We start from the raw sequence: 72,089 nt of genomic DNA, 5'->3' as shown, positions 1-72,089 counted from the left end.
ATGGTGATGAACTTGGAACTCGTGAGTACTTGCATAAGGGCACCATAGTTGAAGTTGATTTGTGTGACACCTTTCTCTACTCTCTATTTGGCTTTGATGATATGTATGCTATTGTAGAGAGTATGTCTTTTAGATGGGGCGAAGCCTATGGAGAAAAAGAGTGTTGTCTAGATCCATGTCTAAGGCCACTCTTTCTATTTGACCCCGATGCCAAATATGGATACGACGATGCTGGCACACCCAACTTGTTGCTTGGTCTACATGACAAGCAAGGTATTATTCTTGAAAACCCTAGGGTAAATGTGTCATTGTCATCTTGGGATAATGCTTCTAAATGTGTATCCTTGCTTGACACACTTGTGCTTGAATTGAATGAATCCAAACTTGTGGATGCCAAGTTGATGTTTTACTTGAAAGAAGGAATCCATATGTGTTTAAATAACTTGGTTCCAACCTTATGTGCTAAAAATATTGAACCAATTGGTATTCTTATGGATTATAACACCTTGGATGATGCCTTTACACTTGATGCCTTCCTATACTACCTCTTTGCATATGATGATGTCCATGCTAGTCTTAGATTTGCTTTATGTAGGGTTAGGATATTTGTTTGTTGGTCCACTTGGAGTTACAATGCTATATGGCTTTTGTGTACCTTTGTAGTTGTCATACCTCTTGATGTTTGCCTTATTCGTGTCCTTTTTTATGCTTGTGGTAGGTGTTTCATGATCATAACGAAGGATAGTTGGTTATATTCCTAAAGTATACCTCCTTGGCATGTTTACCTAATTTGTGGTACTAATGCTAACCCTCCTATCACGAGGATTGTATGCTTGTTTTTCCCTCTTTTTTGTTTTGCAAGGTGCGATATGAGGACAAATTCCTTTCAAGATGGAGAGGATGATACAAGCATGAAGAGCATAAAAGAGTAAAAGGTATTGTCAAAGGTTCAAGTTTTGGAATTGGCAAGTGTTTGGAGCCTTTTTAAAGACTTGGCAAGTTGAAGGAGGAGAAGGGAACCATTACACTCAAGAGGCACCTTACTTGCAAGACAAGATGGACCTTGCACACTATAATTGGACACTCAAGGGGTTCCCATTGTTTGGGCTATTATGGTCCTTTAAGACTTTCTTTTTACACTTCAAAGGAGCACCCTTCATTAAGGGTATTTTAGTTTTTGTTTTGTAATAGTATAAATAGGCACCTTAGCTCTTATTTTTCTTAGTTTTGACATAATGAATTGAGTGAATTTTCAGATTGTAATATTAGTGTTAGCTTGTAATATTCTCCTTCTCCTTAAGAGAGAGAAACCAAATTAGGGTTCACACAATTGATGGATTTCACTTGTGTTGACAAATTGGCAAGAAAGGTGGGTTTTGAGGAGTGTGAATTCCCTTGGTCCACCTAAGAGAAAGGTTTAAGCTTTTATTGGTTAGGTGTGATTGATGGTTTGATACACCATCTTTTGTTAATCACTTTCTTCTTCATCCCCTTTCTTTTGTGTTGATTTTGCTTACTGATTTTTGCATCTTGTGTGTCCATTTCGTGAATTCCTAGTCATCTCTTGTATCAGCAACGCCCCGACCACATTTAAGAGATACATGATTTCTATTTTCTCTGATATGGTCAAAGACACCATTAAAGTTTTTATGGATGGATTTTCAGTTGTTGGTGATTCTTTTGAAGACTTCCTGAACACTTGGCAAATTCTCTCCAAAGGTGTGAAGAATGCAACTTAGTAGTTCATTTGGAAAAGTTCCATTTTATGGTCAAAGAAGGAATTTTGCTTGGGCACAAGATTTCAAAAAGAGGCATAGAGGTTGATCGAGCTAAGATCGAGGTGATTGAAAAATTACCTACCCAATTTCTGTGAAGGAAATTCAAAGTGTTCTAGGGCATGCAGGTTCTTATATGCAATTTATCAAAGACTTATCAAAGATTGCTAATCCTCTTTGCAAGCTTCTTGAGAAGGAGGTAAAATTTAATTTTGATGATGCATGTAAGAAGGCTTTTGAAAACCTAAAAGAGAAGTTAGTGTCTACTCCAATCATTGTGTCTCCTGATTGGTCCTCACTTTTTGAGATTGCGTGTGACGCTAGTAGATTGTCCTTAGGGGCTGTACTAGGCCAACAAAAATAAAAGATCCTTCATCCCATCTACTATGCTAGAAAGGCACTAAATCCTTCTCAAAATTACTATACCGTGATGGAGCAAGAGTTATTGGCAATGGTTTTTGCCTTTGAAAAGTTTTAATCTTACTTAATTGGGACAAAGGTGATTGTGCACACTAATCATAAATCATTGTGGTACCTAATGGCTAAAAAATATGTAAAGCCTAGGCTTATTCAGTGGTGATGTTGTTGCAAGAATTTGACTTTGAGGTGAAGCACAGAAAAGGCACAGAAAATCAAATTGTAGTTTACTTTACTAGATTGGAGAAGGAAGCTATGCAGGAGGTCGCAACTGGGTTGGAGATTGATGATAGTTTTTTAGAAGAACAGATATTGAAAGATTCCCAAGATCTAATTCCATGGTTTGCAGACTCTGCAAATTACTTAGCCAGTGATCTAGTCCTAGAAGATCTTTCATATCAGCAAAGGAAGAAGTTCATGCATGAGATAAGGAGATTTTTTTAGGATGAGCCTTAACTATTTAAAATTTGTGAAGATGGAATCATTCATAGGTGTATACCTAAAGCGAAGATAATTAGCATACTTGAGGCTTATCATTCATCACTAGTCGGTGGTCATCATGGAGGAGCCCAAACAACGCAAAAAATCTTGTAATTTGGCTACTATTGGCTAACCATATACAAAGATGCTCATGATTTTGCTTATGCTTATGATCAATGTCAGTGACAATATACTATTTCTAGAAGACATGAACTACCTATGACTCCTATTTTAGAATTTAAAGTGTTTTATGTATGGGTCATAGCTTTTGTAGGACCTTTTATGAGTTCGTTTGGCATGAAATACATACTTGTGACTATAGACTATGTTTTGAAGTGGGTGAAAGCAATTGCGCTACCTAACAATGAAGATCGTAGTGTCACTGCATTTATGAGAAAGAACATCCTTTCTCGATTCGGTATGGCACATGCTATTATTAGTAACGAAGGGACACATTTCTGTAATTACCTATCCAAAAGTCTGCTTGAAAAATATGGTGTGAACCATAGGGTGGAAACACCCTATCATCAACAGACTAGTGGACAGGTTGAAGTATTTAATAGAGAAATTAAGTCTATATTAGCAAAGATTATAAATGCCAATAGGGGTAATTGGTCAAGAAAGTTAGATGATACATTGTTCCTTACCGCACAGCTTACAAAGCCCCCATAGGTGCTTCACCTTATCATCTTATGTATGGCAAAACTTGCCAGTTACCAATAAGTTGAAAATGGTGAATCTAGAGTGGAAGGATACAATAAAGTCAAGGCTGAATAGCATCAATGAGTTCGATGAAATCCATCTTCGGGCATATGAAAGTTTAGCACTTTACAAAGAAAAGAAGAAGTTGCATTACGACCGAAAGATTGAGAAGAGGGTATTTAATAAAGGTGACCACTAAATAAATCCAAAGCTTTATTTGTTTCCAGGTAAGCTAAAGTAGAGGTGGAATGGTCCATTCACAGTTATAAGAGTTTATTCTAATGGTGATTTAGAACTAAAGAGGGATGGTGATCACATATTCAAGGTAAACGGACAAAGAGTGAAGAACTATATTGGAAATATAGAAGACGTGAATGAAGTAACTAATATTGACCTTGATAAAGGCTGAGTAATTAAGGAAATTGCGTTGTACCAAAAGTGTTAAATCAAGTTCTGCATGGGAGGAAACCCATAGGGCTAGTTGGTTAAATCTGAGTATCCAACTTAGCCATGTCGTGCCGCGACGTTAAATGAAGTGTTGCTTAGGAGGCAACCTATGTTTTTGCACTTATATTATTTATAAGGTAACATGTTTGTTTAATGTGTAGGACTAAGAAATATAGACAAAACCAAGAGAAGATGAAAAGTAGTTATACAAACTCTTTACGAGTCATATCTATACAGTACGACTCATAAGTAGGAGTCGTATTAACCTGGGAACAAAATTAGAATCAGGCAAAAGTTTTTGGAATGGATACGATTCTTAGAACGAGTTGTACCCTTAAGGTTCAATTCGTTATCTTGAGTCGTACCCACTCCAGAAACCCAGGTAAGTTCCAGGTCTATACGAGTCAAAGAAATGACCCGTAAGCCTAGATACGAGTCGTATACCCAAATCATACCCATGTTTACTAGGTCAAATCCCAGGTTGACCCAACCCAACTCTTCAATTAAAAGGAAAAAGTACATGATCGGGCACCCAATTGAAACTACTCGTACCCACTTTATTCTTTACCTTAATTTCAACCATTTATTTGAAAAATCAACTTTTATTCAACTAATTAAACTACCAAAAACTCCAAATCTTTAAATTTGTGTGATTCAAACTTGAATTTGGGAAGAAATAGACATTGAAATTGAGTACTCAACTTCTTCAAGCATCAAGTAAGTTTCTAAATTCATTTTCTCTACTTTGCAAGTTGAAATAAAGTAGTATTCGTCATTATGAACTTGAGTTAGAGTTAGATTTATATAATTATTGAATTGTTGGTACCTTGGCTTAGGTATTTTTGTTGGAAATTGAAGATTGGTGTAGAACTAGAGTTTGGTAAATTAATTTTCTATGTTTGTGTAGACTAAGATGATGGATATAGTTGAAATTTATAATGGGTATTTTAGGAAATTGCTACGGAGTCAAACTTTAAAGTTGGAGTTTAATGTTGCAGTGGACACAAGACCTCTTACGACTCATACCCATCGATACAAGAGTCATAATGGGAATCATACCTACTGAAAATATAGAAGTTCAACAAATTTTTGAATGGATATGACTCAACCTTACGAGTCGTATGCAGACCATATGACTCATACATACTTTGTCGTACCTACCTGGGATGATTTAGGTTAGAATAAATACTTCTGATTAACTTACGACTGTTGGTAATAAGTTGTACCCTTTCGGTACAACTGGTTAGGAGGATTCGTAAGCTGACTAATAAACAAAGGTCATGCACTGAATGAAATATAACTCAACTATACGAGTCGTACTCCATTGGTATGACTCGGACCCACCACTCTTACCCAAATCTGAACAAGCACATTAAACTTAGTTTAAAATTTTTCTTTTCTTTTCTTTACATAGTTACTAATAATGGTGTATTTTTATGAACCATTCCTCTAAAGAACGCTTCCTCATCCAAGCAACTTTCGAAGAAGGACTCTAAGCAAGCACTAGGGGCTAGTGTAGAATTTAGTGATTTCGAGTATGAGACTTTATCTGAAAGCAGCAGGGAATTTTATGATGGAACCTCTAAATAGATTGTTGCGCAGAAAGGGAAGGCAACTGCAAAGGCTAAGGGGAAGAAGGTAGTTCCCCAAGACTCAGAATCACCCACAAAGGGCCCACAGAGAAAGAATCCTACTACATCTCCTCCTCATACACCTCAACTACCTTCTGACAATAATAATGGCGATGACGATGATAAGGCTTAATCTTTTTTGGAAGAGGTAAATTTTGAGCATGCTGAAGATGTAGAGGATGTGAATGAGGTATCTCCAATAGCCTGACAGGACCTCCACTTTCTCTTATCACTACCTCGGTGCCCATCGTTGGGGGTACCCCAAAATATAGGATACATTCAACAGTGGGTTATTCAGGCTTTTGGGTGTCAAGATAAAGAGAGTACTATGTCCGGTGAGAAGAATAACTACCACAAGGATTTCAAAGTTACCTGAGTTTGAAGAGCACTTTCGACAGTATTAGTTTGAATGGATAATGAAAGCATTTGCAAAATATAGTAAAGTCCTTATTCGTGAGTTCTATGTAGCATACAAAGATGAGCTGCAGAGGTAATACCCAGAGGGCCAGTTATGGAAGGGAGGCGAGCCTATTACCTCCCTTATGATTCGTAGAGTTTGGGTGATATTTCTCCCTGAACCATTGCAAAATTCTTATGTGGGTCAGAGTATCAGGCCCTGACGAACACAGCAGAGATGGAATATAGGATGGAAGATATAAGAAAGATTACAAAGAGAACGTTGGGTTTTGAAGATAAAATGGTCATTTTAGGAGAATTACAGAGTGTATTACTTCAAATAGCGTGAATATTGTCTGGGTTGTAGGCCCCGAGGTTGTCTCACAGCAAATAAAGAAGAGTACCCTTAACTTTAAGAGTAAGGCTTAATGAATACTAGACCAACATTGCTGTGTCTTATGATAGGTGATAATATTCTGTGCCCGGTTCGGGCTTCTATGATATTCGGCTTCATAGATGGTTACGAGTTCAATTTTGGTGAGTTCTTATCTAGAGAGTTCAGGGATAGGGTAGTCGAGGGTTAAAAGACATTGCTAGCCTACCCCTATATAATTACACAGATTTGTCTGGATGTGGAAGAGTTGGAACTACCTGGGATAGACGAGATGATTGAGGCCAGGAGGACATTTAACATTGGCCTGATTAGAGATGCAGCCAACCCTTTAGCTTGACCGATAAGACAGGCTACAAATATTATGGTGGGATTGTTGCCTCAGGATAATTAGACTGACATCCCTACTATAGTTGCGACTACGGAGGCAGAGTCACAGACTAAGGGCACACCTATAGATACAACGGGTACTTTTAGTGTCCCCCCACTAGTCCAGTCTGTACTACCTAGGCCATGGGGTATGCCTCTAGGTATTATCTTGATCTTCCAAGCTTCATGGACCGAGGTTGTGACCAAGTTAGCTCACTTTATGTGAAGGTACATGAAAGGAAGAGTGAAAAACTAGTTTGACAGGAAGTTTGAGGAGCAGGATAGGCGAGTCCAAAGGCGCCTAGATGCTTTTGAGTCAAGGATCACTCGACAGTTGAGCAGAGGAAAGACGCCCGATATTGCTGAGATCAGATCCAAGGTTGTGGAAATTAAGAAAATGGTCTCAGAGATTTATGAAAGATCGGTGGTTGCTGAACCCATTGTAGAGATAATGATTCCTACTGTCCATATGCCTAATATCTAGTCATACCTGCCTTATGCATCCATAGTGGAGACTAGAGAGAAAAGACATGAGACAAAGATAAAGAGAAAGGAAATCAAAGAAGCCAAGAAGAGGGTCCGTGCTGAGAGTATTCAGGATGAGCGGGACCGCGAGACAAGGGTAAAAGAAATAGACATAGGAGTTGGTGGATCAAGAGCTGCTGTTGTTGATACTACAGGGATTGATGTTGTGCCTCTGTGTACTATTGATTCAATCCTGATTGATGGGACATAACTGATGAGAGTGGGACCCAATATAACACCCCATATTTTGCATATTCTAGTTGTATTCATATGGAACTTTGTATAGCCTTGAGTATAGGTAAAGGAAAAGTTTGTTATGTGAGTATTAAAGGCATAGATGGAATTCTAAATGCTTCCCATATGTATATAGTGACTCGACTAATAAACTAAGGGCTTACTGCTCGGCTACTATTTTTGTAAAACTAAGTAGCCCAAATGTGTCGGTTAGTTACTAATACTAGTTTTGCTATATACTTTATTGTATATAAGCAATCCTAAAGTCAAGAAGTTAATTGGTTAACATTGGAGTTGTACAACCAAGTATTTAAGGCTACTCTATGTCATATTCTTTGGCATGAAATCCAACATTTATGGTACGAAGTAAGCTTTTAAAGACCTCCCATAGTAGATGATACATTATGGCAGCATATGATATCCTATGTAGCTAATCACCTTGTTCCCACTCTCTACTGTGTTAAAATACCTCACTATATGCTTATTATCAAGTTTTTTTTTATACATTCACTAGCAAGTCTCAAGAGTTCTCCTTTAAGTCAAATAAGACCCATATGTTATTTTTAGCTCCTAAACATTTTATTCGTGTACAATCTGCCCCATACATATTTGACATTGCATTAAGTGTTTATTCATATGTCTCTTATTGGGAGATTATTATTCCAAGGTACCATAATGTTATGACCACTAAGGTAACAATCTCAAAGACAAAATAAACTAAGTAACATAAATCTGTAAAACGGGTGGCATCTTTGGGGCATGAGCCTAACATGGGACGATCTCAATACCCTTATATGTGGGTGGTAGCTGAGGGGAAAAATCCTAGCATGGGCCAAGCCCAATGTTCATATATGGGTGGAAACTCAGGGACATAAGCCTAGCATGGTCCGATCCTAATTTTTCTATTAACCACTGATCAACTGGTCATTTGCATTATATGGCTTATAAAGACTATGAAGTAAGAAGGGTAAAAATGAAGCAAAGAATGTAATGTACCCAATACCACAAGTATATATAAAGGTGGTTTACTATCACTATTTATGCACTTATACCTAATTTCTATTAAGTTTTTGTATCATATGTAGTACCTTCATCCTTATATATTAAGAACATATTTTCGTACTGATGTCCCTCATGGGGGACCTGTATTTTATGCTACGGGCATAGGTACTTTAGCTCATACACCTCCCGACTAGGAGAAGGGATATCCAATGACTATCAGTGAGCTCCAGTTTGATTTGGGGCTTCCCGAGTTTGTTTTATATATTTTTGTACTATATAGTAGTTAAGAGTAAGACGAGGGTTTTCCTAGACCTTAACTAAGTGTCTATGTATCTTTTAGGGGCTTTGTAGACCAATGTAAAGTTAAGCATAATAGTGTCTTATATTTTAGATGTTATGTCCCCAATGGCCAAGTCTGGTATATATAGTTTGGGTTTATCATTTATTTATCTTTAATGTATTATATCCATGTATGGAAAAACCTTTGGTTATTATAGTTACATGCATGAGAAGTACAAGGTTATGGATTGGTTCCCTTGGGCCTTCACGGCTATGGGTACCTGTCCGCCCCAAAGGATTTGAGGCGTGACAAAAATGGTATCAGAGCAGGTTATCCTAGGGAGTCTACGAAGCCGTGTCTAGGTAGAGTTTTGCTTATGGGTGTGTTGTGTACCACATCTATAAACAAGATTCTATGGTATATTTAAGGGTTGTCTTTTTATCTTCACATCTTAGATCGTGTAATAGAGACCAAGTCATAGGTGAAGTTATATTTAACCATTAAATCTGCTTTTTTTCTTATTATAAAGATACCGGTTACAAGAAGGAGTAAGAATATAGGTAAGCGAGTTGACGTGGCTGCTGGATAAGGGACCCATAAGTCACTACCTAGACAGGCTAATCAAATTGAGGCTTAAGCTAAGTTTATATCACAAACCTTTTCTACTCCTCCATCTCTAGAATAGATAAGAAGGGGAAGAAGAACATCCTTAGAACCACCTATTAATGCTTCTGACCAAGATCTAAGAAATGTAGTGCAATTTTTGGACCGTATAGTTGCTACACAAGCTATTCCAACCATAGGTTCTAGTGTGCAGATAGGACAGCTAGCCTACGGACACATGATTTTCTCAAATTGGATCCTCCCACATTCACCAGATCAGATCCTAATGAAGATCCATAAGACTTTGTTGATCAAATCCAAAAGGCTCTAGATATTATGAATGTATAAGGTAAAGAGACAGTTGAGCTAGCAGCATATAGATTCAAAGGGGAGGCTATATTTTAGTATGAAGACCGAAAATGATCTAGGGGTATCGATGCACCTTCAGCTACTTGGAAAGAGTTTAAATAGACATTTCTAGATCATTGCCTTCCATTTGAGATTCGAGAGGCCCGTGCAGATCAATTCCTTAATCTTCACCAAGGGAATATGAGCATGAAGGAGTACAACCTCCGGTTTAACTCTTTGGCTAGGTATTCTCCTAATGTAGTAGTTACTATGAATGATAGAGTTCATTGATATATGGATAGATTGGATCTATATCTGGATAGAAATTTTACTATTGATGCTTTGAACAAAGACATAAATAGAGCAAGGATACAAGCTTTTGTACAAAAAATGGAGGATCAAAGGCAAAGAAAAAGAACACAAGAATCGAAAAGAGGGTATTCCAAGAGGGATAGATCTATGAGGCAGTTTGTGACATCAAAAGGAGAGTTTAGACCTCGATTTTCTACTAGACCACTATGACCATCATTTTCTTACTCTGCAGCTAGTGCTCCACCATAGTTTCAAGGTGCAAAGGCAATCAATTTAGGCAGAGAAGTGAGAGTCAGAGTTCACAAACTATGAGGTATCAAGATCAAGGGAGTATGAACTAATTAAGACCTCTTCAGTAGCCATGTAAGTAATGTGGAAAGGTTCATTTAGGTTCATATCGGTTTGGGACAAATGGTTCCTTTTGGTGTGGTACGTCAGGGTATATGATAAGAGAATGCCCACAAAGGGCATGGCAAGACCTACTGGATCAACCATTGCATCATCATCATTGGTGCCTTCTTTAGGAAGAGGTGTATAGACTATAGGTCATGGTAAGGGTGCTAAAGGAGCAACTATCTCTAGTGGAGTTCAGAATCATACATATGCTTTAGCGGATAAACAAAATTTAGAGGTTTCTCCGAATGTGGTTACAGGTACATTGCCCATCTTTTCACATAATGTATATGTATTAATTGATCTAGGTTCTACATTATCATATGTCACTCCATTGTTTGCTGGAAAGTTCAAAAGAACGCTGGAATTACTAGTTAAGCCATTTCAAGTGTCTACGTTGGTTGGTGAATCTATTATAGCTAAGAGAGTGTACCAAAATTGAATAATAACTATTTGTGGTCATTATACACTGGATAAGCTAGTTGAGTTAGAAATGGTAGATTTTTATGCTTTAATTGGTATGGATTGGTTGGCTTTTTATCATGCCATGGTAAATTATCAAACTAAGAAGGTGTATTTCCATTTTCCAAGGGAGGCTGTCTTTGAATAGAGAGGTAACATTGGTGTGCTAAGAGGTAAATTTATTTCTTATTTCAAGGTAAAAAGGATGGTTTCCAAGGGTTACATATACCATCTATTTAGAGTGAAGGATACAGATGTGGAGCCACCAACTCTTCAAACTATTCCAGTGGTGAATGAATTTCCCGATGTATTTCCTGAAGATCTTCCAGGTTTGCCTCCAGAATGAGAAGTAGAGTTTGGTATTGATGTGATTCTTTGTACTCAACCAATCTTAATTCCTCCATATAGAATGGCCCCAACAGAATTATGGGAGTTGAAAGAGAAATTAAAAGACTTTCTAGAAAAAAGGATTCATAAGGCCCAGTATGTCCCCTTGGGGTACACCAGTAATATTTGTGCATAAGAAAGATGGCTCATTGAGAATGTGTATTGACTACTGACAACTAAATAAGGTGACTATTTAGAACAAATATCCCCTTCCGAGAATTGATGACTTATTTGATCAGTTACCAGGTGCCAAGTATTTATCAAAATTGGTTTTAGGTCAGGTTACCACCAAGTGAGGGTCAAAGAGAAGGATATACCTAAGATAGCTTATCAAACATGGTACAATCATTACAAGTTTCTAGTCATGTCCTTTGGATTAACTAATGCACCAACAGCTTTTATGGATTTGATGAATAGGGTGTTCAAGCCATTCTTAAATGTGTTCGTGATAGATTTTATAGATGATATCCTAGTTTATTCAAGATCAAAAGAGGATCATTCCAGTCATTTACGACAGGTATTACAGATTCTTCGTGATCTTAAGTTATATGCAAAGTTCTCTAAATATGAGCATTCTTGGGTCATATTGTATCTAATATAAGAATAAAGGCTGATACTCAAAATATAGAAGTTGTAAAGAACTAGACAAGACCTATAATGCCTACGGAGGTTTCTAGTTTCCTTGGGTTGGTAGGTTATTATAGGAGGTTTTTTGAAATGTTTTCTTCAATTTCGGTACCTTTAACAAAGCTAACATAAAAGCATCCAAGTTCTAATGGAATAATACATGTGAAAGGAGATTCCAAGATCTGAAGAATAAGTTGACTTCTACACCTGTATTGGTACTTCCAGAAGGCACAGAAGGGTATGTCGTGTATTGTGATGCTTCAACAATTGGCTTAGGATGTGTGTTGATGCAGCATGGTAAAGTAATAAAATATGCCTTAAGATAATTGCTCTACCACAGTTTCAAGGTGCAAAGGCAATTAATTTAGGCAGAGAAGCGAGAGTCAGAGTTCACAAACTGTAGGGTATCAAGAGCAAGGGAATATGAACCAATTAAGACCTCCTTAACAGTCGTGTAAGTAATATGGAAAGCTTCATTTAGGTTCATGTTGGTTTGGGATAAATACTCCCTTTTGGTGTGGTAGATAGGGCATATGATAAGAGAATGCCCACTAAAGGGCATGGCATGAACTACTAGATCAATCATTGCGTCATCATCATCGGTGCCTTTTTTAGGAAGGGGTGTATAGACTATAGGTTGTGGTAGAGGTGCTAAAGGAGCATCTATCTCTAGTGGAGTTCAGAATCGTACATATGCTCTAGTGGATCAACAAAATTTAGAGGTTTCTCCAGATATAGTTACAGATACATTGTCCATCTTTTCACATAATGTATATACATTAATTGATCTAGGTTCTACATTATCATATGTCACTCCATTGTTTATTGGAAAGTTTGAAAAAATACCAAAATTACTAGTTAAGCTATTTCAAGTGTCTACGTCTGTTGGTGAATCTGTTATAGCTAAGAGAGTGTACTGAAATTGAATAATAACTATTTGTGGTCATAATACACTGGCGATATGGTTGAGTTAGAAATGGTAGATTTTTATGCTTTAATTGGTATGGATTGGTTGGCTTTTTACCATGCCATGGTAAATTATCGAACTAAGAAGGTGTATTTCCATTTTCCAAGAAAGGAAGTCCTTGAATAAAAGGGTAACATTGGTGCTCTAAGAGGTAAATATATTTCTTATTTCAAAGCAAAAAGGATGATTTCCAAGGGTTACATATACCATCTATTTAGAGTGAAGGATACAGATGTGGAGCCACCAACTCTTCAAACTATTCCAGTGGTAAATGAATTTCCCGATGTATTTCTAGAAATTCTTCTAGGTTTGCCTCTAGAATGAGAAGTTTGGTATTGATGTGATTCCTGGTACTCAACCGATCTTAATTTCTCTGTATAGAATGGCCCCGACAGAATTATGGGAGTTGAAAGAGAAATTAAAAGACTTTCTAAAAAAAGGATTCATAAGGACCAGTATGTCCCCTTGGGGTACACCAGTGTTATTTGTGCGTAAGAAATATAGCTCATTGAGAATGTGTATTGACTACCGACAACTGAATAAGGTGACTATTTAGAAGAAATATCCCCTTTCGAGAACTGATGACTTATTTGATCAGTTACCAGGTGCCAAGTATTTCTCAAAGATTGATTTTAGGTCAGGTTACCAACAAGTGAGGGTCAAATAGAAGGATATACCCAAGACAGTTTATCAAACACAGTACAGTCATTACGAGTTTCTAGTCATGTCCTTTGGATTAACTAATGTACCTTCAACTTTTATGGATTTGATGAATAGGGTGTTCAAGCCATTCTTAGATGTGTTCGTGATAGTTTTAATTGATGATATCCTAGTTTATTCAAGATCAAAAGAGGATCATGCCAGTTATTTATGATAGGTATTATAGATTCTTTGTGATCTTAAGTTATATGCAAAGTTCTCTAAATGTGAGTTTTGGTTAAAATCTATGGCATTCTTGGGTCATATTGTATCTAATATAGGAATAAAGGTTGATACTCAAAAGATAGGAGCTATGAAGAACTTGCCAAGACCTATAATGCCTATGGAGGTTTGTAGTTTCCTTGAGTTGGTAGGTTATTATAGGAGGTTTGTTGAAATGTTTTCTTCAATTTTGGCACCTTTAACAAAGCAACACACAAAGCATCCAAGTTCCAACAGAATGACGCATGTGAAAGGAGTTTCCAAGATCTGAAGAATAAGTTGACTTCAACACCCGTATTGGTACTTCCAGAAGGCACAGAAGGGTGTACCGTGTATTTTGATGCTTTAATAATTAGCTTAGGACGTGTGTTGATGCAACATGGAAAAGTAATAGAATATGTCTCAAGACAATTGCATCCACATGAGAAAAATTATCCTACACATGATCTGTAGCTAGCAGCGGTTATATTTGCTTTAAAGATATGGTACAACTACTTGTATGGGATTCATGTTGAATTATATACTGACCATAAGAGTTTGCAATATATCTTTAGCCAAAAGGACCTAAATTTGAGGCAACGAAGGTGGCTTGAACTATTAAAAGACTATATTATTAATATCTTGTATCATCCGAGGAAAGAAAATGTGGTAGCAGATATGTTAAGTCATAAGGCTATGGCGCCATCTATAGAAAGATAAGGGATGACTAAAGATCTGTACCAACTAGCTAATTTGGGGGGTTCGCCTTCTTGAAACTCTAGATGAAGGGCTTATTGTGCATAATGCAGTAGAATCGAAGTTAAGAAGAAGCAATATGTAGATCCCATACTATTACAGCTTAAGGAGAATGTACAATATGGTATGATAAAGGCATTTGAGCTTACGCAAGAGGGAGTAATTCAGTACCAAAATAGATTATGTGTGCCGAATGTAGATGGGCTAAGAAAGAGGATTATGATAGAGGCACATCATTCAAGGTATTCCATCCATATCAACTAAAACATATCATGATTTAAAAGGAATATATTGGTAGGGTGACATAAAGAAGAACATTGCAAAATTTGTAGCCGAATGTCCAAATTGTCAAAGAGTTAAAGTAGAGCACCAAAAGCCTGGGGTTATTTACAATGTATAGATCTTCCAATATGGAAGTGGGACATGATCACATGGATTTTGTCACTGGTTTTCCTCATACATCTCATAAGTTTGATTCCCTATGGGTAATAGTTGATAGGCATACCAAATCAGCATACTTCTTTTCGGTTAAGATCACTTACACAGTTGAAGAGTGTACGAAATTGTATATTAAGGAGATAGTTTGGCTACACAGAGTTCTAATCTCTATTATATCAGCTCAGGGAGCTCAATTTACTGCAAATTTTTGGAAGTCTTTTCTGAGAAATTTGGGAACACAAGTGAATCTAAGTACTGCTTTTCACCCTCAAAAAGATGGATAAGTAGAATGTACCATCCAAACACTTGAAGATATGCTATGAGCTTATGTATTAGACTTTAAAGGTAGTTGGGATGATCATGTACCTCTTATCGTGTTTGCCTACAATAATTGCTATCATTTAAGTATCAAAATGGCACCATATGAAGCTTTGTATGGAAAAATGTATAGATCACCAATTGGATGGTTTGAAGTGGGTGAAAATGCCTTATTTGGGATAGATCTTGTTCACTAAGCTATGGAAAAGGTTAAATTGATCCAACAATGGCTGGAGAATGCCCAAAGTCGACAAAAATCATATATAAATATTAGAAGAAAGGGACTAGAGTTTGCTATCGATGATTGGGTATTCTTAAAGGTGTCATCAATGAAAGGGGTAATAAGATTTGGTAAGAAGGGAAAACTAAGTCCACGTTATATAGGGTTGTATAAAATTATTTAAAGGTTTTGCCAAGTTGCATATGAGTTAGAACTACCCCAAGAGCTTTCAACAGTCCATCTAGTGTTCAACATCTCAATGCTTTGAAAGAGCATCGAAGATCCATCTCATATTACTCCTACTGAAGATGTACAAGTTACGAAAGATATCACCTATGAAGAAATACCTATTGCTATTCTAGATCGATAAGTCAAGAGGTTAAGAAATAAGGAAATAGCTTCTGTGAAAGTACTTTGGAGAACCAACAAGCAAAAGAGATCGCATGGGAAGCAGAAGAATCAATGAAATCTAAGTACCCTCATTTATTCAAATACAAAGAGAAAGTCCAAGATGCTAAATTAGAGCAATAACAAGTAAGTATAATATATAAGTAGTATGTGATAACAAGAATATTAAACTTAGGGTTGAACTTGTTTTGGTTGGACAACTATGCTAACATTCGAGGAAGAATTTTCCTAAGGGGGGGGAAGATGTAATACCCCGTATTTTGCATGTTCTGGTTGTATTCAGATGGAACTTTGTATAGCCTTATGTATAGGTAATGGATGAGATTTTTTACATGAGTATTAATGGCGTAGATATAATTCTAGATGCTTCCTGTATGTTTTAGTGTGACGTGACCAAGTTAACATCAATATAACTATTTAAACTTGGGATCATAAGCAAGTATTTGAATCAAAAGTTTGAAGCGACCAAGTGTATACAAGTTTTAAGTTAGATTAAAGGGATTAAGAACTGAAAATGGAGTAATTTGTTGAGGTGCTTGCTTGACTTAATTAATCTTGTAGGTTAGTCACCTACTTGAGTTACATGAGCCAAGTTAATGGACCAAGTCCATGGATCAGATTTGGGCCTTTATTAGTATACTTATTTGGGCCCAAATTAAGTATAATAAGAAGAAAAATGGAAAAAAGGCCCAATGCTTAAGTCTTCCAAGGCCTAATTTAATTAATCCAAACAAAGAATTAAGTAAGTAGGTGCATCACCTAATTTTACCTTTTGAGCAGCTTGAACTCCTTAAGTAGGTGCATCACGTACTTGAACCAATTTGACCAAATTTAAGGTCCAAAATACAGCTAAGGAGGTGGCCAAAATAGGGCCTTTATAAGGCCATGTTGCTGGTCATTTTCCTTCATTTATAAGTCATAAAAAGGATTATATTTCACAAATACTCTCCAGTCTCTCTAAAACAACAAGGAGTAGCCGTATTTTTCTTTCTAGGATTCTTGAAGAAACCCCAACCTTTGCAAACCAAGGTATCTGAAAAGACTTAAGATTTAGCTTAATTCTTTCATGAAAGATTAGGAAAACATGCTATACATGCCTAATGTAAATATATGGAAGAATATAAAACAATCTACCTTCTCACTTTTCTTTGTTATTATGAGACATCACTTTTCTTCTTTTGTTTAAAGTGTGAAGGAAAATTGAGGTTCTTGAAGAGTTCAAATTATAAGGAAAAGTTACAGAAGTTTAAGGTAAGGTGACTTCTCCATTTTTTCCTCATTATATATGAATTTGAGAAAGAATTATGGATGTGTTATTATTGAGAACAGAATGGATGATGAGTTCAATATTTGGTTATTGCGACAAAGGTTAATTTGGGGCTGTTTTATGGACTGTTTTGTATGTATATATTGGGGTCTACCAGGTTGATTTTGGGGAAAGGTGTGATTAGTTTGTATTGAAATAGAGAAGAAAAGTATGGTGGTACACCACCGAATTAATTATTGTATACGTTTATTGCTCATTCTATTTTGTCCATCTTTTGGAGGGTGAAATGAAGCCAAAGTTGTTTTGGGGAATATTATAATAATATGTATGGTATGTGGATATAATTGGAGGAGAAAAGGGTTAAAATAACACTCTTGATTAATAAACTAAGGGCTTACTACCCGGCTACTATTTTTTTGAAACTAAGTAGCCCAAATGTGTCGGTTGGCTACTATACTAGTTTTACTATATACTTTATTATATATAAGCAAATATAAAGTCAGGAAGTTAATTGGGTTAACTTTGGATTTGTACGACCTAGTATGTAAGGCTACTCTATGTCATATTCTTTGGCACTATATACTTTATTATATATAAGCAAATATAAAGTCAGGAAGTTAATTGGGTTAACTTTGGATTTGTACGACCTAGTATGTAAGGCTACTCTATGTCATATTCTTTGGCATGAAATCCAACATTTGTGGTACAAAGTAAGCTTCTAAAGCCCTCCCATGGTAGATGATACATTATGGTAGCATATGATCTCCCATGTAGCTAAACACCTTGTTTACACTCTCTACTGTGTTAAAATACCTCACCATACACTTATTATCAAGTCTGTACTTTTACATTCACTAGCAAGTCTCAAGAGTTCTCCTTTAAGTCAAATAAGACCCATATGTTATGTTCAGCTCCTAAACATTTCATTCATGTACAATATTCCTCATACATCTTTGACGTTTCATTAAGTGTTTATTCATATGTCTCTTATTGGTAGATTATTATTCCAAGGTACCATAATGTTATGACCACCAAGGTAACAATCTCAAAGGCTAATTAAACTAAGTAATGAAAATTTGTAAAACAGGTAGTAGCTCAGGGGCATAAGCATAGCATGGGTCAATCTTGATACCTTTATATATGGGTGGTAGCTCAGGGGAAAAATCCTAGCATGGTCCGATCCCAATATTCATATGTGGGCGGCAGCTTAAGGGCGTAAGCCTGGCATGGACCGATCCTGATTTGTCTATTAACCACTTATTAGCTGGTCATTTGCATTATATGGCTTATAATGATTATGAAGTAAGAAAGGTAAAAATGAAGAAAAGAATGTAATGTACCCGTCCCACAAGTATATATAAAGGGGGTCTACTAGCACTATTTATGTACTTGTACCTGATTTCTGTTGAGCTTTTGTATCTTGTGTAGTACCTTCAACCTTACATATTCAGTACATATTTTTGTACTAACATCCCTCATAGGCGACCTATATTTCATGCTGCAGGCATAGGTACTTTAGCTCATACACCTCTCCAGTAGGAGAAGGGATATCCAATGACTATTGGTGAGCTCCAGTTTGATTTGGGGCTTTCCCAGTTTGTTTTATATATTTTAGCATTGTACAATAGTTAAGAGTAAGGAGGCGGTTTGTCCCTACCTTAACTAAGTGTCTATGTATCTTTTAGAGGCTTTGTAGGCCAATGTAAAGTTAAGCATGATAGCGTCTTATCTTTTAGATGTTATGGCCCCAATAGCCAAGTCTGGTATATATAGTTATGGGCTTGTCATTTATTTCTCATCAATGAATTATATCCATGTATGAAAAAACCTTTGGTTATTATAGTTACATGTATGAGAAGTACAAGGTTATAGATTGGTTTTCTCGGGCCTTTACGGATACAGGTGCCTCTCCACCCAATAGGATTTGAGGCGTGACACCCAGTCTGCAGGCCCATGTGCTGCTATTATGAGCCAATGTCTTTAGAGCCTAGGCATGAAATTAATCCTTACTCTATTTTTTTTGTAGCACTGGGGACAGTGCAATGAATTTTAGTTGGGGGTGGGGTTATTCCATAAAATTAGGGAGTATCCAAAGAGAAAGATTTACTAAAATTAAAAGTCTGTTATGACTTGTAGGTTGTAGAAAGCTGAGATAGGGAGTAGATTAGCACGCCTATGGCAGCAATTTTTTTTTTTTATGATTTTGGAGGATTTTCAAAGTTTTTAGTTGTATTGAAATATTTTGTTTTGATTTTTAATTTGTGATTATGGAAACAATGCTGATTTGAAATGCTATTGTGAAAAGTTGCACCCTTCGAAATTTTTTATTTATTGTGTGATTGGTATACTTGTATGAGATTGTTGTGAATCTAAAAATGGCATTAAGATTAGGGATAAAATAGTTGCATAGTTGGATACCTAGTACTTAGTAATATAGCCTAGTGCAAATGTGTGTGAGATATACTGAGTTCCTGATGTGTTGGAATCTAGAACTTGCCCGGTTGCCTTTACGTAGGTCTAGGATAGTTATGTAGGAAATGATCATAGACCCTTTTTGTGTGAGTCCAGTTGAGCCTAAAATGCCCTAACCAAATGAATGAATCCCTTTTGATCCTAATAGTTAAGCCTTTACAGACCGATTTTCCTTGTTACACGTTTTACCTTCCCGTTTAACTTACAATGAACTGTTTTGGCCCTGGTCCTCTTGTGAACACTTTGGAATTCAACTCAGGCAAATCGCCTAAGTTGAGGGTGGCTATTATAGTAGTGTGTAAGAAGAAACCGAGTATGATAAAAATGGGTAGATGGAAAATAGTTGAAACCTGAGCAGGTGTGGTGAAAAGAAAAGAAAGAAAAGTTGCAATGAGAATCAAAAGAAAAAGAATAAGAAAATAAGTGCTAGAAAACCACACCTGACCAATTAAAATGTGCTTAAAAGAAAAAAGGAGACATAGGGGTGGAAATAAAAGAAGTGAAAAGTGAGTGGATCCCAAGAAAGGCACAGTGTCCAGCAGGCGTAGTCAGTAAATGAACCACAAAAGATATCATACTATCCTGAAGCCTACGTTACAAGCCAACTAAAGTCCTATAGTGACTTACCACGACTGTCTGAAAACATAGGAAAAGAGTAAAAGGGAAACCCTATGGTATTTTGTATACACCGGTGGTACTTCTTTGTGAGTGAGAGAGTCGTTTGCTATATCCGTGAATAGATTGATTTATCCAAAAGAAGAGTGAATGGGATTTCTTTGATTGTGAGCGCACATGGGCCATGTTGCTAGGTTGCTATGTTGTTTGATGAAAGTAACCTCTATTGATGCCCAATTGTCTATTGATAATATAATTGTATCATCGGATTCCCTAATGTTTCTACGTGTGCTAAATTGTTATACGCAGCTGAGTTTTGAAAATTATAATTAAAGGGGAGAATAACAAGATGTAAATTAAGTTTAAAAACACTGCCATAGGTTTCTTGATAACTTCCTATTTAAGCATCGTCTCTGTGCTAGAAAATAGTTAAGTGGATTTGTTTGCTTGAGGACATGCAAAAGTCTAAGTTCAGGGTGTTGATGTGGTGTAGAAACATGATACGTTTGATGCTTAAAACCATAAATTTATGTGTGAACTTAGGATATTTTATTGGATATGATGCACTTTGGTATGAATTTCAGGTAAAAAAGGTCGATAATAGTGTTTAAGCAAAAAGAGAAGAAAATACCTACAAAAGACCAACTTTGGAAGTATACGAGCCAGCTCTTGAATTGTACCCATCTGATATGACTCGTATACTGAATCGTACTCATAATAGAACCAAAGGTCAACTTGTAGAGTTAAGTATGGGGAAGATACGACTCATGTATCTGAATCGTAAGATTTGATATGAGTTGTACAGAGAAGTCATTAGCATAACAGAACCTGAGCTACTGTTTAAAGATTGAAGTGCCAGAAGTATACCAGTCAAAAGTGTAAGTACAACTCATATAGGGAAGTCGTATACAAACCAGTGTTCAAGACTTAAAAGGACAAAAGTCCTTAGTGGATACGAGTAAAGAAAATGAGTCATACACTCAGGTCCAACCCATAAGAAAAAGTCGTAAGCTGAACAGGAAGTTGAAGCCTTAGGAAATGAGACACTGGAACGGATACAACAAGGCAGGGTACGACTCGTATGATGCCAATACGAGTAAAGACTGAGTCGTACCGACTGCCGACTTAACTTTATCTTTCACGTTTTTTATTAGGATTTTACTATTATTTTGAGATACGATAATTACCTTAGAGTTTATCATTTATTAGGCTACGCTCTTTTACATATTATTACAATACCTTACAATACTTTTACAATTGCTCTTGATATTTTGGGTTGTTACTCAATTAAAGACTTCAGAGTTTATTTATCTTGCAATTGATTTTATGTTTTCTTCATTTATAATCATAGTCTCTTGCACAAACATGAGCGACTAATATCCTTGACTAGGGTTGGGGGAACCCCGACGGATTAGCTACATAGAGAAAGTGTGAAACTCATATGTTCTAGGGTTTCTTCATCTATTTTAATCTTCTTCACGATAATTAATCTCGAGTATCTGTAGTAACTCAAGAAAGCCTGTATTCGTATCCATCCCCACAAGGGAGCTTGTGATTAAGAAAAAAAGATTAGGACAGTGATTTGGGATTCACCTCCACCTTTTAGTTCACTCCATCTTATCTAATCACTTGATCCTACCCCATGATAGTGAACTAAGGTCATAGCAAGGAGCAACAAGGGGACACCATGAGACTTACCCAGTAAAGGGTGAAATTTATCTTCATGCTTACCAGGTGGCTAATAATACCTATCTTGTAGACGTTGCATGCAAAACAACAGAACAGTTTGGTTGATCACGAGAAATTTATGAAGTCGAGAAGCCAGGGGGAACACAAACCTAGTGTTTGTCTCATATTTTTTATAACTCAAAAACATTCAAGATTTGGTGACTAATTACAATTAATACTACAATACCCCTATTTATTTTCCTGTATTATCTGTGGATTACATCAAGTCAAGCAACTATTCATGTTTTCCCTGTGGGATCGACCCCAATCTAGTTGGGTTACTTTAACGATCGCTTTATCCTTTAATTATAGGTGTATTTTGGGTGACATCAGTTAGCTATCACAACCCTCCATTATTTCTTAATTAAAAATCATTAGCACACAACCAAACCACCAATTTTATGTGTTAATTACCAAGGCATTATGTAGTGGTATCGTCATACAGACTATAACTTGCAAGCAATATCATTAGCTAATACTTAGGGGATTCCCATGTACCCCTATGATTTCCAATTTTCCAAAAACATGGCCACCAAGGACTTACCAAATCAATTAAAACCATTTAAACTAATTTAGGTTCTATAACCATATTATGCAATGCAATAGTTTCAATAAAAGTCAAACTATGTGACAAAACCATTCTCATAGGCATTTTAACAAACATGTTGAGGGCATATAGTTTCCAAAACCAAAACCAAGAACCAATTGACCAATCCCATGAAATTATATGTTCAAACCACAATCATAATATGAAAACCCATAAGTAATGGATGGTAAAACAATATCCAACCATTTACAACCAAAACCCCCAACATATAATTCAAAACCCAACAATACCCATAGTTAAATCATGAAAACCATCCATTAAAACATGAATTTATTTGAACTAATAGTGAGGGAGGAATACCATTTCTTAGATACCAAAAGTACGAAGAGAAACCACCCTTGTAAGCCCCGAATTGATTGTATTGAGAAAAACTTAGCCTTTCTTGAACCAAGACCCTTGAGAGAGATTTGAGAGTGTTTAAAGTGTTTTTGATTGAGAATAATAGCATAAATAAAGTCCCAATAGTGTTGTAAGTCATGGGGTCAAAAGAGGTTAAAAGGAGAAATGTCCAGAATATCCCCAACTTAAACTGTAAAAATTACTAAAGGAGGGTACGACTTACCCCTTAACTCGTACACACAACATACAAGTGGTACCCACCACTTGTACCCTAGACAGAATATTGAATATTACATATTGTCCATAATACGAATCCCCTTCCCTAAGTCATACCCACACCATACGATTAGTACCCTCAAATCATATCCATGATAGAATCAAAGGGGTTGGACACTAGACAACATATGAATTGGACTATACCAGTCGTACCATCTCTATACGACTCTATAATGCCCATTCATAACTTGGATAGAATGCAACCTAGATCACATTGATTATCATGTGACCAAGACCCCCTAAATCGGACCTACATCAGACAACTAGTAAGACTAAGTCGTATGATGTCCAGAGAGTTTGAAATTTGGGAAATCTCTAAGGGTAAAAATCCAGGGTGTAACAATAAGAAAGAACCTAGCCATGCTATATTAATATACAACCAAGTCCCACCTGGCACACATCACAATAGACCACAAAACCATTAGTACCTTCGGGCAGGCTCAAGAGTAGAGCTGAAGTCGACTAATCCTTCAACTTTTTAAAACTGCCCTAACAAGAATCCGACTACTAGAACTTTATCTTTTTCTGAGTCAACTTGGCCAAATGTTAGCAATGGAAGAGAAGCTCTCTACAAACCTTCTATAATAACCGGCTAAACCCAAGAAGCTCTGAATATCGATTGCAGTCATGGGTCTAGGCCACTTCTAAATCACTACAACCTTTTGTGGATCCACTATGACCCCTTTACTTGAAACAACATGACTCAAATAAGTCACATCATTCAACTAGAACTCACACTTAGTGAACTTAGCATACAAACATTAATCCTTTAGGGTATGAAACATAAGGCAAAGGTAATCGACATGATCCACCTTACTCTTTGAATAAATTAGGATATCATCAAGAAAAATAATGACAAATAAGTCCAGAAATCGATAGAAAACTTAATTCATGAGATCCATAAATACTGTTGGGGCGTTGGTCAAGCCAAAGGACATCACCAAGAACTCAAAGTGACTGTACTGGGTTTGAAAAGTAGTCTTAGGGATATCCGTATCCCTAATCTTCAACTGATGATACCCGGACCAAAGATTAATCTTGGAGAAGAATTTAGCACACTAAAGTTGATCAAGGATATTATCAATCCTCGGAAGTGGAAACATACTTAACTTTATCATCACCTTATTTAATTGTCGGTAATCAAAACACATTTGAAGGGAACCATCCTTCTTACAGACAAACAAACCCTTGTCTAGAAGATCCTTTAACTATTTCTTGAGCTTCTTCAACTCAGCTGGAGCCATTCTATACTGAGGGATAGAGATAGGATGGGTGTTCAGAATAAGATCAATCCCAAAATCAATCTCCCTAAGAGGAACATCAGGGAAGACTTCAGAAAATTTATTTACCACGGGGACAAAATGTAAGAAAGGACTCTTCAAAGTAGAATCTTCAACCCGGGGCAAACGATAAAGATTCTTCTTAGAAATTAATTTCTAGTATCTAAGATAAGATATGAACCTTTCCTTAGGCACTAGGGAACTACCTTCCCATTAAATAATCGGTTTAATAGAAAAATTAAAGATGACCTTACAGATCCGATAATCTAAAGAAGCATAGCATGAATGCAACCAATCCATCCCCAGTATGACATCAATATCAACCATGTCTAACTATATCAGATCTACTAGAGTTTCACTACTACCAAAAATCACCACACAATGCTTGTAGAATCTTCTAGCAACCATAGAGTCACCTATCAGAGTAGAAACAAAAAAGTGATTTGAAATACACTCAAGACTGAAACCAAAATACACAGCCACATATGAGATCACATAAGAGAGAGTGGACCTTGGATCAAGCAAGAAATACACATTATAAGCGAAGAGTTTCAACATAATAGTAACGACATCAGGAGATGCCTTGGGCTCTTATGAGTAGTGAGAGCATAGAGATGGTTGTGACTAGTGTCGAAGCCAGAAGCAAAAGTAGCACCCTTTGGTATAGGAAATGATGCAGTAGCAACAAGAATCTTGTTTGGCCCAGAAGCAACCCTATAAGGACATTCTCTCTGTATGTAACCAATCTAATCATATTTAAAGCACTTGTTCCTCCCTTCATAACAAACACCATGATGCACCTGACCGCAGAAACTAAAAAGAGGATATGATAGAGCTGACTGAGCCCCACTAACCTGAGACTAGCCATCGTATACCCTAAAACTATCACCACTCTATTTACGATAATCACCCAACGACTTTGGGTAAGGAGTACTAGCCGTAGAGTAGGAACCAGAGTTCACTTCTTCTTGGACTATTTTTATCCATCTCTAACACTTTGATACTAACCTCTACCTTGGTCTGAGTAACAAAACTTCTTATTCTGCCTCTCCCCAATTTCAGCCTACTTCTTCTTCTCTTTCTCGGCTTGCAGCATATAAGCCATAAGCCCTGAAATATCCATGTCCTTGTTTAACAAGGTAGCCTTACTTTTCAAAATTAAATCTCTAGACAAACCAAAAGTAAACTTCCTCATCCCAGCCTTCATGCTAGTCACCGACTCTAGAGCATATCGAGATAACTGATGAAACTTTAAGTTATACTTCTTGACTGATATCTTGCCTTGCTTCAGGTTTACAAACTCCTTCGCTTTTACCTTTCTCAACTCTTAAGAAAAAAAATGGTCTGAAAAAGCACTAGAGAAGTCATCCCACAAAGCAAACTCAATATTTACCCCTAAGCTGCTCCCACTCTTCATAGCATTGGTAAGAGTCATCTTTTAACTGATAAGCTGTAAATTCTATATCCTCCACCTCAGTAGCATACATCACGCAGGAGATATTTTCTATCTCATTAATAAAATACTGAGGATCTTCCTTAACTTTAGAACCAGTGAAAATTACCAACTCTAGTGGCCTCAGAGGATGGAGCAACAAAAGCAACTCGCTCAGTCTAAAAGGACACCAATGGGGTATGCAAGTGGATCGACTGGCAAAACTCAGCATTAGACACCATCCTGGAGTTCTTGAGGAGGAACAGGAGGAACTGATGGAGCTCCATTAGGGCAATCAAAAGCAGCGACCCTAGACCAGGTTTGGATTTCTGAAGTAGGACAAGCTTCATCCACATTGTCCTTAGATGGGACAAAAGAGTTTCCTCAATTATTATATCTTCTTGGAGGCATGATCTGAAAGACGAAAAAATGGGGATTAGAGATATCCAAGACCTTAGACTCTATAGATTGACAAAAATAAAGGAAAACATTCCTAAATTTCTCATAGCCTCTCCTTTATAATGTGGCGCGCTACACATCCATAAACGAGACTCGACTTGACATGGCTTTGTTGGACACGCAATAACACTAAACCTAGGCACTAATACCATCTTTTTCATGACCCAAATCAGGGCCTAAACGTGATAGGCATCTCAAGTCCCAAGTGGACCAGAGACCACCCCCTGCACCTAACCATGTAAACATAACATTCTTAGTGTTAGATGAATTCTAAACATATAACAAGATAGATTTAAGAATAATTGATACTTCTATGATCAATAACCAACCACCAGCCCAAACAATCGGCCAACACCACCCAAATCCACAGTAATCCAACAAAGCCTTCTAAACAAGAACAAAAATTAAGTATAAAAAAGTATTGGTACATTCCCCCGACTATAGCCAAAAATAAGTTTAAACAGTCTAAAGAATAAGAGACCAAAACATGAAATATAGTATTTCGATGTATGGAAGCTCACCACTTCAACGTGAACTCATGTGCTGATCCCAAATCCTAATCACTAAGCAGAAGAAGTAGAAGTATGGCCATTTCCTGCATCGTGTGGGGATACAACTTCTGAAAATACTTAGTAGTTGGAGCACTAGCATGTAAATCAGGGATACGGGATAACATAATGACATGATTAACAGTTTAAAATTATTCAATGCATATACATATATATATAATACATGTCGAGATCGAGAACACGGATTAACATGTATTTTAAAACCTTAGTCTAGATTGTATAGCTTAACCATCATAACATACAAGGTACCCACGACTATATTAGCCTAACTCTCCTCCAGTTGGTAGGTCCCTAGTGTGTGTGGCCGCATGAACCAAAAGGAATACATATTCACTATGTGGGAACTAAAACCTCTCTGCATATCAAGGTGACAAGAGCACTAAATCATGTAATAAGATGTGAGGGACTTGAACCTCCCAATCGTATGAGAATAATAATAATAAGGGGGACTCAAACCAACAGACTCATATAGACCCCCACTTCGGCAATCGTGGTTTCTAGTGATGGTCTCTTGGACCTCCATTTTCACAACTCAGCTACACAACCCTATTTAAAGCCCAATTAAAATAAATATCATATAATCCCACTCATTGAACCACAATACATATTTAGGAATACATGATTGGTGTCATCATACCAACTACACTTTCAAGGTATCATCAATATACCAAAACAATTTCATTACTTGGGGAATTCACAACCCCTCTTGGTTTAATTATGTAATAGCTTTTGAAAACACCAACCCACAAGGTTCAATTCAACATCATACATGGAATTCTATATTTTAATTTAATATCCATGTCTACAAGTTAAAATCATGCATGTGCATCTCGAATAGAATACTGTGGTACCTTGATCCACAATTGATTTTTAACAACTACATATATACCATTTTGTTAAATTTATGCATAGAAGATGTGAAACAATGTTCTACATCTTAGATACATATCTTTACCATGCACTGATAGCTAGAAATCCTATTTATTAGAATGGTAGAAGGAGAAAATTCTACAAGAAAATGCAATCAAAATTTTCAAATGGAAATTTACTAATACATTTTCAGCGTCCACATTTGACTTCTGACTAACATGACCAAATTAGTAGATAAAAGTTCATTGTTGATACTTAATCATGATATAGTTTTGTGCATAACTACTATATCTTTAATGCAATAAGGTAAGGGAATCAAATAGTTGATAACTGTTACATTTGATTGTCATGCTAAGTACCTTTTATTATGATATATAGTGTAATACCCCACAAGATCCTTGATAAGTTTTCAATTATACATCACATGTTTAGAAGTCCCAAAGGCATTTATATCACACTAAGTACAAGAGACTTAGCCATTTTAAGACCCTAAAATTTCAAATATTTTATTTTTGGCCTTCCCCAATTCAAAACATTGATTTGTGAGTTGAAATATGTTTAGGGATATTAAAAGGGTTATCCAGGATTATTTTAAAATTTTGGAAGGGGTTTAGGGTAGTTTTATACCACGGAGGCAGAATGCCTCCTCAATTTAGGCGTGTTAAAGAGGCTGAACCTCCGCGATACATGACGTTCCACTGAGTTTAGTCTCTATAATACACATCGTGTCACAGAGGCTAGTCTCTGCAATAGCATCTGTGCCATGGAGGTTGTGTTTTCCTGCAGCCCTATTAAAGGTTCAAGGGGGCATTTATTCTTTTCCCCCCTCTCCCTAATCATCTAAATCACGATTTAAAGCCCAAGAGGGACATTATTTGCCCTATTCCTCAGTAGTTAATGACGTGAACTTATTCCCATTCCCAAGAACATAAACATCAAAGATTTTCTTAAGAATTCAACTATTCAAGGTCCTAACTCCAAGACTTCTCAAGAATTCAAGCAACTTGGGTATGTAGGATATTTATTAATGGGTTCCTTCCACCCATTGAGTCCCAAGAATCCTTTTTATTTCATGTATAAACATTCTCTTAGTAGTTTTGAATTCAAGCAATGCCAATATGTTTTCCCATATGCATTTCATATTACATGTTTTAAATTTCAATCACTCATATCATGTTCATTTGACACTATGCTAACTTACCAATTCATGAATTAAACTATATTGTCCCCATAAGTTTAATGTATTCCCATACTCATAATCATAGATTTCATCAGTTAGAGATACAATCTATATTTTAGGTCTCTAAATTATGAACTCCCTTATAGTATTTTAAAATGATGTCATTGTATTTAAAGTATTATTCAGTGTTGGACGGTTATGAACACCTGATACCTATATGTCTATACATGTTCCCATTTTCACGTAACAAGTCAGTTAAATCATGATTTACTACCATATTCAGATTACCATGCCCATGTTGAGCACTTATCAGTACCACATCATTTTAAATGAATATTAATACAATTGTTATTCAGTTGGGATTATAGATTAGCACCAAGTAAACACAGGGATGGTGGATCTCTTGTCAGCTTAGGCAGTCATTAGTAGGAGTTCCTAAGTTCCAGAACTACATAGCACGTGTAGGTTATGAGGGGTCACCCATCAGTTTAGGCTTGAATTCTTATAAAGGGTCACCCATTAGTTTAGGCTTGACTCTATAGTCCTTTAGGACATCATCTTTGTGGATCCACACCGTCAGTGTCAGTATCCATGGAAAGGTATTGACACCCTTCCAATTGGGGTTATAGGTTGGACCCCGATTAGCTCAGATTGGGGAATGTCAGTTAAATGTTAGCTCCCACAGTCTCAGTCAGTATTTGGACCACATCAACTTAGGTTTGCATGACCAAGTATTTAGTTTATCAGTTATTCAAGTAACCAATTTTACATATTATTTTAGCACGTGTGTAGCTTGGTCCTGTATTCATTTTATATGTTCATGCATTTATGCCCAGTGTTTATATGTATCTTACTTGTCCCTATCTCACACACTAGTACATTCAAAGTACTGATTGCATACTCTCTTTTATGCTATGTTCTCTTATAACATAGGTTCAGACGTCCAGTTCCCCGATTGCCCTTAGTTGGTTCAGTATCACTCAAAAGTAGATGTGGTGAGTCCTCATCCATTGAGAATAAGTTATTTATAGTTATTTTCAGTATTTTCTTTACTTCAGTCAGTAGGATTTAGTTAGTAGATTGTCCCATCAGTCAGTCTTAGAGGCTTTCAGATATTCAGATATTTAGACTTTTTTCAGTTCTCTTTTACCAGCAGTCCAGACATGTTCAATATTGTTTCATTAGTATTTCTTAACAACATTTTATCAGTTTAACTTTTGCACATGATGTTTTATTATAACTTTATTCAGCGCTCACAGACGGTACTACAAAAAGGGTTAGCTTAGGGTCACTTGTTGCCTTATGCACCGTGTTACAACTAGGGGATAGCCTCGAGTCGTGATATATAGGTTCAATAAAATGGCATATAACAATTATTGTACGTACAATTAAATTTTTCTAGTAAACTTGTTTTTTTAATTCACGGGAAAAATGATATTCATTCAATAGCTAAGTCCATCATTTACCTATATAGTTAGAGATTTCATCCATTAACCAAATAAAAAAGGAAGCAACCCATCTATTATCAGAATACTACCCCATTAAAAGTCTACAATTTCGATATATTTGAATACTACCCCATTAAAAACCACATTAAATGAAACTTCTTAACCGAGAATAGTCACTAGTTGCATCCTCTATTGTAAAAAGGAAACAGAAATATATTTGAACTGTATCCCATGTGACTTACGAATTTACTCTTTTGGTTTCCCTCTTGGAGTTAATCTCTTTCCTTTTTTGCTCTCACTACCTAAGCAAATATAATTCTTAAATACAAGTCATGTTTTAATCCACGACATTAGCAGTAAGCATAAAAATATTTAAAACCAAAACAAACATATGCACCACTTCAAAAGACCAGAAAGTTACTCCCATAAACGTAAATCAGATGAAGAAAAAGAAAAAATCGTGGGTGCATTCTCCCGATCTTATCAATTTTTTTTGTAAAATGCTACTTAATGTGCACTATTTAAGCAGTAAAATCTTTTGATATGATGGCCACACACCTCTCCACAACCTCCAAAACAGAATGCAACCCCTAAGTAAACATCCCAAATGGGCTTTTAGATATGGCGCAAAACAACATAATTAATGGGGGAAGACAACAAAATTTAAGTAGGAAAACATGATAATTGAAAATAAAAAAGAATTAAAGTAACAGATTTTTATCGAAAACAAAAATCGAACCACCAACTACGTGGTGCCTTCAACCAAGTCACCATCACTATCACTACCAAATATCCACCAAGTCACCATTGCCATCACCACCAAAACTCCACCAAGTCACGGTTGATGCACCCTAATTTAGAGAGAGAAATAGAAAGGATAGTGAATTTACCTTAGTGTAGAGAGAGAGGGGACCTTTCTGTATAGAGGTATTTTTTTAATATATAAATGAAATATCCTTATATATTTAATAATATATTAATTTAATTATTTAATATTTTCAACTATAAAGGTCGGATATATATTTAATATATATTTAATAACATATTTAATTAACTATTTATAAAATTTTTAACTATAAATATCAGATTATAATCCTATTATTAATTGATCTTCTTAAACTATTCTGACCAAAACGATCAAAATATTTGGTCAAAATAATATTGACAATTTTCATATGGCTTATCCAACTACTGTAATCAAAATATACATTTCTCAGGATTTATCATCAAATCTTATGATTGTTGTTGTCGAAAATAGTATTAGAGAAATATTTTATAAAAAATAAAAATTAAAAATTAAAATTTTCAACTGAAGTAGTCAAAATTAGAGACTGATTCTTTTTAGTCGAAATCTGTTATCAGAAATATATGAATTTCTGATAGTGATTAGTGAAAGAGAAAGTTCAGACAAATAGAATATTCTAAGTTTTTAGTTATGTTCACTATACAAATAGAGTAACTATACATTGAAAGAAGGTGTTTTTTATGGTAGAGCTTTGGACTCTTCAATTAATTTGGAGTTACTTGAGTTGTACATCATGATAGATTATTGTATCCTAGAGGGGATAACTCTAGAGTTGATACTGCTGGATCAATGTAGATTATGCCGCAGTTGTCTTGAATCTTCTTAAAGAGAGTGAGATATCTGCGCCTTAACCAAGAAGAAGATTATCTCATTTTCTTTATTTTCTGTTCAATTTTATTTCAACTGTAATTTATTGTAATTTATAGTATATTCACCATTATTGTCATTTTATGAGCTGACTTTTGGGATAGAGCTATATTAGCGCCAATTTTATTTATCAGTGTGTGTAACAAGAAGATTATACATGGTACTGTTTAGTCAGCAAACACAGGCAATATTTGAAAACAATTACAAGTTAATAATTGAGTCCAACCGAAAGAAATTAGCTAACAACATTTTTTGTTTTTGTATTTAGTTTATATTTTTGAAAAAGAAAAATCAAGTGTTAATTATGCAATTTGTAGATGAAATTAATCCTAAAATTGAACCTTGAAGAAATCGAGCATGAGATGAGCTTAATTCCATGGTAATAACAGTAATTGTGCATATTATAAATCTTCAGTTAATAACATTCAACATGCATGTTAGTGCATGAATGTACTCTCTAAGAGAGCAGATAGACTATTGAGTTCGAGTCTCATTAATATTCATCTTCAAAATAATTTGTAGGTGACTGATTCTTGAGAAAAAATTAGACCTGCATATAAAATACGCGTGTTGATAATGAGATGGAATCATGTACTAACATGTCGAATGTTTAGGTTTATCATTCACGGATGAATCTCATGACATCACATTAACTAATTTAACAAGTAAATTGATCATATCTATTAGATTTAGGGTTCATTTGGTACATCGAATAAAAAAATATTTCTAAATTAAAATTTTAATTAATTAGATTTCATATTTGATAAGAGACATTATCTAATCTCATACTATTTTATTCTACCATTTATATTAAATGATGGAATTATTATATGAAAGATAGCACAAAGTATATATGGGGGTGGGGCATGAGAGGAGCGATTGTAATTGAAGTCCACTGCATGTGTCATCTCAATTCCTATATGAAATTCAACTTAGCAATACCAAAAAAAAAAGGTAGAATCATTAAAAAAGCATGTAAGCTGCAAAAGAATCCATCTCATCGAAGGGACAAAAGTCAAGAACACAATAAAGATTGTGATTTTCTTTAAAACTACAAATAGGACGAAAATAATGTTACATCTTTGACTCCAAGTAACATTTTAATTTATTACATGTCCATTGCCATGCTTGAGAAGGAGCTCATCAACTTTCCTCTTTTTAATTATAAGTGAAGAAATTACCAACCACCTAAAATTTTATTTTATTTAATTTAATGTGACATGTTTTCTTATTTAGAAATAATTTAATTTTTAATTTATCATTTATTTTTAATGAGATACTTTCTAGTCTCAGTATTATGTCATATTTTTTGCATTTCGAGAGTTAATTTAACAGATCTTTAAAATTAAATTAGATCAAAATAATATACTATATGTTTTTCTCTTCTTATGTCAATATGATTAAAAAAATATAGTCTCTGCAATACCATGAAGGGGAGCCTTGGAGTAACTGGTAAAGTTGCTTCCATATGATTAGGATGTCACGGGTTCAAGCCTTGAAAATAGTATCTAGCAGAAATGCAAAGTAAGACTGCATACGATATATCCTCTTGGTGGGGCCCTTCCTCGGACACCGCATATAGCGGTAGCTTTAGTGCATCGGGCTTCCCTTTTAGTCTCTACAATACCATCCAAAGATTAGATGTGGAGAGTTTGAATGCAAAAAGCAAAAAATGCAACATAAATCGAGACAAGAAAATAATTTATATATTTTATGATTTGTTTTAGATTATACTAATATGAAAAATAAATTCTCTTTTCTTTTTTTAAGCTCTATGTCATGTCGGTCTTATCACTCTCAACTATGCAAATAAGAAGGATTAAGTTGTTGTTGTAAATATACTACTTGTTGGGATATGTATTATTAATCCCCGCCCCGCTGTAAAAAACTCCTCCCTTTCTTAACCAATGTTGACTTATGCTTTTAACCAAACAAAATATATTTATATATAATATTTATTTTAGAAAAATATTTATTTTATTTCAATAAAAAATAAAATGAATTATATATTCATCTGTTATCCATTTACTTATATAGTAGAGGATTTTGTGTAAAGTGTTTAGCTTATACATGGAAGATTAAATTATTGATTCTTATAAGTACAAATTTAATGTGTACAATCAAAGATAAAACTGGACAAATATCTTAATGATTGTAAAATAAGATTAAAATATAATTTAATCTTGATTATGGAAATGATCAAATTGCACTTCTTGGTGTTAGTGCACTTTGTGTGCTTTGTTCTAAATATTTATAACCAACTTCTCTAGATCATTAAACGAACTTATACTCTTAATCTAGATATAATTATTATGATCAATGTTATTTGTTTGTTTACTTGATCTATATATCAAAGGATGAAACTTTTTGGTGAGTTAAAATATTTTCGATAGATTGCATGATAACAAATAACATTTGTGAAACAATGATTAGTTGATAGAATTCACGTCTTAAACTTGAGATTGATGATGCCCTTTATGGTAGCTTATACATTTTCATGTTAAAATCTTGTAGGTAGATTTTTATATTCATCACACGAAATATAAGAATAAGAGATTAAATTAATCAATGAATTAAATATTCAAAAATTTAATCGAATTATTATTTCTGTAATCTTAACATAAGGAGTTAAATAAGATTTAATGATTGATTAATTCTCCTTGTAAATTTTATGGTCAATTATATCGGGGTTTCTATGATAAGGGAAGGAATAAGTTTTTCAAATATGGTCAGCCAGGCATATGCTTAGAAACTATCCCGTGGGTAAGGTTGTTTCTGGGGAAGACAAGGTTTTAGTTGTCTCTTCATCAGCTCCTGCAACAAAGGGTGCCCCATTTATCTCCGAAACTAGTCAGAATTGTGTCCATTCTCTCATTACCCGCTAGGAGTCTGAGGCATCTCTTGATGTCGTTACTGATATATTAAAACTCTTTTCTCGTGATGTGTACTATTTACTTAATCTGGGTTCTACTTTTTCTTATGTGACCTCTTTTGTTGCTGTTATTTTAGTTTTGGTCCTGAGTGTATTTCAGACCCCTTTTCTATTTCTACCTTAATGGGTGACTCTGCGGTGTCTAGAAGAGTCTATAGGGGTTGTGTGGTATCTATGGGTAGTAGGGATACTTTTCTGAATATGATAGAGTTAGACATGGTTAATTTTGATGTCATATTAGGGATAGATTGATTGCACTTATGGTATGCTTCTCTAAATTTTTGAACCGATAAGTTCATTTTTAAATTCCCTAATGAACTGGTTATTGAGTACGAAGGGGGCTCTCTAGTGCCTAAGGGACGGTTCATACCATATCTTAGAGCCCAGAAATTAAGTTCCAAGGGGTGTCTCTATCATTTGGTTCAGGTTCAAAATTCTAACTTAGAGGGTCCTTCTTTACATTCTATCCCGGTGGTAAATGAATGAGGATCTCTAGTTCCTAAGAGAAGGTTCATATCGTATCTTAGCGCCCAAAAATTAATTTCCAAGGGGTGTTTCTATCATTTGGTTCGGTTAATGATTCTAACTCAGAGGGTCCTTCTTTACATTCTATCCATGTGGTAAATAAATTCCCCGAGGTCTTCTCTGATGAGCTTCCAGGTGTCCCTTCTGATAGTGAGATTGATTTTGGGATTGACCTTGTTTCAGACACCCATCCAATCTCTATTACCATATATAGAATGGCTCTAGCAGAGTTAAAAGAGCTTAAGGAGCAATTATACAATCTTCTAAACAAGGGTTTCATCCATTCTAGTGTGTCCCCATGGGGTGCATCGTTATTATTTGAGCATAAGAAGAATGGATCCCTTCGTATGTGTATTGATTACCGACAATTAAATAAAGTGACCGTAAAGAATAAGTATCCATTTTCAAGGATTGATGATCTCTTTGATCAGCTTCAAGGTGCTAAGTTCTTTACCCGAGATGGGTATTTTGAGTGGATATCCCTAAGATTGCTTTCTATACCTGAGATGGGTATTTTGAGTTCTTGGTTATGGTTTTTGGGTTGGCTAATGCCCTAGTGGCATTCATGGACTTGATGAATATGGTCTTTTCTCAGTTTTTGGATCTGTTCGTCATTGTATTTATAGATGATATTTTGGTGTACTCTAAGAGTGAAACGGATCATATCGATCACCTTCGAATTGTGTTACAGACCCTAAAGAATCAGCAGTTGTATTCCAAATTTTTGAAATGTGAATTTTCGTTGAATGTTGTTACTTTTTTGGGTTATTTCATACTAGTGAAGGGATCATAGTGGATCCACAGAAGGTTGCAATGGTTAAGAAGTGGACTAGACCCATGACTCTAATTGATATCTGAAGCTTCTTGGTTTTAGCCAGTTACCACAAGAGATTTATGGAAAGTTTCTCTTTTATAGCTGCCAGTTGACTAAGTTAACTCAGAAGAAGGTAAAGGTTAAGTGGTCTGAGGCTTGTGAGGGTAGTTTGAGAAGCTTAAGGATAAGCTGACTTCGACTTTGGTTATGACTTTGCCTGAAGGCACTTATGGTTTTGTGGTCTATTGTGACGCGTACCGTGTGGGGCTTGGTTGTATTTTGATGCAGCATGGCAAGGTGGTAGCTTATGCCTCTAGATAGTTGAAGGTGCATGAAAAGAATTGTACAACTTATGACTTGGAGTTATTGGATATTGTGTTCACATTAAAAATCTGTCATTACTATTTGTATGGAGTACATGTGGGTATCTTTTCTGATCATAAGAGCCTGCAATATGTGCTCACCCAGAAGGAGCTGAATCTCAGGCAAACAATATGGACTAAATTGTTGAAAGACTATGACATGAGTCTGCACTATTACCCAAGTAAAGCTAATATGGTTGCTGGTACTCTTAGCAGGTTATCCATGGAAAGTCTAACTCATGTTCACCATCTGGCTAACCTTAGAGTTTATCTCTTGGACTCTGAAGATAGTAGTATGTTTGTTCAAGAGGTGGGAAAGTCATTTATTGGTGTTGAGGTAAAAGAGAAACAAGTGTTAGATCCTATCTTGATGTAAATCAAGGATGATATAGGTGTGCATAAAGTGATGGCCTTTGAGATTAGTAGTGATTGTACCTTGTGATACCAAGGCAGATTATGTGTTCCCAATATAGATGGGTTACGAAATAAGATCTTTATCGAGGCTCTTAAGTCATGTTATGCCATTCATCTTGGTTTGATAAAGATGTATCATGATATTAAGGAGGTTTATTGGTGGAATAATATGAATCAAAATATGGCCAGTTTTGTGGCTATGCATAGTGTGTCAATAAGTGAAGGTTGAGCACTAGCAGTGAAGAGGGTTGTATCAAGAAATTGAGTTGCTTGTATGGAAGTGGGAAGTGATTAATATGGTTTTGTTATCAGTATTCCTCATTCTTGGAATCAGTTTGAATCAATCTGGGTTATAATGGATAGGATGACCAAGTCAGCTCACTTCTTGCCGGTGAGGACTAATTATTCTGTTGAGAATCATGCGAGGTTGTTCCTCCAAGAGATTGTGAAGTTGCATGGCGTGCCTGCTTCTATTATTTCAAATCGTGGTACCCAGTTCACATTACAGTTTTGGTATTCATTTTAGATAGGTTTGGGGACTAAGGTGAGCCTTAGTGCTACATTTCACCCACAGTCGGACAGGCAAATAAAAAGGACTATTAAGATATTAGAAGATATGCTTTAAGCTTGCGTGATTGACTAGGGTGGTAGTGGGGTTGATCATTTGCCTCTTATAGAGTTTGCGTATAATAATAGCTACTGCTCTAGTATTGGGATGGCTCCATTTGAGGCCTTGTATGGTAGGAGGTGTAGATCTCCTATTGCATGGTTCGAGGTTGGGGAGGCTGAGATTTTTAGCCCAGATTTGGTTCACTATGTGATAGAGAATGTGAAGGTAATTTGGGATAAAGCCACCCAAAGTCGCCAAAAGTCCTATATGGATATGAGGCATAGAGAGTTAGAGTTTGAGGTTGGCAATTGGGTATTCTTGAAGGTATCTCCCATGAAGGGAGTAATACAATTTGGGAAGAAGGGCAAGCTCAGTGCCTAAAATATTGGCCCATACTTGCTCTAGAAGAGGATCGATAATATTACGTATGAATTGGAGTTGCCCTTTAGTTTGAGTTCCATTCACCCCCATGTTCCACGTGTCAATGTTGAGGAAGTATGTGGGTGATTCATCGCTGATTGTGTCTATCAAGGATATTGGTATTTTGGATTCCTTATCTTATGAGGAAGTCCTAGTTAAAATTTTAGATCGGCAAGTCCGCCGGTTATGGACAAAGGATGTAGCTTCGGTAAAGGTTCTATGGAGGAACCACAAGGTTGAAGAGGCTACTTGGGAATCCGAAGAGGACGTAAAGTCCAAGTACTCATTCCTATTCCCTATTCTGGAAAATCGTTCATAAGGTATGTGTATTCCCTTACATTTTTTTCTGTCTTTGTTAAAGAAAGTTGTAATTTTCTTAGTATCTTTGTTTTCTGTCTTTGTTAAAGGTAAGAGTAGTTATGTTTAGGGTCTAATCATATTGGTAAATACCTTATCATGTCTTTCGAGAATGAATGATCCAAGTGGGGGAGAATTTAAACACCTTAAATTTTGGCCCTTGAAAATTTCTTGAGCTTTGAGCTCACTGCCTTGGTTACGACTAGATCCTGGAGTCGTACAATGTCTTCACAAATCATAGGGATAATTTATAGCCAAATATGTTAGTTTGGGTATGATTCTGCTCTGAGTATGAGTGGCTCACTATAAACCGTAAGGATATGTTACGATTCATGGAGTGTAAGTCATAGGGTTTTCAGTATACATCTTAAATGGGTTCTGTGTTGATTACGAATGGGACCTACAAGTCATAGGGTACCATTATGGGTCAGTCGGTTGAGTCGTAAGGATAGTAGTTTGTGTGCTTGGTAAGACTTTCATGGTTACGACTCATGTTGATGAGTCGTAAGGATTGATTACGAGTCAATAGTTGACTCGTAATCAAAGGCGACCTTTTTCCAGCTTGTAAGTTAAGGGAATTCTGGACATTTCTCCTTTTGCCCAACTCGAAACCCATGTTTTATAACCTCTTTAGGGTATCAATAACCCTAAAAAATAAATCAAATAACTTTTTAAACCCCTAAGTGAATGATTTATTTAAAACCTTGTGAGGTATAGGGGAATCCACCAAGTGATTTTAATAATGGAATATGTAGAGTACTTGGGAATGCCCTAAGTATAAGCTAATGAGATTGCTTGCAAGCTATAGTCGGTATGATGATACCACTTAATAATGCCTTAATAATTGACTCCTAGAATTGGTAGTTTGGTTATGTGTTAAATGTTTTAATTGGGCAATAATGAGCGTTGTGATAGCTAGCCGTAAAGGTGTGAGTCCGAAGGAAGGATACTAGAAACTCATATTTGCCAACATGAGGTTTAGTTTTGATGATCGTGTGCTTGTTGGGGTACAAGGGAATCCCTTAAGTCTATATATGTATATATGTATCACGGAGGGCGAAGGGTACAAGAGAATCCCCAACCATCTTTGATATATCCAGTTCATGACACTAACATGTACTGGGGTCGTTTAGGGGGTAACACTGGACCCAAATAGCCTGTGGGTGGACTTATGATAGTAAATATACATAACCCAAGTTATGGTTTAAAACTACATGCTAAATCCCACTCCCTATCCCGGATGGTATGTATGTATATATGTATTTGTATATGATTATGTGCATTGGTTTGACTGATTTTAGATTGATGGCATTACTATATCTTTATCCTTGAGTTCCATGCTAGTGTTTACCCCGCTAACCATTTTCGGATGTAGTATCCCCACGTGATGTAGGAACAGGCCATACTTCTACTCCTCTTGCTTAGTGATAAGGTAATTTAGGGACAATTTTTGAGTTACACTGAAATGGTGAGCTTCAATAATTTGGAAGACCCTATTTCATGTTATGGATTTCTTTATGCCTTTACTATTTTTTTTGGTCCTGGTTTTAGCTATGATCGGGGGCATGCCCTAACTGAATATTCTTTGGTTTTTATTAGAGGCTTTGTGAGACTACTATAATCATGGACAGTATCGGTATTGGTATTGGTATTAGCTTTGGTACTAGTATTGGTTGATTATTTTGTTATGGATGGTTGGTTTTGGGTATAGACTTATTATAATGTCTTTAAATTGATATTCTCTTATCTTGTTATATGTTCAGAATTCACCAACATGGGGTGTAAATGAAACACCCTAGGTTTTGACCTTAGAAAAATTTCTCAGTTTTTGGATTCTGGACATCATACTACTTGATGGACTTCTCATATGATGGGGTACAGTTTGGTTAGTCTTGGTCATATGGTGACCAGTGTAAGTTGGATGGTTTCTGTCTAAGGTACAGTTAGAACAAACAAGTCATATATTAGGGTACGAATGGTAAGGTGTTAATCGTATGTTGCCCTAAGTTTAGTCCAGGTGATTCTATTCTTCCTAGGGTACAATTTCATGGCTCTAGTCGTATGTTTAAGTATCATATTATGGAAAGTATTGGGGTCCAAGGTGAGGCCTAGGGTATGAGATAGGGGTACCACTCGTACCCTAGGGTATAATTGGTATGGGATGGTTGTACCATCCTGCGGGAATTTTAAGTAGTTTAAGTTAGAGGTAATCTGGACATTTCTCCCCTTAACCTCTTAAGGCTCCAAGACTTATAACACTCTTGGGACATCATTTAACCTATTTGCAAATTACTCAAAAATTCTCAAAACACTCTCAAATTCTCACAAGTCTCTTGGGTCAAGAAAGGCTAGGGTTCATCAATAGGATCAATTTGGGGCTTACTAAGGTGATTTTTCTCCATTGTCTTCATAATGTAAGGCATGTTACTCTTCTTTTATTGGTATTTCCAACTAAATGCATGTTTTGTGAATTGTTTTCATGGCATAAATATTGTATGGGTTGGGTTTTCAAATATATGTTGGGGGTTCTTGTTACAATGGTTGGTTATGGTTTTACCATATCTTTTACTTATGGTTTTCATATTATTGTGGTGATTTGGGAATTTGGTTGCATAGTAATGGTTAATTGGTACTTGGTTTTCACTTTGGAAATACTATTCCCCCTACATGTTTGATAAAATGCTTATGAGAATGTTTTTGGTTAAATTGTTGGACTTTCATTGAACTATGCTTGGTATAACTTGGTAATGGAACCCAAAATAGTATAAATGGTTAAGAATGGTTAAATGGTAAGGTCTTGGCAGTTATAGTTGGTCTAATTGAAAGCCTTAGGGGTACAACAGAATCCCCCAAGCAACCATAATAATGATCATTTGTGGGGTACATGGGATTTCTCCAAGTCAACTTACCAATGTAATCTATAGGTATTAGGAATCCCTTCTTAAAAAGGATAGCTAAAGACATTGCTTGCAAGCTATAGTCGGTATGACGATACCACTACTTATAGCCTTGGTTAATAATAAATGGAATTGGTGGTTTGGTTATATGGTAATGGTTTTAATTAGGAAATAATGGTGGAGTGTGATAGCCAACCATGAAGGTAAGAGTCTAATGAATGAACACAGGAAACTCATATTTGCCGACATAAGGATTAGCCATACCGACCATATATGATACTTATGAGGTACACGGGAATCCCTTAAGTACACTTGTACATATGTATCATAGAGAGCAAAAGGTACTCGGGAATCCACTACTCCTATGGTATCTTCTGTTCATGTGGATACATGCATTGAGGACAATTCAAGGGGTTACACTGGACCCATATAGCCCATGGGTGGTTCTAGGATGGTTTAGCTACACATACCCAGATTAGTGGTTTTAAAGGAATGCTAAACCCGGTTTTCTTTCCCAGCATAGATTATATATATGTATGATTGTTTATGCATATAGTTGTTTACTTGATTTTAAAGATTGGCATTATTTTATCCTTATCCTAAGTACTTGCTTGCATTCACCCACTAACTCATCTTTGGGCGGCTATATCCCCACGCGATATAGGAATCGACCATTCTATACCTTCTACATAGTGATCGGATTTGAGTTTAACTATTGGATTGAAGTGGTGTGCTTCCATATTCCAAAAGGCTTTATTTCATATTTTGGATGTATTTACATACTCTGGTAATTTCATAGACATTAGTTTTGGCTATGGTTGGGGGCATGTCCCAACCGAATATTGTTTTAATTTTGATTTAAGGCTTTGTGGGACTACTATGGGTTGGTATAGATAGTGTCAGTAGTGGTGTCAGCCTTGGCATTGCTATTGGTATTGTGGCTAATACCATTTTACCGTATTTATGATTGTTCCATCCTATTATGTTATGGACTTGTACTTGGTTACTGATTTGGTTTTGATGTGGTTATTGGTTGTGTATTAGATGGTTGGACTTTCTTGGGTTGTTCACAGTTATAGACCTATCCCAGAGTTTAGATTTGTACAAAACACAATCTTGTTATATGTTTGGAATTCATCCGACTCAGGGTTGCATTTGGTGGTTGGGTTAGGTATCGGGGGTGGTCCCTGATCCTGGTTGGACTTGGGATACCCATTACGATATAGCCATGTTTGGGTCATCTCAACTTGGTATCAGAGCTTTAAGTTTATCTCCAGTTGAGAGTCCACAAAGTTGTGTCAAGTAGAGTCTTTTTAAGGGTGTATAGTGCGTCACACTCATAAGAGAGAGGATACAAGGCATTTAGAAAACGTTTCTCTTCTTTGTGTTCTATTGTCAAGCTTGGAGTCTAAGTCCTGGAATCTTCTCTAATTTCAATTTATTTACTTTTTAGATCATGCCTCAAAGATCTAAAGTTCATAGAAACTCCTCTATCCCAACTAGGGACGATGTTGATAGCACACACTTCGCTCATAGGATCCATACTTGGTCTAGGGGTCCAGTCCCTGATTTCATAGAGTTTTATCGATTCTTTCTAGTCCTTCTCAGGCTCCTCAGGTAGACGTGATGAATGTAAAGTTTCATCAGTCGATTCATATGATTGCTCAATTGCTAACTTCTCAGGTGAGCGTGTTGCATTTGGTATTACATCTTTTGAGACCATAAGGGTTGGACTATTCATGAGGTTAAATCCTCCAACTTTTACTATTATAGGGGAGGAGAAGCATCCTCAGGGTTTTCTGGATGAGATGTAAAAGATCCTAAAGGTCATACAGGCCACCAATATAGAAGGGGTGAATATGTAAAAGAATATGGTGTACCAATGGTGCGAGGAATGGGATTAGGCAAGGGGTGAGTGAATGATTCATCTCTGTGGGATACTTTCTCTAATGCTTTTCTGGATCGTATTTTTCCTCAGGAGTTGAGGGAAACGACAACAGAGGAATTCATTAATTTGAAAGATGGAAAGATATTGGTTAAGGAGTCTGCCTTGATATTTCACCAGTTGTCAAGGTATGCTCCGAAATTAGTGTTTGGTATAAGGGCTAGGATGAGAAAATTAGCTTTAGGACTATCCCATGAGTTGATTCTTAAAAGCAAGACTGTATTGCTGATCAAGGACATGGATATCTCTAGGTTGGTTGTTTATTTGTAACAGATAAACAAGGAAAAGAGAAAGCAGGATGAGATAGGGGAAAGACAGAATAAGAATTTCAGGTTCTCTAAGTAGGATGGACAATAACAAAGTGGTAGGGATAGTTGTAAGTGGCTAAAGAAAAAGTAGAGGAGTTCTGGTTCTTTCTCCATAGCTAGTTCACCTTACCCGAAGCAGTCGAGTGATAGGCATCAATAGGGTGGCAAAACTTTAAGGCACAGAGTGCCCAATATTAGGCTAGTAGGGACCAATTGGCTTTATTATGTCCCCCTTGTAGATTTTGTGGTCGTTTACATTGGGGTTTCTATAATGAGGGGAGGGAAAAGTGCTTCAAATGTGGTCAGCCAGGCCATATGCTCATAAATTATCTAGTTGTAAGGTTGTATCGGGAGCAAATAGAGTCCCAGTTATCTCTTCATCTGCTCCTACACGAAAGGGTGATGCTTCTACATTTGTTTTTGATTTTGGTACTCGACAAGAGTCTGAGGCATCGGCTGATGTCATGACTAGTATGTTGAAACTCTTTTCTCAAGATGTTTGCTATTTACTTAATTCACAGTCCTTTTTTCTTATGTGACCCCATTTATGGATATGTATTTTGGTTTGGTGCCAAGATTATTTCGGACTCTTTTTCTATTTCTATCCCGGTAGGTGACTTCGTGGTTACTAAGAGAGTCTATAGGGGGTGTGGTGTATGCTGTTAGTAAGGAGACTTTGGTGGATTTGTAAGAGTTAGATATGGTGGATTTTGACATCATTCTGGAGATGGATTGGTTACACTCTGCTATGCGTCCTTAGACTGTCGAACTCATAAGTTTGTCTTTAAGTTCCTTGATAAACTGGTTATTGAGTGGGAGGGTGGTTCCCTATCTCCTGGGGGAGGGGGTTTATATCATACCTTAGATCTTGGCGATTAGTCTCCAAAGGGTATATCTATCATCTAGTCTGGGTTAAGGATTCTAACTCGAGAGGTCCTTCTTTGTATTTTATTTTGGTGGTGAATAAGTTTCTTGAGGTCTTTCCAAATGATCTTTCTGGTGTTTCTCTGGATAGCAAGATTGAGTTTGGGATTGATTTGGTTCCAGACACTCGTCCAATATCTATTCCCCCTTATAGAATGGCTTCGGCTGAGTTGAAGAAACTCAAGGAGCAACTTACGAATCTTTTAGATAAGGGTTTCGTCCATCCTAGTATGTCTCTGCAGGGCGTATCATTATTTTTTATGCGTAAGAATGATGGCTCCCTTCAGATGTGTATTAACTATTGATAGTTGAATAAGGTGACAGTCAAGAACAAGTATCCCCTTCCAAGGATAGATGACTTATTTTATCAGTTACAAGGTGCCAAATTCTTTTCTAAGATAGATCTTCAATTTGGGTATTATCAGCTTAAGATTTGGGAGGTGGATATCCCTAAGACAACATTTAGTACTCGGTATGGGCACTTTAAGTTCTTAGTTTTGTCATTTGGTTTGACTAATGCCCCCGGTGGCAGTATTCATAGATTTGATGAATAGGGTCTTACATCAATTTCTAGATATTTTTGTCATTGTGTTCATTGATGACATTTTGGTGTACTCTAAGAGTGAGGTGGATCATGCCAATCACCTTCGTGTTGTATTGCAGACCTTGAAGGAGCAACAGCTGTATGCCAAATTCTCTAAATGTGAGTTCTAGTTGAACGCTGAAACTTTTTAGGGTCATATTATTTCTATTGAGGGGATCATGGTTGATCCGTAAAAGGTTACAGTGGTTAAGAGGTGTCCTAGACCCACGACTCCAACTGATATTCATAGCTTTTTAGGTTTGGCTAGGTATTATAAGAGGTTTGTGGAAAGTTTTTCCACAATAGCTGCCCCATTGACTAAGTTGACTTAGAAGAAGGTAAAGTTCTCTTGGTCGGATGCTTGTGAGGGTAGTTTTGAGAAACTGAAAGATAATCTAACTTTAGCTCCAATTTTGACTTTGCCAAAAGGCACTGAGGGGTTTGTGGTCTACTGTGATGTATCTCGGGTGGTACTTGGTTGTGCTGTGATGCAGCATGGCAAGGGGCTAGCCTATACTTCTAGGCAGTTAAAGGTACATGAGAGAAACTATCCTACTCATGATTTAGAGATGTTAGCGGTGGTATTTGCATTGAAAATTTGGAGGCACTATTTATATGGAGTGCATGTGGGCATCTTTTCTGATCATAAGAGTCTACAGTATGTGTTTACTCAAAAAAAATTAAATCTCAGGCAAAGGAGGTGGCTTGAGCTTCTCAAGGATTATAACACGAGTCTTCACTACCATCCAAGTAAGGCTAATGTTATGGTTGATGCTCTTAGCAGGTTGTCCATTATGTGTTTATCTTATGTGGATAAGGAGAAGTGGGAATTGGTGAAGGATATTCACCGCTTGGATAATCTTTGAGTTCATCTTTTGGACTTCAAGAATGGTGTTGTGTTGGTACAAGAAGTGGTTTGGTCATTTCTTGGTGCAAAGATCAAAGAGAATCAAATGCTAGATCCTATCTTGATAAAAATCAAGGGTGAAATAGGTAGGCAAAGGTTAATGGTATTTGGGTTTAGTGGTGATGGTACCTTGTGGTACCAAGAAAGGCTATCTATTCCTGATGTCTATGGTTTACGAGAAATAATATTGGTTGAGACACATGAATCACGCTATGTTGTTCATCCTAGTTCGATAAAAATGTATCTTAATCTCAAGGAGATGTATCGGTGGAATGGTATAAAGAGGGATGTGACTTATTTTGTGAACAAGTGTTTAGTGTGTCATCAAGTGAAAGTTGGGCACATAAGGCCTAGGGGTTTTAATCTAGAGATTGAATTTCCAGAATGGAAATAGCAAGTGATCAACATGGATTTTGTTACCGGTCTTCCTCGGTCTCGTATTAATTTGATTAGGTATGGGTTATCATGGATAGGATGACAAAGTCAGCTCACTTCTTGCCAGTGAGGACTAACTTTTTTAGCTGATGATTATATGAGGTTGTGTTTTCATGAGATTATGAAGCTACAAGTTGTACCTATTTCGATCATTTATGATCATGGTACGCAGTTTCATCTCACTTTGGCTGTCATTTCAGAAAAAGTTGGGGACTAAGGTTAGATTGAGTACTGATTTTCACCTGCAGACAGATGGTCAAGCAGAGAGAACTATTTGGACGTTAGAAGACATACTTCATGCATGCGTGATTGATTATGGTGGTAATTGTGTTGAGCATCTATCTCTTGTAGAGTTTACTTACAACAATAACTACTATTCTAGTATTGGGATGGCCCCTTTGAGGCGTTATATGGTAAGAGGTGTAGATCTCCTATCGGGTGGTTTGATTTTGGTGAGGTGGATATGTTTGGCCTGGATTTGGTTTATCAGACAAAGGAGAAGGTGAAGGTGATTCAGGATAGGCTTAAGACAGCCCAAAGTCACCAAAAGTCCTAGCGAATGTAAGGCATAGGGACGTGGAGTTTGAGTCTAGGGATAGGGTATTCCTAAAGGTGTCTCCCATGAAGGGAGTAATGCGGTTTGGGAAAAAAGGGAAGCTCAGTCCCCTGTATGTTGGTCCTTATATGGTTTTGAGGAGGGTTGGTAATGTGGCATATGAATTGAAGTTGCCTTCTAATTTGAGCTTCATTCATCCGGTATTCCATGTCTCTATGTTGAGAAAGTGTGTTGGTAATCCTTCATCGGTTTTTCTTTTAGAAAGATTGGGTATCTCAGATTCTCTATCTTACGAAGAAATCCCGATTGAGATCTTGGATCATCAGGTTCGTTGATTGTGGACCAAGGATGTGGCCTCAGTTAAGGTTCTATGACGGAACCATAAGGTAAAAGAAGCTACTTAGGAAGCAGAAGACGACATAAAGTACAAGTATCTGCATTTATTTTCTACTTCGGATATTCATACGAAAGGTGTGTGTTCTTTATCACATATTTGTTTTCTAACTTTGTTAAAGAAAAGGTTGAATTCCTTGCATCTTTGAAGTCTAACTTAGTTAAAGGCTGGAATAGTTATGTTAAGGTGTAATTCTTGCTTGTACTGCCTTGTCCGTCATTCGAGGATGAATGATCCTAGTGGGGGAAACTGTAAACCTTGGGTTTTGACCCTTAGAAAAATTTCTTGCTTTTTGGCTTCTGGACAACATATGAATTGGGGTACTTCACGTATGATGGGGTACGGTTTGGTTAGTCTCTGTTGTGTGGTGACCATTGTGGGTTGGATGGTTTCTGTCCAAGGTACGGTTGGAACATACAAGTCGTATGTTAGGGTATGACTGGTAAGATGTCAATCGTATGTTGCCCTAAGTTTAGACCAGGTGATTCTATTCTGCCTAGGGTATGATTTTATGGTACTAGTCGTATGGTTGGGTACGGTTTGGCATGGATGGTAGTATGTTGGACAGTGTTGGGGTCTAAGGTGAGGCCTAGGGTATGAGATAATGTCTGTGGAGGAAATTACCCTAATCATGAATGCCAAGCTTTAGTACAAAATGAGGAACAGGTAAACATTATTGGTTACAGAAATAATTATTCATTTGGTAGTTCCATTGCACAAAAACATCTGAGATTCCAATAGAGTAACCCTAATGGCGCTGAAAATCCCCAATTATTTTTTCAAAAGTAGCAGGTAAAGGGACCACCTGATTTTCAAAATCAAATAAAAGGGCAGTAAAATTTTCTACAGTATCAACAACAACCATAACGATCTCACCAAGGAAACCTTGAGGACATGATGTACAAATTCATTAAGGCCATTGATGAAAAAGTTGAAAGCCAAAGTTTATCCATCACAAACTTGGAAATTTAGATAAGCCAATTAGCAACCTTTATGTCTGGACAAATTCAAGGTGCTCTACCAATCAACGCAGAAAAAAATCCAAAGGAACACCTCAAAGCCATTTATTTATGCTCAAGTAAGAATCTTGATGATCCATATGTCGGTAAATAAGAGAATTCACAAAACACGAAACTAGTAAAAGAAGGGGAAAATAAAGAGAAATGCGAACCATAAAAAGAACAAAAAGTTAAAGAAAAAAAGGCTCATGAAAATGAATTGATAATGAATCCTCATTCTATACCACTTCCTTTTCCCCCAAAAAATGAAAAGAGAAAAACTTGACAAACAGTTTTCAAAGTTTTTTGAAATATTAAGACTTTACATTAACATACCTTTCACAGATGCGTTGACACAAATGCCTTTATATGCTAAATTGCTTAAAGATATTTTATCAAGTAAAAGAAAATTGGAAGAAGTTTATGTAGTTAAGCTCACAAAAAAGTGCAGTGCTATACTTAAAAATAAGCTTCTAGAGAAACTTGGTGATCCAGTAAGTTTTACAATACCTTGTACTTTGGGAGGCGCTCACTTTAAAAGAGCTTTATGTGTTTCAGGTGCTTCAATAAATCTAATGCCTTTTTCTAATTTCAGAAAAAATTAGAACTTGGTGAATGAAGGACATTGGTGTATCTCTACAATTGGCTGATCAAAGTACTAAAAAACCAAAAGTATTAATTGAAGATTTTCTCGTACGAGTTGATAAATTTGTCTTTCCAGTAGATTTTATAGTACTTGAAATGGAAGAAAACACTGAGGTACCATTGATTTTAGGTAGACCATTTCTCGCTACTAGACGAGCAATTATTGATGTCTGTCAAGGAAAATTGATACTACGAGTTAATGAGGAAAGAGTAATTTTTGATATGCAAAAAATAATAAAATTTCCTAATGACGAGTCATCATCTTCTTGTTTTCAAATTGATTTACTAAATGACCTTGCAGATAAATATAAAGATGATCAGTTTATTATAGATTTTCTTGAAAAATGTTTGACTAAATCAGGTACCACAAGTGATGATGATCCCATAATAAAGAAAGAAGCTGAAACACTAGAAAAAAATTCAGAAAATGAGGAAATTTCAATAAAAGAAGTTCAATCAAGGGTTGAACTCAAGACTCTTTCTCCTTATTTGAAATATATTTTTTCTTCTGAGTTATTTCCAGTGATTATTTCATCTTCTTTGACCATAGAACAAGAAAATAGATTAATTACAGTGTTGAAAGAACATAAAAGAGCTTTAGGGTGGACTATAGCTGACATTAAGGGAATAAGTCCAGCTATTTGCATGCATATAATTATCATGGAAGATAATTACAAGCCAATAGTCCAACCCCAAAGGAGATTAAATCCCAAAATACAAGACGTTGTTAAAAATAAAGTGATGAAAATTCTAGCAGCAGTTATTATTTACTCGATGTCTGATAGTCCCTGGGTATGTCTTGTGCAGGTAGTACCAAAGAAAGGAGGTATGATAGAATAAAAAATGAAAATAATAAACTCATACCAACTAGAACCATCATGGTATGGAGAGTGTGTATTGATTATAGACGACTTAATAATGCCACAAGAAAAGATCATTGTTTCCTTGATGGATATGCTGGATACAATCAGATATCAATTGCTGTAGAAGATCAAGATAAAACTACATTCTCATGTCCCCCAAGGTACGTATGCTTATCGCAAATGCCATTTGGGCTATGCAATGCTCCAACAACTTTTTAGCATTGTATGTCGGCTATTTTTTAGATATGACCAAAAAATTTCTTGAAATATTCATGGATGATTTCACGCTTTTTGGAAAAAATATTTGATAATTGTCTCTATCATTTAACCTTGGTACTTAAGATATGTGAAGAGGCAAATCTAGTTCTTAACTGGGAACAATGTCATTTTATGGTAACAAAGGGAATTGTTTTAGGACATAAAATCATTGCTAAAGGAATAGAAGTCGATAAGGCAAAAATTGTTCTTATAGTAGAATTACTCCCTCCTAATACTATCAAGGGTATTAGAAGCTTTTTAGGACAAGCGGGATTTTATAGACGATTTATAAAAGTTGTTTCAAAAATTTCAAAACCATTAACTAACCTACTAATGAAACATGTGAAGTTTGAGTTTTTAGATGACTGTAGGAAAGCATTTGAGATACTCAAGGAACAATTGTGTAACGCTCCAATAGTTGTTTCTCCCGATTGGAATCAACCTTTTGAAATTATGTGTGATGCAAGTGATACAGCAGTTGGATCCATACTAGGAGAGAAGAGATAAAATCTTTAGACCTATTTACTATGCCAATAGAACCCTTAATAAAGCTCAAAATAGTTATGCTACAACTAAAATAGAATTATTGGCAGTAGTATTTGCATTTGATAAATTTCATTCTTATCTAATAGGAACTAAGGTTACAGTATTTACTGATCATGCAGCCTTAAAGTACCTCTTAGCAAAAAAAAGATGCTAGACCTAGATTACTAAGATGGATACTTCTTTTGAAAGAATTTGATCTTGAAATTAAAGATAAAAAAGGGGTCACAAAATTAGGTAGCTGATCATCCGTCACATTTGGAAAATCCTTCTACTGAAACATCAAATATCAAAGAGGAATTTCCCAATGAGCATATCTATACCATTACAGCAAATACAACCCAACCACCTTGGTTTGCTGATATAGCTAATTATTTAGTTGGGGGATGGATCCCAAAAGATTTTTCGTATGAACAAAGAAAAAAACTAAAAAAGAAAATAAGATATTATTTTTGGGAAGACCCTTATTAATTTAAATCTTATGCCGATGGAATAATAAGGCGATGTGTACCAAAAATAGAAATAAATAACATTCTAAGTCATTGTCATGATAGAGTTGTGGGAGGTCATTATGGAGGAAGAAAGACAGTGGACAAAGTGCTAGAAGCTGTTTTTTTCTGGCCATCTCTATTTAAAGATGCATGACAATATGTTGCTTCTTGTGACAACTGTCAGAAGAGAGGTAATATTTCTAAAAAGGATGAGATGCCTCTTAACTCTATTCTTATGTGTGAAATATTTGACGTTTGGGTCATTGATTTTATGGGTTCTTCTCCTCCTTCTAACGGTTATGAATATATTTTAGTTACAGTCAACTATGTTTCAAAATGGGTAGAGGCAATGGCAACTAGACAAAATGATGCTCATGCTGTTTGTGCTTTTCTGAAGAAAAAAAAATTATATTTTTCAGGTTTGGAACTCCACGAGTAATCATAAGTGACCAAGGAACTCATTTTGTAAACAAATAATTTGCTAGTTTGTTATCGCGGCATGGAGTAACTCACAAAATAGGAATTCCATATCATTCTCAAACAAGTGACAAGTAGAAGTGTCCAATAGAGAGTTGAAACGAATTTTAGAAAAAACTATTGTTTTTTTTCTCAAAAAGATTGGTCTTTAAAACTAGATGATGCTTTATGGGCATATAGAACTTCTTTTAAAACACCAATAGGCACATCTTCCTATTGACTCGTATTGGAAAATCTTGTCATCTACCTGTGGAATTAGTACATAAAGCATTCCGGGCTATAAAATTGATAAATCTAAATTTGTTAGATTCAGGTAAGATCGTTTGTTACAACTCGATGAGTTGGAGGGATTTTGACTTCAGGCATATGAAATGCTAAAATATATAAAGAAAAGACAAAATGATGGCATGATAATCTCATCCACCATAAAGAATTTAAAATCGAGGAGAAAGTTCTGTTATATAATAGCCAATTGAGAATGTTTCCAGGAAAATTCAAGTCACGTTGGACAGGACATACATCGTAACAGAAGTAACCCTTTTTGACGATATCGAAATACAACATATAAAAGGCGGAGAAAAATTTAAGGTAAACGGTCAACGATTGAAGCCTTATGTCGCTAGAATATTTGACAAACAGGCTTCGATGATCCTTTTTACTTAAGTAAAGAATACTTATAATCTCGTTAGAAATTGCTATTTATTTAAACTTTTTATTTTTTCATATTTTGGTAATTTTATATGCACGTTAATATTTTAAAATTAAAAGAACAAAAATATCCACTAATACATATTTAGGTAAAGGCTTAAGAATTTCTCTTCATGACTAAAAATATGCCCACCTGCACGTAGTGATAAAATTGAAATTAAGTTTTGAGTAATTCTATTCTTATTTACCCTCCCCCCCAAACCCCCTCCACACACACACATATATTTTATACTTTTAAGAAAAGGGGAAAGGAGTGAAAAAGTTGTTCGTTCACATCCAGTGAAATACATAGTTATATAAAATATGCCCCTTCTAATATTATTATATTCATTATACATATAATAATATTAGAAAATAAGATAATTTCAATTGACTAAACCTATCCTAAAGGGTAAAAGAAGTTGAATACAACTTTTCTTCCACATTAAGATAAATTTGGTGAAAGAAAAGGTCTTTACAAGGATTCACTTATTTGTATCCGTGTACACTACAAAAACTACTATTTACAATTTGTGTACACGATGATTATCTTCTGTATAATTTAAAGAACATTCTTTCACCATTTGGTTCTTTATAAAAGAGATTACCCATCAAGATTTCATATCCAGAAAAGAAAAAAAGAAAAGAAAGAGTTACCTGTTTTTATTCTGAGAATGGCACCATAATGCTCTAAGCTTACAAATAAGTATGATAGAACTAGGTTTATTTCCTATAATGCTAATGAATGGGAGAAAGAGGCAATAGGTTGTTATCTCATGGAAAATTATAGATTTGCACTTATTGAAGTAGATGGCGAACAAATTCAACCTGTTCTTGAATCAATCAAACCACGCCGCTGGATCAAGTTTGCTCAAAATCCTGGACCTATAGTTTCAATACTTGTTAGGAAATTTTATGCTAACATGGATGTAACCACTAACATTTCTACTATTAGGGGTCATACAATTTTCTTTGCTTCTTGTGTTATCCAATAGGTTGTATGAGACCCCGGAGTTGGATGACACACACTTGTACGTTTTACTTTGTGATCCAACTTGGAATGAGATTGGCCTAGATTTATGCCCGCTTGGAATTGAATGGCATATTGATACACATGGTTAGTGAGATTGGTTTTTGGCTAGAAATATCAGTTTAGTGTCTAAGGTATGGATCTTATCTTTAAGCTCAAGGTTAGAACCAAATAGAAACACTTATGAAATTAGTCCAAGAAGGGCTCATTGGTTGTATACAATCATGCAGCGCTATCCTATCAATGTTGGTATAGTTATATGTGAAACTATAAAGCATTGCTGAACAAAGAAATCCGTGAGATCTTTTTATTTTGTTTTTATGATCACACAACTAATCAATATATTTGAAAACCCACTAGCTCTGGACTTTGATTTTGTTATGTCGACAAATATTGGAATGCCCACTTTGCGTGCTCTCAGCCCATGTGTAGGACCAAATAAGGGAGCAGGAAGACGACTACCAGTAAGGGGAGAATTTGCTGCATATGTTGAAAAGATGGAGGAACAAATAAAAAATATTTACAACCAACAACAACAAATGATGGAAGATCTGGCCGTACTACGAACTATACAAATAGAGCATTTTGTTCATATTACCACTATCCTGCAAAATTTTGGGTATATGATAAACACTATGGTATCCGTATTGTAACTAACCAATGTCCCTACAATTGCTCAGTTTACATTTCAGGATGTGGACTTTAACTTTCCTGTAGGGCATGTGAATTTTCAGCCACCATTACATGAAGATCACACTTTACATGGAGGAATCGTAGCTAAAAATGACCCACATCTAAAGATTCAATAGGATCATGAATTTATGCCTCGAGTTTTTGATCCAGAATATGTCGATATCGATATGGCTTTAGAGAAACTTATTAGGATGTCGGAATCAAGTATTGGTAGCAAAAATATTGCCCGTAGCAGTACAAATAAGGAGTGAAAGCCAAAAGTCCTCCAACTTGAGTCTTACATTTGATACAATGTGAGATTAAAGTGTGGGGGTAGGTAACAATGTTTCTTTCTCTTTTGGTTTTTGGCTGGTATCTTTTTATGGTCTTAAAGTCACCAATAGTTAGTTTTTTCTAGTGTCCTATATATATATATATACACACACACACACACATACACACTCTAAGTGAAGGGGTAGAGAAAAAGATTGTGTTGTTTGTTATTTGTTTTAGCTGCTCCTTCGTATAGAATCTATAGAAGTTGTAAGATAACTTATCTACTGATGCATAAAATAATATACTAAGGCTTATGTTGATATCATTATGCCTATTATGTTACCAAGTTTTGGGGAAGTATGGTTGATTTTCTTGTAATATTTTTCTAGAAACTATACTTTTAAGTCGCATGGGAGAAAGTTTTTCAAATGTTGAACTCGGATCATGAAGTCATCGAGATATCTTTTATTCACTAAATCCTAAGATGTGCACATCCTGCATTATCAATCTAATTTACTCCATCGCATGTGTTTATTTCTTTTCTCTGAAATATCCTAAGATAATGTCTAAACTTATATGTGGTAAATAAAACTCATCGGGATCACTCTATTATATGTGGTAAGAATATGCACCCAGATTGTAGCAGAAAATGGTCATACTCTGGATTGACATGGCAAGTTTTGAATCTCCATAGTCTATTCTTCAATTTAGAAGACTATCTCTTGTTACTAACCAATGGAGCACTGCTCCTATAATGCTATGATAGAAATTTAAGAGTTTGTGAGGTAACTTCTCCCACTATTTCTTTTATATGGAATTTCTTAGCTAATGGAGTAGTATTATGTGGCTAAATAACCTCTTTTATAATGTAACTTGAAAAAAATATATCTCAGTGTTATTGATATGAACTCTTAGTCTAGCAACATAAATCTTTCTGCTTCAACATCTTTGGTATAAAAGGACCTTTTCTTATAGAAACGTCGAAACATAAGTTGCGTGAACTTACATCATTTCTTCGAAATTATGTTTTTCTTGCATTGTGAAAGTATAAATTATTAAAGGACCATCAATTATAAAAGATAAAGTTCCAGGTCTCTGCATCGAGAAAGTTTGTTTTAGTTTTCTTGCAAAAAGTTTACCTTAAAGAGCTTGTGAATTTGCACTTTTGGGTTCAAGCTATTACTTCTGAATTATGGATACATACGATTCTTGTTCAGATATTTCAAGTGCATTTTTAATATTCTATTGATGGCATGAATACAATCAAACAACACAAAATTATTTCATCTAACTTAAGAGTTATATTCCGTGAACATGGCATTTTTGTTAACAATTCAGCTTTGTAGGAAACCTTTTGTTTTGAAACCTCAAAAACTCAGTTTTAACAAATATACAAGACTCAAGTAAGGAACCATTAGCATTCACATATCTTTTTCTTATACTACTACAATGTCCAGGAATCTAGATTAAAAAGCTAGTTCAGAAGCGAGTAAGATAGAAGAGGTCCTTTGTAACTTTTGAATTATCACCAGCGCTCTAGAAATGAATCAGGGAAGTTTATTTATCTCCATTTACTTCTAATTTGTGTGCCATGGGGACATGATATTATTTAAGAATGGGGGTAGAGAAATATAATATTAATAGATATGTATGTTTTTATTTTATTTTATTTATATATTTCATTTTTATTTTATTGTATTAAATTTAAAATTTTAAAATATATATATATATATATATATACATATATTATAGTTATTAAGTTATTTTATCCATAAGAAAATTTATTTTATGTACTTCCATGGATTTATTGGTTTGATTCTTTGCCATGGTCGTAATATTTTGAATCGAACACTTTTTAGGATTTTTTTTGTTATTTTTAAAAAAAAAATTGGCTAAACTTAATTTGTTTTGAAAATCATGAGATTTGGGAAAAGTTGATCTAATGAAGTATGATTCTTGACTTGTGTGACTATATTTTTTAACTCATACATACTTATTGATGAATGAAATTATGGTACTCACTATTCCTAAGTGCATTGTGTGGTTTGTATATATTACCTAGTTCCCATGCTTATTTGGAAATCTAGAACTTGCTTGGAATGTGATTTAAGGCAAAATTCTAGGTAGATTTTGAGTTGAGAAATAAAAGTAGGCCTTCCTTGTTAAACCATTGCTTAATTGACCCACCTTGTTAAAATTTTATCACTATCTATCCCCCTTTTGGCCTAATAAATTATCCCTTGTTTATTGATCACTCATCTTTAACCCTTAACCATTTGTATGTCATGACTTATTGCTTCTTAACCCTATTTCCTTTTAGGAACTTTGAGTATTGATTTAAAATGCTGAATATTAAATGTAAATGGTGAAAGAGATAGGTAAGATCTTTGATATGACGATATGGAGACTATAGAAAAACAAACGATTGTCAAAAAAATGAGGAAAGAAAGAAAAAAAATTCAACTCCATGGAAACTGTAAAGAAATATTTTAAATATAATATGTATATATATATATATATATATATGAAAGATTTTTGGTTCAAAAGGGAATGAAATGCAATAGTGTTTTGAGTAAGAAAGTAAAATATAGTACCTAAAGGGAAATTTGATCACTATCATCCCTATGTATCCTACTCATCTCTAAGCCTGATTATAACCTCATAAAATCCCTACATGATCTCAACTCAAAGACTCCTACATTAGAGGAGAATCACATAATAGTCAAGCTTATGGTTATTTTTGGTAACATGTATACTTCTTTGTTGAGAGAGTGAATTTTTTCTACATATGCCTCCTTTTTGTTCAATCGATATATTGTGTGATATATGGGCATCTCTCTTCATTTGTTAAGGCACATTTGGGATTAGAAGAAAATAATTATTTTAGTTATCAATTAGTGAATATGAGTACGGTTAAAAGTTGTCGAACTCATTTAGACTTCTTAGTCGATTATTCCCTCCAAAGTTTTCATGATTTTATTTTAAAATATTTTAGCCATTATAATTATTTATTCTCTTTGCTCGAGGACAAGCAAATATTTAAGTATGGGGGAATTTGATAAGAGAAAAAAGACATATATAAATTTAGTTATTATCTAATTTTAATATTAATATTTCTTTTTCTTTTTTTTCATAAAATATCATAATTTAACAAGAAAACATCAACTAAGAAGATATGTAGCAAAACAAATACAAGTACTGATTTAAAAGAAAAGATCAACACAAAAGAAGATATCTAAGAAGTGCAAAGTAAAGGAACAAAAAGTTGTTGCAAATATGCAAAATAAAGTTACACAATTTTTTATTTACATGGGACCTACAAGCTAAAAAAGGAAAGGAAAACAAAAGAGAGAAAGAAAATAAGAAAGAGCCGTTGAGAAAAATAATAAAAAATATAATGGGCCCACCAATTAAAACAAAACAAAAGAAAAGGTAAGGAAAAGAAGAAAGTTGATTGGAGGGTGCAGATTTGCTTAAACCAAACTTTCTACAAATGATAACAATTCATTTTGTTTGGCGGAGAGAGACATACCTTCATCTATAAACTAGAAGACTTTCATTCATTTTGGAGAGGAATTTGGGGGGAAGAATACAACACGTCTTATAATATTTTAATTATTTTATATGGAATACTTCTAGTTCCTTCTTTTAATTATATAGCAAAATTATTCAACTTAATATTTTCGTCTATTTTCTTATAAAATGGAGAAGAAGAATTTCATTCATCGTACCAATTTTAGAATGGAGTAATTTTCTATTGTATTGCGAGAATGATGAATCTTGATATTTATATATAATAGTAAACATTATTCCAAAATTTTACATGCCTGAGCTAAAGCTTTCTACTTAATTTCTATTCGTTATTCATATAGATGTTATTTAGCATGTTAATCTATCTACTTTGTACTACAATTTTACATATTACTAATTCCGTAATTGAGAGACGCAGAAGAAGTAATACCATTAATTGGAGTATTGCTAGAGTGTTAATATTTATTTAATGACATCTATATATTTTATGTTATAATTAATTCTACATTTATTTGTAACTGAAAGGGGAGAATAGTGTAATAATTAGTCATAACAAGTAAGGTAACTGAAAGGGACTTACTAAAAAATGAGCATGTGTTAGTTCAAGTACATATTTCTAGTTCTTTAACATTACTATCTTGACAATCAATTTGCATAACTGAAAGGCCATTTAATTTCTCAATTTTAGTAATTATACATAAATATAATCGTGAGAGGTATTTATACAATTATGAGAAATATAAATTAGGAATAAATAATTTTCTTATTATAGAAATATCGATGAAGTTAGGATCCCAACACCTTTTAATATATATATAAAAAGGATAAAACAAAAAACCAAAAAAAAAAAAAAGAAACGTTCTCTTCTTATAGGTTATTAATTAGTTAATTCACCATTCAACTCTTTCTAATTTTCTCAAATAGTAATTAAAACAAGAGACGTCTATAGAATAGATAAACCAATATCTTTGGGTTCGACATCTTTCTATGCTATTATTTGATAAGAGGCATGTTAAAACTATACATACACCAGTGACTCGTCAGGCATAAATGTTGTATAGTTTAGGTTTTCAAATATATGTCGGGGGTTTTGGTTACAATGGTTGATTATGATTTTCCCATATTTTTTACTTATGGTTTTCATATTATTATGGTGGTTTGAATATTTGGTTGCATGGGAATGGTTAATTGGTACTTGGTTTTGGCTTTGGAAATACTATGACCCCAACATGTTTGATAAAATGCCTATGAGAATGTTTGTAGTTAAATTGTTGGACTTTCATTGAACTATGCATGGTATAATTTGGTAATGGAAACCTAAATAGTTTAAATGGTTTGGAATGGTTAAATGTTAAGGTCTTGGTGGTTACGGTTGGTCTAATTGAGAGCCTTGAGGGGTACAAGGGAATTCCCCCAAGAAACCAAAATAATGATCACTTATGGGTTACATTGGATTCCCCCAAGTCAACTTAACAATGTAATCTATGGGTACATGAGAATCTCTTCTTTTTAGAAAGGATGGCTAAGGACATTGCTTGTAAGATATAGTCAGTATGATGATACCACTACTTATAGCCTTGGTTAATAATAAATTGAATTGGTGGTTTGGTTGTATAGTAATGGTTTTTATTGGAAAATAATGTTAGGGTGTGATAGTTAATCGTGAAGGTATGTGTCTAATGGACGGACACTGGAAACTCATTTTTGCTGACATGAGGATTGGCCATGGCGACCATATATTATACTTATGAAGTACACGGGAATCCCCTAAGTACACTTGTACATATGTATCATAGAGTACGAAGGGTACTCGAGAATCTCCTACTCCTATGGTATCTTCGATTTGTGCGGCTACACCCAACATGACCCATTTAGGGGGTTACATTGGACCCATATAACCCATGGGTGGTTCTGAAATGGTTAAGCTAGATCCGGTTTCTTTCTCGGCATAGATTATATATATGCATGGTTGTATATGCATGTGGTTGCTTACTTGGTTTTAAAGGTTGGAATTATTTTATACCTATCGTGAGTACTTGCTAGCATTTATCTACTAACCTGTCTTTGGTTGGCTGTATTGATACACCTTGGCTTTGAACCCTTAAAGAATATCCTAAGTTTGAGATTCTAGGTAGGGTACGGTTTGACCATACCTCTCATATGCTAGGGTACGTTCTAGTACCCACCCTCTCGTATGATGATCAATTTAGGTTGATAACATTCTATCCAAGGATGGTTTTACCTCTCCCTAGTCATATGTTTAGGTACTAGTCATAAGCTGACAAGTTGTATAATGTCTTGAGCTTGACTTAGTACATTCTACCTAGGGTACGAGTTGTAGGGTACTTATTGTACCTTAGGGTATGACTTGGAATTATATGATCGTATGTTGATTGGTATGGGGGTTCAAGGGAAAGTTTAGGGTACAAGTAAGGGTACCACTTGTACACTAGGGTACAGTTTAGGGGAGGTTAGTCGTACCCTCCTAGGTTTAATTTTTAACTTTTTAGCTGAGGAAATTTTAGACATTTCCCACCCCTAAACCTTTATGACCTACGTCTCAAAACATTGTTTGGCCCTTCATTATTCACTTGGACAATATCAAAACATTCCAGAATCCTCTCAAAACCTTCTTCAACAAGATTGGAGGCTAGGGTTTCAACAGGTATTCATCTAGAGGCTAAAGGATCAAGTTCTTTCCGTGAAATATCTTGTATAAGGAATGTGACTCTTCCCTTATTGTTATTTCTAAAATATCATGTGTTTTAAACATTGATTTTTATTCTTGAATGGTAGTTTTTTTGAAACAAGTGTTGAGGTTTTTGATGCATAGTGATGAGTATTGTGTACTCTTGTTTAAACTTGTGTTTATACATATTTTTTGTGAAGGTTTGCATATGTGGGTGCTTGTTGATTGTGGTTCAACAAATTGATCATGAGTAACCCTAATATTGATAGTTTTCACTTTGGTTTTGGTCATGGTAAAGGTATTCCCTCAAGGTGTTTGTGAAAATGTCTAAGAGAAATAACTAGTTACATGTTAATAGTGTTTTGAACTAAGACAATGGCTTAGTGAGTAAGAACGATTGGTAAATGAATTTGTAAAGGACTTGTTAGACATATAATGAGTTAATTGGTAGCCTTGGTGGTTTGATTGGTTAAAAGGGATTTGAGTCCCTAAACATGAAATTGAATTGTGTTTGAACTAAAGCTTGATGTAAGAATACTAATGAAGAATGAATGGTTTGGTAAAGGTCTTAATGACCATAATTTGACTTGAATGGTGGTTGAAACTAAGGCATTGGTATTGATAAATGGTTCATAAATACCCTATGGTCATGTATGGTGTTGAATTGTAGCCTTGATGGGTTGAATTGGCTAAGTTGGTTATAGAGTCCTTAAATGTTGAACTGAGTGGATGTGAATGCATAGTTAGAGTCCCAATATCAACTAGTTATGGACATGATGACTTGTGGTTAGAGTCCACTTTCTTAATAAGTTGGCTTGTGGTTAGAGTCCACTTGTCTAATAAAACGGCTTGTGATTAGAGTCCACTTGCTTAATAAGATGACTTGTGGTTAGAGTCCATTTGCTTAGTAAAATGGCTTGAGGTTAGAGTCCTCTTGCTTAATATAACTGGGAAGGTCAAACTCCCTAACCTACGTGAGTGGGAGGTTAGAGTTATCCACTTTATGGTTTATTATTGGGTGTTTCAAAATGCATGCTAAGGCCTTGTTCCCTTTCTCGACACTTGATGTATCTATATATCTATGTATAGGCCTATGTATACGTATGTGGTTGCTTTTGATTGTTTGACTTGGTTTTGAATAATGGATCTATTTTATCCTTACCCTTGAGTTACATGTTAGTGCTCTAACTGCTAATTATTTTTGAATGTTGTGTCCTCATACGACATAGGGGCCGGAGATTCTTCTTCTCTTCCTGCACAGTGACCAAGTGTTCGAGTGGTCACGTGTAAACTTTGAAGTGGTAAGCTACCACACTTCGGGAGGTATACATTTCAGGGTCTTTATCTTATGTCATAGACTTGTTTTTTAGCTACTGTTAGGGACATGTCCCGACATATTATAGACATCGGATTTGTAGAGTCTTTGTGGATGACTATGAACTTGGGTATGTTGGTTTAGAATGTTAACATTAATAGAATGATTAGACATTCTTAAGTTATGTTGATTTGTGTAATACCCCACATTTTGGACTAGAATGGAAATCCGTCATTCATATGTGTAGATGTTCTAAAAGCCTCGAATCCTATCTAATTTAGTGTGTTAATCAATTATTTAGTGTGGGAATCTATTCGAGCATGAATTAAGATCTTAGAGGTCCCCTAACTCAAGCACGAGTTGAAAGCTTTTCGATTATTCTAGTTTGAATGAGCGTCAAAACTTAAGTCAACTTTAATCGACCATAACTACTTGTATATATAAAATTAGAGGATCTACTATATATCAAATGAAATCTCTTTAAATTATCTTTCCAACGATACCAATTTCATCATAAACTGATATTAGAGCAAGGAGTTATGCCCATTTTACTCCAGTATATCAGGCTGGGAAACTGAGTGAAGACATTCGTGATAAGCTGTCACGAGCGAGACGACCTATCACCAATGTCGTCATCCCTAGAAAGATTTCTACCCCCAGTGATGATATTTTTTGATAAGTCATCACACCTGTGACGGCCTATCACCAATTGTCGTCAACCTTAACCAGAAAATCAGAATTTCACCCTTTTGTGATGATATTTCGTGATGACTAATCACCAACTTGACGGCTTGTCATGGATGTTGTTAGCTATTTTTTTTCAGAAATTTAAGGACGTTTTTGCAAGGGTATTTTGGTCTTTTTCCATCTTTTGGAGGTCTCTATAAATATGAGGAACCCCATCCGAACCCTAATTTCATCATTTACTCTTCCAATTCCCTTAAGAGAAAATATCTATGGTTTTATTCAAGAACCCTAATCTTCCAAAAATCATCCATAAATTCTTCAAGATTTCTTCAAGAATCAAGTTCCTCATAGTGTGGGCTTCGAGAATCATTTATTACAAGTGTGGATAGAGTCTCAAGCATTAAAATTCATCCAATTTCAAAGATTAAAGTATGTAGATGTTGATTCTTGGGTCCCTTTCATCCAAGAAGCTCAAGAACCCTTTTTAAAATATGAAGATTTTATTTTTGTGAGATTCCATGATTTGTATGAGTTGAAATTGATGTTACATGCGTTGTTGAGTTTTGATTCATGTTTGTTTACAAGATTCATGAGTTCTGACCCTAGTAGGTGGAATCCATGTGATATTTGTGATGAATCTTCCTTATGTTGCTTTCTATGTGATGTGTTCATGACTTTTGGGTGTAGAAATAGTTGAATAAGCGAAGCATGTCCCCTATAGGTTTGATAAAGAGCTTAGGTGAAGCATAAGAGCCATTATAGTATGTTGAATAGGAAACCCCAAATTGAGAGTTAGTTTATGCATGCCTAGTGTTTGATAAAATGCCCAAGTAAATGAATTATTCCATGGTAGTAGGAAATCCCCAAATAAGTGTGAACCCATGCATGTCTAGTGTTTTACTGAAGGACCTTAGTGAACAAGTGGATATGTGAGAGTAGTAAATTCCCCAATTATGTGCTCTTGATATATGCTAAGTTTTTAATACATGCTAAGTGGTTAGCAAGTAAGTTATGAAATGATAGTATGAAGTTTCCCCAAGCCATGTGATATCCAAACACATGTCAAGACTGATATAGGTATGAAATAGTTGAGGTAAAACTTGGTTGAATAAAGTACGATCTAGTAGCATGTTTCCCCTATGTTATTATATGATTATGATTCCAAGATGCTTAAAGTAACCCCTTGGCAACTGTGATGATGAATAGACGTTTGTGATCCTTAAATGCTTGAGGTGATATCTTAATGATTGTGGGAATAAACATATGACATGATTCCTAATTACTTGAAGAGATGCTTTAATGATTGTGAAGATGCTTTAATGATTGTGATGATGAATGAATGCTTGTGATGATGAACAAATGCTTGTGATGATGAATGAATGATTGTGGTGATGACTAGTCAAGAATCATTATGCTTTACTTTTATGCTATCGACTCCTGGCGGTATTTATACCCGATAATAGAATTGTTTTCTAGAGCCTGTTTTAGTTTCTTAATAATTTTAGTCGATCCATGATTCTCAAAACTCAGTGAACTATAGAACTCTGTATCCTCAGACAAGGGAAGAACTTAAGAAAGATCAGTAGTCTTAGTTATCTATGTAATCTCTATATTGCTAGTAATCTAACCTCAGTCCTGTAATCAGCTCCAGATCTAATAGTATTCAAGTGATTCAATTCTAATCTCAGAAGCGATTTGAGTAATCTATCAAGCTTTGTATTGTCAGTCAGATACCATGATTCAATACCATTTCCGTCAGATACAGGACTAAGTGATTTCAGCGTAACTCCGTCAGATCTTTTGAGAAACATGATCAGTATAATATTTCAGTTCAGTTATGTTTAGTTGAGAATTCAGTTTAGAGTCTTTTTGTTGGGAGTAGAAACTAGCACCGAGCGAGGGAAGGGATGGCGGCTCTTCCCATCAGTGAGAGAGGCCAGAGTCATTAGTAGCAATCCCTGACCTCCAGTACTGCATAGCCAGCACAGGATACAGGAGTCACCATTAGGAAAGGCTATCACCTCTAGAGAGAGAGAGTATTTGACTATTATATTGCCTTAGGTTGACTTTTTGCTAGGGGTCATCCGTGAGAGGATTGACCAGAGAGAGGTCTTTACCCGTGGCATGGTATTGACACCCTTCCAACTGGGGTTACAGCGTTGACCCCACCTATAAAAGATTGGGGCATGTCGGTTAAGTAGCTACTTTCTACAGTTATAATTTCAGTTTCAAATTCAATCTCAGTTTCAGTATCATGCTCAAAAATTAGAACTGTCAGATACAGTTATCTATCTTTATGAGGAACTCAGGTAGTTCCATTAATTCATGGACCATCCCATCAGATAGGCTTGGTCTCATATACAGTTATTTAATATCATATTCAGAGGTATACCGCCAGACAGGCTTGATCACAGTATCAGATTTCTATTGAGTATTCTTGTTGTTAGATTCAGATATAATCATACTTCTTATCTTTGATAATCACTTCCAAAATAATCTGTTAGAAAAGTTGATCTCTAATCCTATCAGTCAAAAGTAGTAAAGCTCAGAATTCAGTCCTTGATGTAAGTACATCCAGACTTTCAGTTATTAGTATCAGATGAGTCAGCAATTTAGTATCTCAGTGTCAGTAATGAGTTCAGTCTGCAGTAAAGTGGTATTCGAGTTTCAGTGTCTAGAGTTGTGATGATTGTGTTCATGATCTATGCATTCATATATTTGTTCTCATGCGACATCTTCATGATTATTCAGTTTAGATATTGTGCATGCATAAGCCCTTGCATTAGCCTACCTCGTCTACATACTTGGTACATTCTTGTACTAACGCATTTGTGCTATGGTGTTTTATTTGACACATAGGTTCAGAGGCACAAAATCTAGAGTATCCTCAGCAGTTCAGTCCCAGTCAGCAGCAGTAGCAGTGAGCCCTCTTCTTTCAAGAATGAATCTCAGTTTACTATTATTGCTTCAGACTTTGTTTATTTTTAGTTGACAGAGTTATTTAGGGACTTGTCCCATCAACTCCCCAGTTCAGACAGTTTAGAGGCTCTTTAGACGGATGTATTAGTATTCAGTTTTCTGTATTATAAGTATTCATAGATTATTAAACCTTGAGGCTAGTTTCCATATTTATTTTAGATTTTATGCAGTGTATAGGTACAGATATCAGTAAAGGTTTAGCTTGTGGTCTTTCGGGGTCATAAACACCATGTGACATCTCGGGATGGAATCTCGAGGAATTACAAACTTGGTATTAGAGCCTAAGGTTCAAAAGTGTCCTAGGGAGTCTAAAAAGCCGCATCTAGTAGAGTCTTGTGCATGAGTGTGTAGCGCACCACATTTATGTACAAGAGGCTACAGGATGATCTTAGGAGCAACCTCTTATTTCAATGATCATTTCATGTAAGTGAGCATGAGCTCAAGTTGGTTCTCAGTCTAATCCACTTCTTTCTTCTAATAATAGAGTATGCCTCCTCGCAGAGATTTTGTTTGTGGGGTTGATGATCAGCACCCTCAGCCAGTAGATCTTGAGAATAAGAGTGTGTCACATGCAGAGTTTTGGGCAGCTTTTCAGGCGCTAGCCCAAGCTGTGACTAATGTTCAGGGAAATCGTCAGGCTGCAACCCCACCTCAGCAAGATGAGAATTCCGCTGCTACCAGGGTTAGGAATTTTATGAAAATAAACCCACCAAAATTCTTTGGGTCAGTAGTAGGTGAGGATTCGCAGCTTTATCTAGAGGAGGTGAAGAAGATCACCCAGATTATACATGTTTTTGAGGAGGAGAGTGTTGAATTAGCATCTTATAGGCTGAAAGATATTGCTCATGATTGGGTAGTGATGTGGGAGAAGAGTAGAGGAGAGAATGCAGCTTCCGTGACTTGGCAGAGTTTCAGAATACCTTTCTAGATAGGTTTTTCCCGCTAGAGATGATAGAATCTAAGGTAGAAGAGTTCATGAACCTAAGGCAAGGTTCCATAACTATGAAAGAGTATTCTCTTAAGTTTAACCAATTAGCTAAGTATACTCCCGACTTGGTAGCTGAACCTAGAGTGAGTATGAGTAAGTTTTTGTCTGGGGTGTCAAGTTATGTGTTGAAAGAGTGTAGAACTGCTATGATCAATAGAGATATGGACCTTTCTAGGCTAATTGATGCATGCACAGCAGATTGAGGTAGATAAGATGAAGGAGAGTGAGAGAGTGAGTAAGAGAGCCAAGATAGGTAGTCGTGGTTTCTCGCAGTTAGGGTCTCAAGGTGTAGTAGTTCTCAGTATGGTTGGATATTTTTAGTTCCATCTCCATCTTCAGCTAGTGTACTCGCACCTATGTTTGGGGGTGTCAGATCTAAGGAGCGCTAAGCTCCAATGCCCAGAGTAGTGCTTGTGGTGTTTGTACCCATCCGCGTTGTGGAGAGTATGGCAGGCGCCACCAAGGTGTGTGTAGAGCCAGTAGTGATGTATGCTTTGGGTGTGGTGAGCCAGGCCATAGAAGACAATAATGTAGAGTGTTGACTCAAAGGGGTAGACTCTATGCGCTTCAGGCTCGCCTTAATTGGGAGGGATTCCCTAAAATAGACCCGGGTATATTATGAGCCCTTCATCTTTATGACAGCACTGATAGATCTTTTTCTCCCATTTTAAGCTTATATGTTAGCATGAGTCATGCATGAGTTTCAGCTCTTGATCGGTCAATCATGACCCAGTCTGTAGGTACCCCGCGCACCGCCCCAGTATTTCAGCAAAGTGTGTTTAGAGGGACATAGAGTCCCAAAGGGAAGATACCCCAAAGTATTATGATGTTTCATGCCATTAGACTCATCCTGATGCATGTTCATATTTTCTTTATAAAGTTAGCATCAGTCGTTATTGCATTGTCAAGTAGTGCTTTTGAAAGTCATCTTAGCCAGACATTCATGCATTAGATATACGCATTTAGTAGAAATGAGTTCAGCTTGTCAGTGTGTGATCAGTTATGAATTCTTGAGATCAGCCCAGTTATGAGTCCATGCATTAGATATGCATGAGTATAATGAGAATTCAGCTATGAGTAGATTCAGTCGAGCATTCCATGCATCAGATATGGAGTCCTAGTGCGATAACTCTATATGTCCGTGGTTCTAGTTGCATAGTCTTGTTCTAGATATTCACATCCCTTAAGTAAGTTCATTTGATCAGTACTCGTAACTTATCAAGAGACATTCGAGGATAAATGATTCCAAGGAGGAGATAATGTAATACCCCACATTTTGGACTAGAATGGAAATTCATCATTCATATGCGTAGATGTTCCAAAAGCCTCAAATCCTATGTAATAACGTTTTTTAATCAATTATGTAGTGTGGGAATCTATTTGAGCATGAATTAAGATCATAGATATCCCCTAACTCAAGGACGAGTTAAAAGCTTTCCTACAATTCAAGTTTTAGTGAGCGTCAAAACTTGGGTCAACTTCAATTGACCATAACTCCTTGTACATATCGAATTAGAGGAACTACTATATATCAAATAAAATATCTTTTAATTATCTTTCTAACAATACTAATTTCATCAAAAAGTAATATTGGAGCAAGGAGTTATGCCCATTTTACTCCAGCATGTCAGACTGGGAAACTAAGTGACGACATTCGTGATAAGCTGTCATGAGCGTGACAACCTATAACCAATATCGTCATCCCTGGGCAGATTTCTACCCCTATTGATGATATTTTATGATAAGTTGTCATGTCTGTGGTGGCCTATCACCAATGTCGTCAACCTTAACCAGAAAATCAAAATTTCACCCTTTTGTGATGACATTTTGTGACAACTTATCACCAGCTTGACGTCTTGTCACGAATGTCGTCAGCCAATTTAAGGACGTGTTTACAAGGATATTTGGTCTTTTCCCATCTTTTGGAGGTCTCTATAAATATGAGAAACCCCATCCAAACCCTAATTTCATCATTTATTCTTCCAATTTCCTTAAGAGAAAATATCTAGGGTTTTATTCAAGAACCCTAATCTTCCAAAAATCATCCATAAATTCTTCAAGATTTCTTTAAGAATCAAGTTCTTCATATTGTGGGCTTCGAGAATCATTTATTACATGTGCGGATAGAGTCTCAAGCATTAGAATTTATCCAATTTCAAAGATTAAGGTATGTAGATATTGATTCTTGGGTCCGTTTCATCCAAGAAGCTCAAGAACCCTTTTTAAAATATGAAGATTTTATGTTTGTGAGATTCCATGATTTGTAGGAGTTAAAATTGATGTTACATGTGTTGTTGAGTTTTGATTCATATTTGTTTACAAAATTCATGAGCTTTGACCCTAGTAGGTGGAATTCATGTGATATTTGTGATGAATCTTCCTTATGTTGCTTTCTATGTGATGTGTTCATGACTTTTGGGTGTAGAAATGGTTGAATAAGCGAAACATGTTTCCTATAGGTTTGATAAAGAGCTTAGGTGAAGCATAAGGGCCATTATAGTATGTTGAATAGGAAACCCCAAATTGTGAGTTAGTTTATGCATGCCTAGTGTTTGATCAAATGCCCAAGTAAATGAATTATTCTATGGTAGTAGGAAAACCCCAAATAAGTGTGAACCCGTGCAAGTCTAGTGTCTTGTTTAAGGGCCTAAGTGAACAGGTGGATGTATGAGAGTAGTAAATTCCCCAATTATGTGCTCTTGATATATGCTAAGTTTTTAATACATGCCAAGTGTTAGTAAGTAAGTTATGACATTATAGTATGAAGTTTCCCCAACCCATATGATATCCAAACACATGTCAAGACTGATATAGGTATGAAATAGTTGAGGTAATACCTGGTTGAATGGAGTACAATCTAGTAGCATGTTTTCCCTACATTATTATATGATTATGATTCTGAGATGCTTCAAGTGACCCCTTGGCGACTATGATGATGAATAGACATTTGTGTTCCTTAAATGCTTGAGGTGATGTCTTAAAGATTGTGGGGATGAACATATGAATGATTCCTAATTAATTGAAGAGATGCTTTAATGATTGTGAAGATGCTTTAATGATTGTGATGATGAATGAATGCTTGTGATGATGAATGAATACTTGTGATGATAAATGAATGATTGTGGTGATGACTAGTCAAGAATGATTATATTTTACTTTTATGTTATCGAGTCCTGGGGGTATTTATACCCAACAATAGAGCTGTTGTCTAGAGCCCGTGTCAGCTTCTCGATAATTTCAGTCGAGCCATGATTCTTAAAACTCAGTGAATTATAGAACTCTGTATCCTCAGACAGGTGCAGAACTTAAGAAAGCTTAGTAATCTCAATTATCTTTGTAATCTCTATATCGCTAGTAATCTAGCCTCAGTCCTTTAATCAGCTCAGATCTAATAGTATTCAAGTGATTCAATTCTAATCTCAAAAGCAATTCGAGTACTCTATTCAACCTCTATATTGTCAGTCAGATACCATGATTCAATACCATTTCCGTCAGATACAGAACTAAGTGATTTCAACGTAACTCAGTTAGATCTTTTGAGAAACATGATCAGTATAAGATTCTGTTAAGTTATGTTCAGTTGACAATTCAGTTTAGAGTCTTTCAGTTGAGAGTAAAAACTAGCACCGAGCGAGGGAAGGGATAGCGGCTCTTCTCGTCAGCGAGAGAGGCCGCAGTCGTTAGTAGTAATCCCTAACCTCAAGAACTGCGTAGCTAGCGTAGGATACGGGAGTCACTATCAGGAAAGGCTATCACCTCCAGAGAGAGAGAGAATTTAACTATTATATTACCTTAGGTCGACTTCCTGGTAAGGGCCATCCGTCAGAGAGGATTGACCAAAGAGAGTTCTTTATTCGTGGCACGGTATTGACACCCTTCCAGCTGGAGTTACAGGTTTGACCCCACCTGTGGTAGGTTGGGGCATGTCGGTTTAGTAGCTACTTCCCATAATTACAATATCAGTTTCAGATTCAATCTCAGTTTCAGTATCAATCTTAAAAAATCAAGACTGTCAGATATAGTCATCTATCTTTATGAGGAACTCATATAGTTCCATTAATTCATGGACCATTCAGTCAGAGAGGCTTGGTCTCATATACAGTTATTTGATATCATATTCAGAGATATGCCACCAGATAGGCTTAATCACAATATTAGATTTCTATTGAGTATTCTTATTGTCAGATTCAGATATAATTATACTTCTTATCTTTGATAATCACTTCTGGAATAATCTGTTAGAAAAGTTGATCTCTAATCCTGTCAGTCGAAAGTAGTAAGCTTAGAATTCAGTCCTAGATGTAAGTACATCCAGACTTTTAGTTATCAGTAGCAGATGAGTCAGTGATTCTGTATCTCAGTGTCAGTAGTGAGTTTAGTCTGCAGTAAAGTGGTATCTCAGTTTCAGCATCTAAAGTTGCGATGATTGTGTTCATGGTTTGTTCATTCATGTATCTGTTCTCATACAGCATCTTCATGATTATTCAGTTTAGATATTGTGCATGCATGAGCCCTTGCATTAGCCTACCTCGTCTACATACTCGGTACATTCCTGTACTGACACATTTGCATTATAGTGTTTTATTTGACACCATAAATTCAGAGGCACAGAATCCAGAGTATCCTTAGCAGTTCAGTACCAGTCAGCAGCAGTAGCAGTGAGTCCTCTTTTTCGAAGATGAATGTCAGTTTAGTATTATTGCTTCAGACATAGTTTATTTTTAGTTGACGGAGTTAGTTAGGGACCTGTCCCATCAACTCCACAGTTCAGACAGTTTAGAGGCTTTTTAGACGGATGTATTAGTATTCAGTTTTTTGTATTATGAGTATTCATAGATGTGTTGAACCTTGTGGCTAGTTTCCGTATTTATTTTAGATTTTATGTAGTGTAAAGGTACAGATATTAGTAAAGGGTTAACTTGTGGTCCTTCGGGGTCATAAGCACCGTGTGACATCTCGAGATGGAATCTCGAGGCATTATAATTAGTCTTGTTTTCCCTATCTTGTTATATTTTTAGAGTTCATCCGATATTTGTGGATTAATATGATAGTTGGGTTGGATACCAATCCATGTTGGGCTTGAGATTTCTATTAAGATAGGGATCGGGTTTGGTTCATGTCATGTATCCCCACGTGATGCAGGAACTGGTCATTCTACTCATCCTGCTTAGTGATTGGATTCGGGATAAGTTGTTGGATTAAAATGGTAAGCTTCCATATTTTGAAAGGCTCCATTTCATATCATGGATGTATTTTCATACTCTGGTTATTTCATAGACATTGGTTTTGGCTATAGTTGGGGGCTTATCCCAACCAGATATTGTTTTACTTTCGATTAGAGGTTTTGTGGGACTACTATAGTTTGTATAGGCGGTGTTGGTAGTGGTGTCAGCCTTGGCATTGGTATAGGTATTATGGCTGATACTGTTTGATTGTATTTGTGACTGTTCCATCCAATTATGTTATGGACTCGTACTTGGTTATTGTTTTGGTTTTGGTATAGTTATTGGTTGGCTATTGGATGGTTGGACTTTCTTGGGTTGGTCACGGTTATGGACCTATCCAAGAGTCTGGA

Source organism: Capsicum annuum, unplaced genomic scaffold (assembly GCF_002878395.1).
Source record: "Capsicum annuum cultivar UCD-10X-F1 unplaced genomic scaffold, UCD10Xv1.1 ctg4814, whole genome shotgun sequence".
Classification (NCBI taxonomy): Eukaryota; Viridiplantae; Streptophyta; class Magnoliopsida; order Solanales; family Solanaceae; genus Capsicum; species Capsicum annuum.
This window is presented reverse-complemented; position numbering follows the sequence as displayed.